The 60,948-nt window shown below is 42.4% G+C and overlaps 1 protein-coding gene across 2 annotated transcripts; it reads right to left on the bottom strand.

The window, feature by feature from the left end:
* Nucleotides 1-589: 589 nt before the first annotated feature.
* Nucleotides 590-46,824, bottom strand: pcdha13 (protocadherin alpha 13). Of its 2 annotated transcripts, XM_004912783.4 has the most exons (4): nt 43,788-46,824; nt 12,416-12,474; nt 10,623-10,708; nt 590-3,057 (listed from the first exon to the last, which is right to left on the bottom strand). In XM_004912783.4, exons 1-4 carry the CDS (start codon nt 46,269-46,271, stop codon nt 2,810-2,812), a joined length of 2,877 nt encoding a protein of 958 aa, XP_004912840.1. In that variant the 5' UTR covers nt 46,272-46,824; the 3' UTR covers nt 590-2,809. The 2 variants fall into 2 exon arrangements, with proteins under 2 accessions (XP_004912840.1, XP_031754605.1); XM_031898745.1 differs by lacking the exon at nt 10,623-10,708.
* Between the last annotated feature and the right edge of the window lie 14,124 nt (nt 46,825-60,948).

Raw genomic sequence — 60,948 nt, 5'->3', positions numbered from 1 at the left:
GGACTTCCAAAAGTCTTAAGAAAGGTCCCTGTGAGGAGCAAAGTCTTGACTCAGTTAAGTAAAAAATAAATTGCTTTTTCCACATCTACAAACCCTCTGGAGTTCCATTCTATATCAAGGTGGATTACTCTTTATATATAGATGTTGCAATAGGTTTTATTGTGAAATGCACAGAATTCAGAGATGATAGATTAAATAGATTAGATAGATAGATAGATAGATAGATAGATAATAGATAGGTAGATAGATAGATAATAGATAGATAGATATAGATAGGTAGATAGATAGATAGATAGATAGATAGATAGGTAGATGATAGATAGATAGATAGATAGATAATAGATAGATAGAGTAGATAGATAGATAGATAGATAGATAGATAATAGATAGGTAGATAGATAGATAATAGATAGATATAGATAGATAGATAGATAGATAGATAGATAGATAGATAGATAGATAGATAGATAGATAGATAGGTAGATGATAGATAGATAGATAATAGATAGGTAGATAGATAGATAATAGATAGATATAGATAGATAGATAGATAGATAGGTAGATGATAGATAGATAGATAATAGATAGATAGGTAGATAGATGGATGGATGGATAGATAGATAGATAGATGATAGATCCATAGATAGATAGATGGCAGACCCCTGCAGTGATGGGCAGGGACTACTCATTGCGTACAACTTACTTTGGTCATTGCTGACCAACACTAGGAAGAAACCATTTCCTCTTCCTTTGAAAGTTAAGCTGTGACTGGAGAGAAAGGACATTTTGAGCACTAAAGATCTCACAGAGAGCACCTAAGTGGTCAAACTGACTGGTCTGCCTTAGCCCTTAGTGGTACAATCTCAGTTACCAGGGCCATAAGGGAGAATAGGCTGTAGCCTATCACAAGGGTATAGGGATGGAATGTAGTATATCACAGAGGCATAAGGTAATGACAGATATGGGTGTTACTGAGAGGATCAGGTATGGCGTTGCAAATTCCAGGTGTAACCAAGAATATCTTGATTTTTATACTGGGAATTCTGGGAGGTATGCTGTATCCTGTAGCAACCAATAAGCAGTTAAGATTGAGCGGTGTTGCATGATTACACATACAAAAACAAATTTCTGATTGCTACTGCACTGGTGTAAATACATATGCCTGACTGTATTAACATTCTATTAATATGGCTATAGCCCTGACACTGACAGGCTTGACAGTAAGTAGTTAATAGGAAACTGCTTCCATAGGATGGAATCAAACTGAATATCAGTTTGCAGTCAATGCAACATCGCTGTTATGCTTTTGAGCTGAATGCACGTATCATCCTGTTCTCCGTCTAATTCCTGTACGCTTTTTAATAATAATAATAATAATAATAATGGCCATCATATTCCAGAGCAAAAGACTATTCCCAATATGTAATAAAAGGCACTAACTTTGCCCAAGAGCAGTAACCCATAGCAACCAATAAGATGTTTTAAACAGGTGACCAACAAAATTCTGCCTATTGATTGGGCAAACTTAGTGCTTTTTTATTACATAATCTGAAAACAGTCCCATCATTTGCCATGAGTTTCCCAATTGCTTAAAATGCCCGTCCTTCTTCTATGTTTATGGCCATATACAGTACACAACTACTGTTTTTATTAAAAATCCAACCAGTGGACCTAAAGCTGCTGCACATCTACAAATGCCGGTCTCTCCAGCAGCTGAAAAATGTAGAACCCCAATACCTGGAGAACTGCTGGTTTCAGTAGGTTTCTTGGATCGTTTTATGCCCTGGACTCCCTCCATTCTAACTGCAGTCCATTAGAGATCCACGTTCTCTATCTGTTCTGGTGGCGCCATGCCCTCATTGCTAGTGAGATTGCAAGCTTTGCTGGTTGAACTCACCTCTTATTTCTCACCACGCGCTTAATATTTATAGTATTTTGGCCTCTGTTTTTGGTATTTATAACATACGTTTGTTTCAGAATATTTTGCTATTTTCTAACGGATAAAATATTTTTGCATATTAACTTGAACATCACAGTGAGTACAGTTCTCTTCAACACAAGTGTTAGTTAAAAATGTCACCGAGTTAAAAATGAGAGATATATACACATCCACGCAGATGCGCCGACAGGTAATCGTATTAAGAATCTTTCACTCATTCCAGAGGTATAGATTGCTAGGCAGATCTTCTCCATCTGCAGAACGCGTACACAACAGACAGCACTAACAAAAATATATATATATATATAGTTCCACTGAGTACATTCACATATTAACAATGAAGGACAGAGCTGTCACTAAATGAAAATCGCCAACGGCTACAAGTAGAAATGACATTTCAGAATGGATGCCTCCTCATTCACATCAGTCTTCAAGAAAGTCTTGCGGTTGACTGCAGATGGAGAAAATTGCTTTTTACACACAGACAATTCTTTCATTCTCACCCACATTGAAACTGTTTCACCACGTGAAATTGCATCCTGCCTATTAACTCAGCACACCAGTTCCCTAGCATTTATTTTTTTTTTCTTATTATTGTCTTCTAGGTGGTTTTTTTTTTGGCCCCATTCATTATTTTATCGAAAGTACTTTAATTTCAAGTGCTCAAGTTAATTTCAGATATCCTTTTCTATTGCACGTTATAGATTGCGGCCTGTCACAGTGTGCGCTTTTCAAGCTCATCACACAATGCCGACGTCCGGGAGAAGAGTTCAGACAGGGTTCCCAGCAAGCTGTAACACAGGCTTTTTAACCATGGAGGTTCTTAGTTGTCCAACCAAAGTGTTTCATCTCTTGCCATTAGATCCCTGTTCATTTCAAGTCATTGTTGATCATCATATCATCCCGTACTTCCCCATAACACGACATTCTTCTCTTCTTTCCAAAAGTGGAAAAACTGTTTTTCTCCTCAAACACGCCTTGTTTGTTGGCCAGTAACGTAGGTGTCCCAGGAATATAAACATTATGCTGATAGTCCAGGCTTGGCACATGTTGTTGGAACTGTAGGCCATACTTAGGGCTCCACACTCCATTTGATTCTGAGGTCTTCTTTTTTATATCTGGGCAAGAAATGTAAAGACTCAGTTACACATTGTATGAACTGTATATTTGTTTTTATGCAGTCAGTGAATACATGCACCAAAGACCAAAATACATGCACCATTTTTGGTGAAATGCTAATGAACATGACAGTTAATTATTGTAGTTGAGAAATCAGAAAGAAACAGTATATGTGTTAGTAATTTTGAGTGCTGGCCACTATGCTCTATGACCCAATCCCCCCCCCCCCCCCCCGCAAATAAGCCCTAAAGCCGTGTGCTTTGTGGCCAAAGTAGAGACAGTAGGTATGTGAGAATACACCGACCACTGGGTCATCAACAGAGTTCAGTTTATGTTATTTGCACTATTTAATTTCTTCAGGAATACCATGCATTTTTATAGATTTGGTTTATCACTATGGCAGCCAGACTAGAATATGTGTGACCATTGCCAATGTTCACTGCCTATTGCCAAGAATGGAAACTGTCCCTGATCTTGAGGAGTGATGTGCGGGTCAGGAAAAACTCAACCCACACCTGACCCTACCTGCAAAACCTTAACCCACACCTGACCCTACCTGCAAAACCTTAACCCACACCTCACCCTACCTGCAAAACCTTAACCCACACCTGAGCCTACCTGCAAAACCTTAACCCACACCTCACCCTACCTGCAAAACCTTAACCCACACCTGACCCTACCTGCAAAACCTTAACCCACACCTGAGCCTACCTGCAAAACCTTAACCCACACCTCACCCTACCTGCAAAACCTTAACCCACACCTGACCCTACCTGCAAAACCTTAACCCACACCTGACCCTTCCTGCAAAACCTTAACCCCCGCCAGACCCTAAACCGCAAAGTGTTGCCATTGTGAGACTCACATCCAACTCATATCCACATCATTCTGCTCTGTATGTTATTGTGAAGGACAGTATACAGGGGGGACCCATGATCATGAAGTTGGCATATACCGTGTCTGTAAAATGTCTCATTTATGTCTGTGTAGTGTTTGCATTTCCTTGCTCAGCTAGGTTGCACAGATATCAGTAACCTACATCTCGCAGCTTCAACCCAACCCACGGGTTGCAGGTCAGCCCGTACATCACTACAATGAGTAATTCCCACTCACGGAATGATCTGCAGTGAGCTGCTGCATCTTCCTTCCCACTAATTAATCAGCTATAGCCCATAATTGTGTGTATGTTTGAGTGTTTGTATTGGATCAGCCTAAATCTCTTCAAACACAAGGCAAATCCCACTAAAGCCGACTGCATGATCCATATCAGTATGCACCTTCCCTAGACCCATCCCCTCATATACACAGTGCTGTTCTTGTACCGCATTCCCATATTTAGACAGATTGCATGCCGGTTCTGCACTAAAATGATGTTTTTAGAATATTCATAATTTCATTTATTTTATTTTTTTTAGAAAGGTTGTTTGTAAGAGACAGGAAAATGGAACCGAAAATGCACCCGTGTAAGTTATGCAAATACGAGGCAGTTATTACAAGAAATTATTAGCGACACAGAAGTCCCGGTGACAACACAATCGTTCATTTTACTCGGCAATGTAATAAGGGGAATGTTTACTCTTGGGCTGATTTAATTTCCCTGGGAAGAAGATCAAATTTAAAGGCTAAGTTTAAATTTAAATCTAAATTAACACTGTTTGCATTTGGAAAAGAAGGTGTCTGCATGGGTTATGATAGCTAATTACTGATATCACTAAGGCCAAAAGCTTGCTTTTTTTTAATAAAATCTGTAGAGAAATTGAGGTCTATTCACTAAAGGCTTAAATAACCTCACTAAAGGCTTAAATTGTTTTCATCTATTCTCTATGAGCAGTCACAGCAGCCAGGGGCAGATTTATTATTAATTGACGGTGTGGCTTGGGTATAATGAGCAAAACAAGTACATATAGGTTATTTATCTCTAAGAAAACATGATTGGATCCTGACTCTCAGGCAAGGCCGCAGATGTGTAACTTTACTGGGGATGCATGTAGGGCGGAAGCCAGGGGAATTTCATTAGATGCAAATTGGATAGGTTTACAGTGCAAAATGGCTGCCTATGCCATATAGAACATACATATCATAGCTTGCCTTTAGGCATACCTCCCAACATTCGAAAAAAGCAAAGAGGGACAAAAAGAAATGAAAATTCTCCGACCACGTCCATTTTTGTGACCACACCTCCTAAATACTCCAATTTTACAAAATTTGGCAGGTTATTTAAGGTTTGAACACATTTATGGGGGTTTTGGGGTCTTGTTTTATGTGTTATTACAGTTTTGCTAAAAAAATAAAAAAGTGAAGGTGTGGCTTGTTACGTTTTTCTAGGCTCTCTGCCAAAAGCCCACTTTTTAAATTAAGTTTGAGAAACATTGTATCTTTTTTAACATTCAGTGCAGGAAATCAAAGGGAAATGAGGGACTTTTCAGAAAGAATCCACTGCGGGCTGAGCTGTCAAAATCAGGACAGTTGGGAGCTATGCCTTCAGGTCCCCTTTAAGGGGCCAAGTAGAGATAAGCCAACTCAGCCGGGAATGCCAATACTAATACACAGTGCAGTGGATTACTAGGAAAATACATGCTCATTGTTTAAAATACTGATATTATTCATGTAATTTTTACCCTAGCAACCAGATAGCTGCTGAAATGCCAAACAGAAGAGCTACTGAATAGTGATGAGCTAATCTGTCCCATTTCACTTCACCATAAAATTCGTGAAACGGCGAAAAATATGCAAAACATGTTAGTCACACAACTTTTTTGTTGCCTGCGTTTTTCTTTTGTTGATCGTGTCGATCGCCCACATCTTTTTTTACGTGACCACGCCCATTTTGACACAACCACACAGCTTTTTTTGATGCAAGACAAATTTTTCCGCAGCGAATTTTCGCAGAAGTTTCACAAAACAATTCCCCAATGGCGAAATGCGGAAATTCGCTGCGAATCCATGTCTGGCGAAAAAATTCACTCATCATTACTACTGAACAAGAAGGGAAATAATTAAAAAAAAAACTACAAGTAATACAAAACAAAGACTGACTGCAAACTGTCTCTGAATATCAACCCCCAACATCATACCAACAGTTAAAGGAAAACTATACCCCCAAACAATGTAGGTCTCTATAGAAATATGACAAATGCAAAATAAACACATTTGAAAAAAAAACAGCTCATGTAAAACCCTGCTTCATCTAAATAAACCATTTTCATAAAAATATTCTTTTTTTGTGTCATTGCCATTGGGTAATCCTAAATAGAAAATTGCCATTTTAAGTACTAAGGGCTGCCCCCTGGGATCTTACGTTTCATGGTGCACACAAACAAACCAAGGCACACATACATGCTAGGCCCCATCAGCCAATGAATGGACAGAGTTCTGCCTTTTGCTCCCACCCTACTTCCTGTTACAGTTAGAGCTGCATCACTTGCTGTCAGCTGATCTCTGGGGGAGCACACAGCCCATCACTAAATGGCGGCTCAAGTGAAAAGATGTAAAAGGGCAATATTTACTGATATATTTCAGTTTTGTAAAATTCTTTAATAGGTCACTTAATATTATATCATTCTGAAGGTATAGTTTAACTGTGGTGCCTCTTTATGAAATTGTGATAGAATGCATGAAATAACAGCAGAGGAGTCTGTAGGTAACTGCACGGCTCTACAGGAAGGTTTTGCTCTAATTTTCACTCTTTCAATTTGCATATACAAAGGTAGATCTAATCAGAGCCATATTGCTCAACAGGTAAATACATATCTCTGCGTGCGAGCGTTCGCAATTATGCTCAATCTGGCAATTTGTATATACACAGGCAGACCTAATCAGAACGATATCACTCTGCGGGTAATTACGATTGATTTCATAGGAGACTTTCAACATCTTTGTCTGCGAAGGTAGATCTAATCAGGAGCCTATTGCTCTGCAGGCAATTGTGTGTGACTACACGTGAGCATTAGGAGTGACTGCGACTCCCTACATCTCTATCCCCCTGTATGAGAACACTAAGGCAAGGTTGCCATAGCAGCCTCTGTATATTCTGTAGCAGTCCTACACGCTCCAGAGTCCAACAATAGTATTCCATTGTGAAGGGCCGGCTCCCCTTTGAAGGTTATGGAGTGTGAGAGCCTGCAATAACTCTTCGTGCATTCACACCAAAGTAAATGATTTGGATAATAAAGGCACCATCTCTCTCTCTCCGGCGCTAATCAGCTTACCTGTCTCGCTTTTCAGAGATGCAATATTCCACTTCATCTCTAGCTCGTTACACACATGAAGAATGCTTGGGATTTTCCTAACTCTCTTTCATAATTCCTTTCATTTTCTACCTCAGTTAAATTGATTACCTGATGCATAGTTTATTGCCTTCTTTGTAATGCGCGCACCGCACCGGCGTCCCTTCTGACTTCCATCTCTAAAAGCCTCTTCCTGTTCTTGTTACATTATTAAGCCACATGGGTTTCAACATGTTTCTTTTGGATTTGGCTTCCCATCGGGATATATTTATGAATACATTTATCAGCCTTTCCAAGGCATTGTATTTTTTTTAGCTTTTTCTTTCTCCCCCTCTTTTCTGTCAAACTGTCAGGGAGCAGAAACGGTGCTTTTAGCAGAATAAAATTCAGCTTTCCTAAAAGCACGAGCTCATTTCGCTTCTGTGTAACACAAGTGAAGATTTCAATTGAAACTACATTGTGATCAACATTTCTTGGCTGTGGCATTGAATAAATATTTCATAAAGTATTTCTTCTCTCCATGTGTTTTCATATAGGCTGCCTTTTGTCTATGTTTCCTTTTCATTCTGCAAAGCGGCATTAAATAAATATAGCGATCTGAGGCTGAATTCTGGGTCACAAAGGATTTTTATAATGGGCACAAGCCATATCTTGGAATAATGCTAACCAGGGCCCACCATTGGCCTTTTCATCTTTAATGAAAAAGGACTGCCTTATACCCCTTGTACCCAACAGTGAAACTACAAAGGAAGCCGACCCTGCAGGGGGCCCAGGAATGTAGAGGGCCCAGTAAAGCCATAATTAATGAGCAATATCAATACATCTTGGTAGACTAGGGGATCTGGGGCCCTAAATTGACTTTGCTGTGGGGCCCAGTAACATCTAGTTTTGCCATTGCTTGTAGCCATTGAATATATAGGGCAGGTAAAGTGAGAATACAAATAAATGCCCAAACAAGGCATAACTTGTACTTTGGTAATAACCAATGGCAACCAATTGCATAATTGTTTTTACTGTTCTACCTGCAGCTGATTGAATATAGCTCATATCTATTTGGTTGATATGTGTTACTGCCTAGGTGCAAATTTACCCAGTGATCATAAATAAAACCCTGAGCTTTCCTTCTTTAGTCTTCTTTCCACCACAAACAGATACTTGAATCATAGTTGGGGGTCCATTAAAGAAGAAGGAAAGCTACTGCTATAGATTGGTCACAATAGTGCCACCTAGAATGCTATATTTATTCTGCAGAATGCTTTACCATATCTGAATAAACAACCTTAGAAGCTCCCTCTGTTTATTTAAAACAGCAGCTGCCATTTTAGCTTGGTCTGACTTCACTTCTGTGCATCCATCTCTGATCTATGGGTTCAGATTACAGCATAGAGGGGGGTAGAGAAGGGAGGGGGAGAGAGGAGCAATATGAGCAGGCTTGTGCCATGCCCTGAAGGATTTTTCTGAAAGCAGGAAGTCTGACACAGAATATCATGTATACAAAACAGAAGGAAATAAATGTGGTGTTTCTTTTCACTAAAGAAGCAGAACAGCGTTTGCATGTGCCATAGAGTAAAATTTGGGCATTTTATTATATTGCATATAAGCATATCTAAATGTAAAGATGGAAGTTTGGGAAACATACGTATGGCAGTGGTGCTGTGCTCAGTTTTTCCCCAGATCAGTGCACTGGCCCAGGGAAAAAACTTAGTGATTGAATTCACTGCAGGGTGCAAATCTAGGTGTCCTTTAAGTAGGGTATGACACAAATCTGTTGCGATGGGCAGAGCTGCCCACAAGTGCTTTAAAGTGCTGCTTGACAGGCCTCCTTTTAAGGCTAATGACACATAAGTTCATTTTTGTCCACTTTGTCCATGAAGCAGGGTCAAACCCACCCCTAAAAATTACTTGTATTGCCATCTATGTCAAAAATAATTTTCAGATCATTCTCATGGTAGACCATTGGGTGCTATTTCACTCATTTTATCCCAAATTTGCCCCAAATGCAATTGCCCTAAGCTTTATTTTTAGTATGTTGTAGAATGTGGGTTTGCAAACTATTTTCAAAAAGACTTTTATATTTTTCAGTTAATGTTTTGTTCTGCAGAGATCATTTGTGTCTATTTGGTCCCCATACATGCCAATGGTCTGATTCCACTGGGCAGTATTGAGTCATGGACCCCAAGATGGATAGAGCTTACCATAAATTGGGCAGAATGTTAGGTCAATCAGGGGCATGGTTGAGAGTGGTTGTCCCTTTTATGATTTATGGTTCTATAATTTCTCACACTAGCAACCAAGCAAGTGTTTGAATGACAGGAAGATGAACAGGAGATGAATTAGTTCTCAAGCTAGTAAAAATGATATAGCAAAACTGTAGCCTTAGAGTTATTCTATTTTCAAGGTGTATAAGGCCAAAGAGACAGAAAAGAATACATGTGTAATACAGTATCTATTTGTTGGGATTTTGTTTTATTATAGTAACTGTATATTGAAGAGCAGTACTTAGCATTGGCTCTCACAAGATTTCAAGTTGACTCTTCTGAACCCTTAAACGTATACTGTAGTCAATTGGTTTCTATCAACCTATGGCTGGCAATGTTAACCAACAAGAAGGTTAATTACATAGGAGTACAGCGGCAGAAATCAGCTCCTGTTCTTGTCCTAGTCCTAGTCTTAAATGTAGCTCCGTCTGCTTAATCTGTTTGCAGGTACATTACCCCACTGGCAATCAAAATATAATTTCATACACACACAAATGTAATTACCCCTTCACCCCCCGACATTACAGTGTTTACCCTCCCCTGTTTGCCTTTATAGCTCAATGTACTGGGCCACTATAGATGCAGACTGTAAGTTAACTGTAGATTAAACATTATTGTTTGCAGGACTATATGTATTGTGTCAGGAGCAATTGGGTCAGTCCAAATGAAGAATGGCTGAGAGGTAAATGATGTGTTATGTCATTTTTCTGCTGTAGCTGCAGACACATTGGGAAGCACAGTTTATTATAGCCATTCTGACACAACCAAAGGTAAACCTTTCTCAATAGGTTACACCCCCCATACAAATTGGGCCAAGCTCACACTACATGGCACACCATAAACACCTTTTTTCTGAGTGTTTTAATCTACCTTTATCACTAATGTGGCAGGGTTAAATGAAATGTAGCTAAAGCACATGATGAATTAAATGAAATGTTCAAAACCACATTTGTCTGCCAATTACTGCTGGCTACCCATTGGCCAAAATGTAAAAAAAATGGAATGCATGTTATAAAGAATGGCAAATATAGTTTAACACATGCATGAAAATCATAAGTTAGGGGAGACAGATATACTGACCAGTGACAGGGGAAACTAGTGTACGTAGTCTGTCGTGGTCTTTTTTTGAACCCTTTCGAGTCCCAAGGTCTTCAAGACTCTGAGAACTAGAGAAGAACACAGGAATATATCTGTCTGAATTCTGCCAGTAATTGGGAAAACACAACTTAAGCAGAAAACGTCACAAAAGGTAAGTAAAGGTCTGATTGGATGCTCCAGGTAATGGATCTATTATCCAGAATGCTTGGGACCTTGGATTTACTGGATAAGGGCTCTTTAATAATGTAAAGCTCCAATTTTTGTGGACATAGGGCTGCTGTACATGGGTAAATGTAAAGCAGTCCAAGGCACTGACAGAAATGTACAAACATTTTTCATGCTTTAATAGAAAAAAAATACAAAGCTATAAAAAATTCTTAAATTGAATGTCATATACGAAGCTTACTATAAGTAACATACTGGCCCACTGCTCTATTCTTAGTACGGGATTCCTTATCCGGAAACCCATTAACCAGAAAGCTCTGAATTACGGAAAGCCCATCTCCCATAGACTCCATTTTAATCAAATAATTCAGAATTTTAAAACTTTTCTCTGTAATAATAAAACAGTACCTTGTAATTGATCCCAACTAAGATATAAATAATCCTTCTTGGATGCAAAACTATCCTATTGGGTTTAATCAATTTTTTATTGATTTTTTAGTAGACTTAAGGTATGGAGATCCAAATTACGGAAAGACCCTTTATCCGGAATACCCTTGGTCTCGAGCATTCTGGATAACGGGTCCTATACCTGTACTTATTATCATTCAGAAGAATGGCATCATAAATATAAAATATGATATTATAAGATAATTATTTGATTATTTTGGCACTACATCCTAACCATGCTAAAGGGTATATTTTTCAGTGTGAAGCTAGAGCTCGCCACAGTCCACTAGAGTGAAATTCCAGCACTCTCCATTCAGTTCTATGGGATTTTTAAAAGAGTATTTATCAATGAGTGAAAGTTTGCCAATTGATAAATGTGCCTTTAAAATCAGCGCCGGATTTGTGACGCGGGTGCCCCGAGGCCGCCCCCTCCGGCCTCCCCCTGTGCGCATGCGTGAATCGCCAACCCCGCCCCCCCACACAGCGAGCGCATGCGCGAACCCTCCCTTCGCGTCAGCTGCGCATGCGCATACATTTCATCTCCCATACGGAGCAGTGGGGAGAGGTCCCCATTGCTCCGTATAGGAGCAAAATTTAAAATTTTTATTGCGGTGGGGCGGCATGCCGCCCCTAAACTTTTGCCACCCTAGGCCCGGGCCTTTGTGGCCTCTCCACAAATCCGGGCCTGTTTAAAATCCCATAGAAATGAATGGAGAGTGGTAGAATTTCACTTAAATTAACTTCACTCTTTCATAAATATACCCCTTAGAGAGAGATTAACAGAGTAGCACTTCAATTCAGAGAAGGTAAATAATCTTTAATATGCAGCCTGCAGCTGCATATATAGAAGTTATGGTTTATCCTCAGCCGGAAAAAAGTTTTTACAGGTTGGGTCATAAATGTGTACTTTGTACTGAGTACTTTGGCCAGAGCCCTGACTAAAACAAAACATGACGACCAATCATAATTTAGCTGTGAAAGGCTCAATGCTGTTAATATAACAAAAGCCAGCATTTGATAGGTCCTTATGACATGCAGCACTGGTGCAACTAGTTCTTTCATTAGTAGAGCAATTAGCTCTGCATGTGTGTTAATCTTCCGTCCCATTTATTCTAACAATTAGAATACGCCCCATGCTCCTCTATATGTTCACATGTATGTACCTTTTCAGGCTTGGCTTCTGCTCCTTTTGAGGGGACCAGTCGGTATTGGGAAGTTTGATCTGGAAAACAAAGCAGAAGAGTACAGTAAACATGAAGTACATGGCAGCCGGTGTTTGCCTGGAGTGAATGTACTTGCAGTATTGCTTAGAACACTGTTTTGCTGGCTCCTATCTTATTATCCCCCCTGTTTGGCGAGATTTTTCGCATATCACTGCATGAGACCAATTTCCATACACTCAGCTTTAATTACATTTAAATGGAGATGATTTGCAGGTGGTTTGACTGTAATGAAAAACAGATTCGTTGGAGGGATAGCATCAATAAAGACGAACACAAAACTTAGTCTAAAGTATCCTTAATGCAGTCGACCTGCCAATATTGGTTTAAAGGGCAAATTAAAGTCCTGGTGAACTGTAAATGTGTATATCGTCCTTAATTTGAGGTCAAGGCATCTGTCTTTCTGTCCCTGGAATATTTTTTGTCCATAGTAAAGGCCCCAGCAGAGTGATTCTATGGCTACTGCAATGCAGCAATGGGCTGCCCCTCTAACCTTGGCAAAAACCAAACGAGGGTGGGATAAAGATATTGGGGGCAGAACAGTGACATATTATGGTGGGGTCATGATATTTGGGGGCGTGTTTGTGTGTTTTAGGGGGCGGGGCTGTGACATCAGAGGTGGTTATTGGCCAGATTATTGTTTGGGTTTCACAAGGCTGACAGTTGAGACCCAAACAATCCCTAAGAACTGTTCGGGTCAAAAGCAAACAGGTGAAAACCCTTCCTGATGGGGTCATGGTGGTGGACTCTGTATAACACCTGCTATGGTTAGAATACTGTGCTCCTATTCTAAATGTTTAGAATAAATACATGCTTTTATATATTTATACATATAGGGTATATACTACAATATATATACACATAGATTCCACACATTATCTATGAAACTTAGCCAAGGTTTAGCATCGTCTGAAGCAGCAAGTGTGTTTTGCCTTTAAGAAAAAGAAAAGATTTACAGCTACGAATAACGTTTTTCCTTAGAAAAATGTATTTTTTTAAGGAAAATGATGAAGGCAGTAACACAGAATGCTATTTTACTGCAAATAATGCATTGCCAAATAAATCCAAGCAGTTCTTTCAGGGTGTTGAAAACAAAAACGGATGGTTCTTCTTCTTGCTTGACAACCATTAATTCTGATTCATGTGGCGTTATTTCTTCAGGGGGAAAAAAGGTTTGGTAATGAGAATTCCCTTTAAACGTGATACAATACTGCCATCCAGTGGAGGCCTGCTCTGCTCTTGTTGTTTCTGTAAAGCCTTAAGTTTGTTTCACAAATCCCTTATAAAGGTCAGCTGAACGTCTATCATATTAAATGAATGAATATCCACGCAATCCAATTAACAGTTTTTGCATGTCTCATACAAAAATAGCTTTGCTAATTATGGTATCTGATAATCTCCTATCTCCCTTTTGCAGACGCACGCTTAAAAAAATAATTGCATTTGACTAAGTGCCAATATTATTTGCTTTCAACGGAGCGCTGTGATCTTATTTTGCTTTTGTTTAACTTTCATAAAGCCGATCCTTATATGCGGGGCCTGGGGGCTAAAGCGTAAGGTTCATGGGCGACATACAGCCCAATCAGTACCCACTAACAGTTAATACTAGGGAGCCAGGGAGGAAAATCCACATTACGTCACATGAACAGAACCAGCTATACATTAATAGGGATGCAGAGTTGTTGAGGTTCTTTCTGTAAAATGTGCAACTAACCCAAACACACAAAAAAAAACCAAAAAGACCTAGTACTTGATCGCCTTAAAACAAAATAGAACCAGTTTTGGCTCAAACAACATTTAATCTGCACTTATCCCAGAAAATACCGAATATTGTATCCCACTGTAAAAAGTTGTATTGCCATATCTGTTGTAGAGCTTCATCTCATAGCATTCTACCAATAGCTGAAAGCTACAGGGGGAACTGGGGGCTGTAGCCCTATAACAACTGTAAGGATGCAAGCTGACCATATCCAAATGAAGTTAGTGCTAAGGAGGAGCAACTGTACTAGGTATTTCTAAGCCTTATCCAATCAACATTCATGTTTCTATTCCAGAAAAGTAGCGCTCTCTGTCTGACTTGTGATTTATCCAGTATATGATGTTATTTATAATGTATCTTCCTGTACTCCAAATTGGATAAACCACATTTTTGGCTTGGTCATGTCCAGCCACACCATAATACATACCCAAACTCATTCCCTGTATGCCCGCCCTCCTTCCATGTACTTATTATTATTACTGCCAGAACAGACATGTGATCTAAGGGAAATAATAAATGATGGCCCACTTTTAACTGCATAAGCAACCCCAACTATATATCTATATTATCTGGCTATAAGTAACATTCATACATACATATACATACAGATACATACACACATACATACATTCAGATACATTCCCCAGAGGACACAGAACAGTTTTTATGACCAAACCATAAGTCTCATCAATTTATAGAATGTCTACAGTGCATTTTTAATGTTGACCTGAATTTATGACCCACTACCCCTTACACTGAACCCTCCAGCTGTTTGTATGCTCCTGAATAGGTGTGAAGACTACCGTGACAAAATGACTAATGTAGATCATTTAAAGGGGACAAAGAACGGGGAGCCAGTTATACACATAGTAGACAGGCTCCTCACACACACATACATACACTTACATTAATACATTGCTGGCTAGGAGTCTGGGAAAATGGAATTGACCAGTGTGGCTTCAGGGAATTTTCTGGACTGCTGCCCCTATTATGATTTAACCTATGATTAGCTGTAGCCCTGCCAGTAACACTTGGGATAACACTACACTGCAATCACAGAATTACATCCCCTTTAAAACGATTTCAGCTATTCAGTTCCATAGTAGGCATCATGTGTAGCAACTTACAGAACTGCAATATTTCCAAACTTGCCAGTCCTTCCCCATGATACGGTATAACAGTTTTGGTGCTTTATAAGAAGTCTTGCAACAATCCCCTGAAAGGAATAAATGAATGGGGGCAATTCATCTTGATTCTTTTTTTTAACTGAAAAATGGAGTAAGAAGTAAGATGTGTGGCAAAGCTGAATAGTATGGCTGTAGTATCTCTGCACTGAGCAGCGCATACAGATGGAATTGCACAATACACAAATAGTATATGTTTTATAGAGCTCATAATATAATTACTGCTTCATGATCCCATTATTGCTCATCTTCAGTCATAATTTGATTATTATCATTCAGTACTTTACAGAGAGATTTTTGCTATCATATCACTCCCCTGTGCTACAAAACCTCCAGGCTAAGAAAGAGAAAGAGTTTTGAGAGTAGGAAATAAAATTTAGTGTGGGTTATCTTAATCAGTACCAGGTCCTGGAAACTGGGCTCTGTTAGAACTGGCCAGCAAACTCTATTTCCCCTTTGCCTCCCCACTCTTATTGGTCAGCTTTTTACCATATTTTATTAACTCTGGATCATTCCCTGGCCTTATATGGGCAGATTTGGTCAGGACGTTGGGTTGATTTTGACCTTAAGGTGGCCATACACGCACCGATAATATCGTACGAAACCTCGTTTCGTACGATATTCGGTGCGTGTATGGTATGTCGGCGAGTCGACCGATATCGCAGGAACCTGCCGATATCGGCCGACTCGCCGATCAGACCAGTTGGAAAATTTTGATCGGGCGCCATAGAAGGCGCCTGATCAAAATCTCCCTTCAGAGCTGAATCGGCAGAAGGAGGTAGAAATCCTATTGTTTCTACCTCCTTACCTGCCGATTCAGCCCTGAATGGTGTGTGGCACATCTGACGATGTTTCGTGCGACTGATGGTCGCACGAAACATCGTCAGATCGCCACGTGTATGGCCACCTTTACTGCTAGACTATTTGAGCATGTATGGCAATTTTGTGGGGGGGGGGAGCATTCCTTGTGAATTGAGGAATATATGTCTTGATATAAAAATATATGATATTCAGCATTGAAATCTATGGGCAGTGTAAAGCCCTCATTCACTCACTCATCGTTATGCTCTCAGGCATAATAATAAGTCTGCCACAGAGACTATAGAGAAGATATTCTTAATGTAATGTGCTTTTACCAATATTAATAAAAACTCCATTTCAGAACTAACCTTTGTTAAATAGCTTATGATAAGCACAGATGGGGTTAATTGGCTAACAGATGCTAAATTGGGCCAGTTTAGTAATCCCTAGCAACCAATCAGCAATTACTTTTTATAACGCTTCCTCAGATTTGACAGTGAAAGTTCACCGCTGATTGGTTGCTTTGGGTCAGCGAGTGAAAAATGTTGCATCTATGTATCTCCCTTTAATTAAAAGCTCACAGGTTTTTCTTCCTTTCAGGAAAGAAAAAAAATAGAAATGCTTGGCAAAGAAAAGCTCAACATTGCTAAAATAACGATCCACCAAAAAAGAAAAATACTTTTATGAAGATATCTGTGAAAGCAAATGTTGCTAGGAGAAAATATTCCATCCCACAGCCAAATGGTTGGTTCTGCTAATTTACAGTTTATTTGCATCTCTCTGAACAGAGAACTTGTTAATATGACTACCAGCCTGATTTGTACTAAAAAGCTTCCCAGAATTTTTAACTCTTTGTCTACACTGCACTGGTCTTAAGTAGTAGCAGCCTCTGGGAAGGGACTGTGGCTGTGGGATAGCAGGTATAGTAGGGAGAGATGGTGCCTATAGTAGCAGTGGGATAATAGCCTCTGGGAAGGGACTGGGGCTGTGGGATAGCAGGTATAGTAGGGAGAGATGGTGCCTATAGTAGCAGTGGGGGAATAATAGCCTCTGGGAAGGGACTGTGGCTGTGGGATAGCAGGTATAGTAGGGAGAGATGGTGCCTATAGTAGCAGTGGGGGAATAATAGCCTCTGGGAAGGGACTGGGGCTGTGGGATAGCAGGTATAGTGGAGAGAGATGGTGCCTATAGTAGCAGTGGGGGAATAATAGCCTCTGGGAAGGGACTGGGGCTGTGGGATAGCAGGTATAGTAGGGAGAGATGGTGCCTATAGTAGCAGTGGGGATAATAGCCTCTGGGAAGGGACTGGGGCTGTGGGATAGCAGGTATAGTAGGGAGAGATGGTGCCTATAGTAGCAGTGGGGGGGTAATAGCCTCTGGGAAGGGACTGGGGCTGTGGGATAGCAGGTATAGTAGGGAGAGATGGTGCCTATAGTAGCAGTGGGGGGATAATAGCCTCTGGGAAGGGACTGTGGCTGTAGGATAGCAGGTATAGTAGGGAGAGATGGTGCCTATAGTAGCAGTGGGATAATAGCCTCTGGGAAGGGACTGTGGCTGTGGGATAGCAGGTATAGTAGGGAGAGATGGTGCCTATAGTAGCAGTGGGGGGGTAATAGCCTCTGGGAAGGGACTGGGGCTGTGGGATAGCAGGTATAGTAGGGAGAGATGGTGCCTATAGTAGCAGTGGGGGGATAATAGCCTCTGGGAAGGGACTGTGGCTGTAGGATAGCAGGTATAGTAGGGAGAGATGGTGCCTATAGTAGCAGTGGGATAATAGCCTCTGGGAAGGGACTGTGGCTGTGGGATAGCAGGTATAGTAGGGAGAGATGGTGCCTATAGTAGCAGTGGGGGGATAATAGCCTCTGGGAAGGGACTGTGGCTGTGGGATAGCAGGTATAGTAGGGAGAGATGGTGCCTATAGTAGCAGTGGGATAATAGCCTCTGGGAAGGGACTGGGGCTGTGGGATAGCAGGTATAGTAGGGAGAGATGGTGCCTATAGTAGCAGTGGGGGGATAATAGCCTCTGGGAAGGGACTGGGGCTGTGGGATAGCAGGTATAGTAGGGAGAGATGGTGCTTCGCTACTAATCCTTGGCAGGGTCCCCACTGTGTGCAGAGCCCGGGGCAGGTATCTCTGCTTTTATCGCAATGTAGAGAGCTCTGCCACTGCGTTGCGATTCTAGTGGTTAATAATTCTATTTCTGTTATTAATAAGGATCCTGCCTATTAAATCAAGCACTTTAAAAAGATGTTTCCTCGTGTTAGTGGATAAACATAAAAGCACAGCTACTGATACTTTGAAATGATTGACTTTGAAGATCATTTTCTAATTATTTGTTGTGAGCGACTAAATTATATGAGGGTTAGAGGATTCTTGCATAGGCTTGTGGAAGTATCATCTATCTAAATAATTCACAAGTGTCTAAGCGTCTGTCACTCTCCCAACTCTTTTACTGGTTTTTTATGTGCCGGTGTTATAAATAGATAGGAAGGTCTTCAAGGAAAGCTGTCAGAAATAATTGAAATTTTCCATCATTTTAAACCTGAAATTTTGCAAAACCTGATTAAGGCCCCGGCTTTTCAAGACACCAAAGCTGCTGGTGAATTAAAGTAGCTGCTTTAGAAGGGTACTGTTATACGTTCATAAAAATAGTCACTAGTCTACTTCAAACGTGAGCAGACAATAAGATTTCCATTTTCAGTCCATTGGACAAACCATTGGGAAAACCATGGTCACAAAATTATATATGAAGCTGTATAAAAATCAAGGTTTTTGTTGCCTGAACTACAGCTCTCAACTGTTAGTGACAAGAATGAAGTCTTCCATCTGCCCCATGGGATAAGTAAGTAATCCTGGTCATACCTGTTGCTGTATGTGGCCACATTTTGGCTTTTCCCATAGCTCGATTATGTGCATTTTTTAGTTATAGAGATATGGCAAGGGAAGCCATTCATGGGCCAGAGTCTCATTGGCTATCCAAACAGCTGTGAATAATTACCTAGAATTAGATTAGTATAGCTATATCTATAATACATCTGAATGGTGTATTGAATATGCAGTATAAGCTGGTGCTATATAAATAAAGGATAATAGCCATAACATATCCGAGCAGACACTTCACTGCAGACACAAGTGAGAAGCTCATTAAAACAAATGAATATATCTCTGTACCTGGCTGCTAGAGACAAGCTTTAATGTTACTGAAGGGAGTCGTTCTAATAATTATGTTTGTAGTGTGCCTGGGAATTCTTTTGGATTAGGAGAAAACAGCGACACTGGTAATTAACATAAACATTTTAAACATGATGTTGGAACCTCAGTCAGGATTTCCCTTAAAGTCTATATTGCAGAAAGTAAGTGGGACCCTAGGTTGCAGAGTGGTGGTGTAACTAGGGTTGATACATGTCCGGTTTTGACCCGGACAGGCCGGTTTTCCAAATTAGGACTGGCTGCATAGCCACCAACCTGCCCCTTCCCCACCTCCGTGACATCACTGGCACCCCCTCACTGCCCCTGGCACCGGACCCCCTGCCCGGAGATAGAAGCTGGCAGAGGTGGCAACTGGCAACCCTAGGTGTCACTATAGTGGGGGTGTGAGGGACGGCACTGGGAAACAGGGGGCTCATTAGGGAAGGGGGGGGGTCATCCATGATTTCATGTGAATCTACATCCAAATGCCACCTGTGTCATCTAAATCCTTTCTCTCTGGGGCTGCTAGTTATACTTTGATTTATTGAACTAATAGTACTAGTAGTATAACTGTACCCTTCCTAAATCCTCTATACCTCTACAGCAGTGATTCCCAACCAGTGGCTAGTGAGTAAGATGTTGCTCACCACCCCCTTTGCTGTTGCTCCCAGTGGCCTCAAAGTAGGTGGCCATTTTTACATTTCTGGCTTGGAGGCAAGTTTTGGAAGCTCCTTTACTCCAAGGAGCACCTACTGCAGGTCAGCAATCTGAATAGCCAATCACAGCTCTTATTTTGTATGCTTAAGGAACTTTTTTTCTTGAGTGGCTCACCAACACTTTTTAATGGCTCACAAGTAAAAAAAAGTTGGAGATCCCTGCTCTATATGGTTAGAACCATGTCCATATAACATAACTGCCAACTTTTCCATTTCAAAAACTGGGATGGTATGGCCTACATGTTCCAAAATCCCCACCAGATCTTCACTACAAGCAGCCCTTTCAGAGTAACAGCCATGCACTTACACACGCACACCTAAATAAATTAATTTATGAAAACATGATTTTGTACAAATTTAGGATGACTTTGTCACACATGGCCAAATGTGGGGCTGTTTAACTCTCCTTTCCAGGATTTATATGCCTGCCTTGGGTGCAACTCTTAACTGGGCATGGCATTGTCTACAACAACCAGTATATTGCATAACCTTGATGTAAAACATGATGGGATGTAGCCTTTTTCAACTCAAATTAATTAATTATGTGGCTGAACAACAAATCACAGCCCCACTGGCTGTCATTTATAAACACTGGGTGCATTTTAACCTGGGCAGTAAGCCATAAAAACTAATCAGAAGTTTGCTGCTGGCTGGAAAAATCTAATCACAGATTGGTTGCTGCTCAGGAGCAAATTTGCCCAGTGTTAATAAATGAGCCCCACAGCAGCTGGAGGGCCACAGGTTGGACAAAATCAGCCAAATGTTGTTCTTCAGGAGTTGTTACAGTAGTGGCTATCAAGGAAGCAGGGGTAAATAATTTTAAATAGGAACTAAATAAATATCAAATGACTTCAATTTTTCTTTAATAGGATCCACAAATATACCAACAAACAACTTCCTTCCTGTCCAAGTGTGTATTTTTACATTGTAAGGGCTGCCTAATAGCTATGCATTCGATTTATGGCCACTAGAGGTGCCATTTTTTTGTACACAAAATGTAAAGTGTAAGGAATCTGCACACTTTCTCCATGTTTTTCCTTTTGCATTTTCCAGAAAAAGGACAATTATAGTCATGCCCCCCTGTTACCCCTCAACTCCAATCAGCTCAAACCCCTGCCCTTTCTGGAAGGCCGATCCTCTCCATTTCAGAACCATTCTGCAGAAAACAGTGCTGCACTGGTAATGCAGTAAATAATCCCATCTGTATTTAAAGAATAAAGCACTTTTTAACGTTACATCTATGGCAAGGCCACCGGCGTGCCTTTCCTTGATCTGCAAGCGACACGCAGTGTTTGTATTAATGGTTCTGACTAACAGCCGTGGTATTAACTGGCACATGATAAATGGCAGTGATCAGGTTAGAGAATGCACAGTTCTGCATAACACAATACATTTTTCTTTTGTATTGCTCAACCATCATTTCTATAATTATAGGAGCCTGTCAGACTTGCAGGCTGCCGCTCGTTGCCCTGAAAGCTACCAGAATGCGCCCTCAATAAATGAAAACACAAGCCAAATTTTTATCATCATCATATCATATTTTTGTTTTGCAATTTTAGCTTGCGGTAAGATTGAGAAAATCTGTATTCATAGCTATTTTCTCCCCCAGCGGCTCATGTTTTGCAAAGTTCAAGGCTTTGCATTAACATCTGAACTCGATCAGATAGCTGTAATAGACCATAGCTGTGCCCTCCGTGTGAGCTTGTTTCTACCTGCAAATCATCCAGCTCTGTTGGATTCTACAGGCATCATAAATTAGCCTGTGCTAAAAGTCTCTCTAAATGGGCTCCACATTGTGTGAGGGATCTGAGTCAGTTAATGAAGCAAGTTAATGAAGCTCATGAAGGTAGCGCAGTGATGGATGGGAAGAAGCACCTTGACCTTTTCTCTTGATAGCCCGTCCAATAGCGAAGAGATAAAGAGAAACCTTGAGGAGACGCTGCTGAATAATTTCACTTTGAACTTGCAATCAATATTCCGTTACTACTGTAAGGAATACCCTTTCCATCAAGTCACTGTTCAAATATAACTTGATGCCATTCTCAGATAAAGGCCACCTGCTGTGCTCAATAGGCCAGTCATTTTTGAAAAAGCAAAGAATACTATATGTGTACAGAGAAAGATATCAACCTGAAGACTCCACACACACACACACGGCTGTTGTTAAGCTATAACTTTCAAATTGCAACCCGCACCAAAGGGCCACATATTGGGAATCTGTTATATAGACCATGGGGCTAATAGTAAATTGATGTAAAACCCCCTTCTCTGTATAACAACTGGTCAACATGTGGCCCTTCAGTTGTTAAACAATAGCTTTAGTCAGGCCTGGACTTGGATTCAAAATGGGCATTTCAATTAAACAGAGGCCCAAACAGCCCCCCCCCCAGCCCAATAAATAGTGACTGTCTATGGCATCCTACAGCCCCCCTGGCATTCCCAGTACCCAGAGGCACAAACAGCACCCCCACCCAGCCCAATAAATAGTGACTGTCTGTGGCACCTTACAGCCCCCCTGGCATTCCCAGTACCCAGAGGCACAAACAGCACCCCCAACCCAATAAATAGTGACTGTCTGTGGCACCTTACAGCCCCCCTGGCATTCCCAGTACCCAGAGGCACAAACAGCCCCCTCCCCCAGCCCAATAAATAGTGACTGTCTGTGGCGCCTTACAGCCCCCCTGGCATTCCCAGTACCCAGAGGTACAAACAGCCCCCCCAGCCCAATAAATAGTGACTGTCTATGGCACCTTACAGCAGCCCCTCTGGCATTTGCCAGAACCCACAGATTGACAGTCCGGTCCTGGCTCCAGTGCTGTCTGTCATGATATTCTGGAAGCTGCAGCTTAAAAACAGTTGAATTTCACTGGTCCTGCTACCAGCAGTCTAAATCTTGATAAGTCCAGAGGTTCTAATTGCCATTGTGTCCATTGCTGGACAACTGCATTCTACCCTTTTAACCATGCCCTCTGTTACTTGTGATCTGTCTGTAACAAGGCACTTCCCAACCATAAGCCTCAACATTTTTTGGTCTGTAATTAGGGACTGTCCTGTTTAAATAGCGATATCTGTAAGGGGTGCAGCACTCCCCTAGTCTGGCCCTAGAGCCTGTGACATGCAATTTCTCAGATTCGGTCCATAGGAAAAAAAGCAAGGAGAGAATCACTTTCTTTACACCAGGAATTCTACATTACAAACCCAGAACATGCAGTAGCAACCAGCTATGAAAAAATAATAACACCATACCATTTACCAGTGCCCCTTGCTCTAGGCCTGTATTATCATTATATCCACAGCATTACATGTTTTGCAACCTCTCCGGTCACCTCATTGCTTATATTTATATCTCCATAGGTACATAACAAATTACCTGCGTATGCGATGTATTAAAGTAAACACTCAGAGCTATTTACAGCTGACATTGAAAAGGTCAGTGCAGACCCTTAAGCTACCCAAGTACAGGTATGGGATCTATTACCCACAAAACTGTTATTGTGAATGCTCTATAGGCTGCAATGCCATTCCCCACAGTGCATTACTTTATACAATTCTTCATTCTTGCATGTAACCCAGCATAAATAGATTTTGATGCCAAAAACTAATTATAAGGTTTTACTTAAGGGTTTTAAAAGCACATTAATATCAGTCACAATGATAAGACCCATCCATTCCTGGTGTAATTGTTTCCCCCACTGAAAAGATGGGTGGCAGATGGAGGGGCTTTAAAGGTAGATATAATACAGTAGGACACAGTAACAGTGCACTATTATTTTGTTCAGAATAACCATTTGCTAAGAAATTTGGTTATTTTTCCCACTAGAAACTCATAAACATTGCCTTAAGAGATCAAACATGTTGCAGGAAGTCTGGGGTACTTGGCTGGTTGAGCATGATATCTACTCTTCTACTCTTTAGCTTCATAATCTAGGGGTACCTCCCCTCTGGCAAACTTCTGGCTCCATTATGCCATTCTGCTTCTTCCAATAGTAAGGTTTGTATGATATATTAGCTGTACATAAAACTGGGCACATAACAGGGCACGAAACCAGCCCCCTGACCACTGCCCAAGTGCTATCCTCAAATGTACTGACTTTTGATTGGGTATGTTTGCAAATCTGATTATTGGAATAAACACAAAGTTAAATATCCACTAACCCTATTTATGCAGGACAGTCCATATCTGTGAAACCAAAATAGGCTGGGGGGTTACCAAAGGTAGAGAAGGTTTGGGCCAACTCCAGTAGGTAGGTAAGTGAATCAAGGAGAGGTGTTAACTGTCACAGATTTCCATTTGGTTAGTTGGGAGGTATGCCCTGATCCAGCGGTTCTCAAACTGCGGGAATGGTTCACTGTTTCCTGGAGGGATCCAAACTGAAGATAAGTAAAGTAAGATTTCAGAGGAATGTCTACTTCATCCCTGAATACACATGAAAGTCCAGCTAGAAAGTTAAAGTGAAATTTGGGGATTTAAACTCATTTACTGCCCTGGATATTCTTGAAACTATGACTGAACAATTGATACAATGATGTTTTCACTCATCAGCAATGTTGTTACAGACGGTTGGTTCTCAAAGAGGGATTTACCCCCAAAAAGCCAAGAAACATCAGCCAATTACTTAGGAGACCACTGTATTGGCCTACATGCGCTTATCTGTGCTTTGCTTGAGTGGCCAGTGTTCTACTCATTCTTCAATCAGATACAGGCATCTTTGCCAATAAAAATGTATTTTGAAATTTTATGAAAAAAACAAATAGAGTCTTGCTTTGCTTACTCTTACAGCTGTGTGATTTCAGGGCCTTTTCAGATCAGTATTGATGGGAGTGGGGGGTATATTCCTATTGCAGGAAGCATGCAGCACCTCTATCCCCAATATTCTTGAAGGAAGCCAACAAGCACTTAGCTCCTGGAACTCTAAAACAAACCTATTAATACCTATTATTTTCCCTATGCAAACAATCACTCCATCTTCCTAGAAAAGGCTTATGTGAGACATAACACCCCCTAAAATGCCACAGCTAATTCTCTATGGCAGTACATGGGTAAAAAAAGACCTGACATCACCAGTCTGCAGCAGAGACTCTTTCAGTATCCCTAAAGATGTGTTTCACATACAGAAAAGCCTCAAGGACACCCAAGGTTTACCAGCAGTTAGGTCACATTACAAAAGATATTATGGTAATAATCTGTTTTCACATTTGTTTTCCTGGTGATCTGATTTCCCGCACCCTGGGGTGATGTGAAACCCCGGCAGAGGAGTATTACTTTCAAGAGGAATAACAGATAAATCTAGAGATGCAGAGAGGATAAAGATTGTAAAGGAAAGGCGGCTGCAAAGAGAAAGACTATAACAAACACAAAGAAAGAGACAGATGGAGATCGAAAGATACAGCAAAACAAAGGAAGATGTAAGCGATGTATTTCAGGACAAGAGATAGGTAACAGAATAGAATACTGTCGCCGCGACAATGATATTGTTACACAGGGGAGTTGCATGGGACACAGAAATACCACTTTAGTGAAAGAATGTTGCATTTACCTTTAATTTGCCTCGTTTAAAAAAATATTTTATTCATTTATTGAGATTTTAAAAAACAGTGTTTTATAACTGGATATGTTTTGTGCGCCTTGCCCAACCTTTTTATCTTTCATACTTAAGTTGGGTTAAAAAAAGCCAAAGCCTATCAAGTTCAACCCCCCCAACCAAACTCTAGTGCAAATATATACACACAACCAACCTATCTATACACTCACATACATGAACCATACATACCAACATCAATACTAACTGTAGATTTTAGTATACCAGTAGCGTACTGTGCAGTACTGTATCAAACGCTTTAGCAAAGTCCAAGAAGATGACATCCATTGCTACCCCAGAGTCAAGGTTCCTGCTCACCTCCTAATAAAAGGCAATTAAATTACTCTGGAAAGATCCGTTATGCATAAAACCATGTTGGCACAAACTCACAGCATTGTGAGGTAGATGCTAGATAGAAAGATAGATATTCACAAAATAAAATGAGCTTGAACCAAACTCCTAATGAACATAAGTTTATCACAAAACTGCAAAAGGGCACAGCCCATGGTGCTACGTATATACAATATGGGAAAGTTGTATAGAAATGTTTCAAAAACATTGGTATCATGGTAGCCATAGAAGCTCTCTTTCCAACTAGCTTATGTAGGTGTATTACCCCAAGTCTCATCTCTCCACTTCTAGCATCTAAGAAATGAAGGCATACCACCAACTTGCTGGGATTGAAAAGTGTCCTCTCTCCACCAACCAATACAGACCAGCATTATTATGGCTGGCCCATGCCTACAATGAAGTAAGGTAGTAGTGGCAACATTCTGGAGGCTTTGGGGATCTTGTTAAACAATGATAAGTCTGATAAAATATGGGAAAAAAAAGTTCATCTTTGTGCAGGATCATAATCCCAAACACAAAAGTAACATTGTAGCAGCTGAAAAACAAAGGAATAAATCTCCTACAATCCCCCTGCCAATGCCCTGACCTCGGCCCAACTGAATAAAAAGGCTCAGCTGCACAAGGGGTCCACCACCAGACATTTCATGTGCTTTTTGTCTGAAGTAACTCCCAGAAATGGTAGACCTCTCCCCACCATATATTAATCTAGTAGAAGACCAGGGACCCCTGGGCCCCACACACCCCAGTCTGACATTGAGCACAGACCATTTCTTGAGTGCAGATATATTCAAGTTTACCCGCTTGAGGGTAGCATTATCACAAACTTCTAGGGGCAGCTGCCCCCTACCAATGAGATGTTTGCCCTGGGCCCACTAGCATCTTAAAGTTGAGTGGATGGTATGACAAGTAGCCTACAGTTTTTGTGGTGGCAAGCATTCCTTGAGGAACAGGGAGGTCAGTTAATTAAGTTCTAGTTACACCATCCTGTGAAATAATGATTTTATTTATATTGTTCTAATCTGCTATTAAATCTGCAGCCTACTTCAATTCTCAGGTTTTGAATGTGAAATAATTTTCTATAACAGAGTGTGGTTGCAATGGGGTGGGTTAATAAAGGAGCAGTGGCCCGCTCCCACGCTTCCCAGCTACAGTCAGGTGATCCCAATGGGCCAATAAAAGGGCAACCATTTGGGGCTTTTAACCTTGAAAGCAAGCAAGTTGAAGGTAAAACCCAGTCCCTTTGTAAAATATATAGTATAGCAATAGAATTCTTAAAGAAAAAGATGAAAGTGTGTAGGGCTGGCCAGACAGGGGATGACTGACGTAGTTGGCCAGCTTGAAGTATATTGCAATATTTGGACAAACAATCCCTGTTTTGCTTGAAAGGGAGGCCATTTCTTAGTAGCTTAATGCACAAAATGTCTTAATGTTCTATATATATTGATAATGGGTGAGGGCAGAGGATCTGTCTATATAAATTTTGTGGTCACAGCCTCATTGCAACCCCCCCAATGGTTTAAGTGATCACAACTTCCCCTTTATTTACTACCCAACTCCTAGATTAAAAACTACAATATACAGAATTGTGTATCAAAGAAAATCAGATTATAACAAAAGTAATTATAGCTCATCTGGCTTTATCTCTTCATCTTTCATGTTGCTCTGTGACATCTTGCCCTCCTACAATTACATCTACGCGGCGTTATTCTTTGTCTTTATTTACAGCAAATGAGCACATTGACATTCCAGACAACAGAACATGGGAACACATCAACAAACTAATCTAGTAATATGTAGCTGCCAACACAAGCATCTCAAGCTATTCCTAATAGTCACGGCAGTGCATCAAGATGCAAGGAAACTCAGCGTAAAACATAGTAATTAATTTCGGAGACAGGGTAATTATGTTTTGGGTTATCAGAACAGTTCAGGCTGTTGTTTGTTTATGAAACGTATAGCCGCTGTAATATGTGGTGCTGTAAAGCATACATGTGGGACTACTTTGCAAATGAATATAGTTGAGCCTGAGACCAAATCTGTTGAAGAATTTTTTAATTAAATGTTTGCCTCTTAATTTACTTTCTTGCATACAATTAACCTTCTTCTAACTCCCTGGTTTTAATTTTTTTCAAGTAGTGTCTAGTGTTTAGCGCTATATCTCCTATTAGGTATTAGGTACTATACTATACATTATATGCACTATATTTAGTTAGGACCTTGCTTTGGAGCTACTCTTAGGAAATTCTAGGGCCCCATACAACATATGTTCATGGCCCTACATAATCAGTGCAGTGGGCCCTTTGCAAGAACCCTTGGGAATGAGATATTGCCTTCCCCAGGCAATTATCTTGCCTTAAGAGTAGCTCATTGGTGCAGATTTGCTCCATTGCAGTAACTTACAACAACCAATTAAACCTCTTTTTTCACTATGTATCCTGTAGTAGACTGCTGAAAGTTGCATTTGATTGGTTGCTATTGGTTCCTGCACTGGAGTAAATGTGCCCCTATGTTAGTAAAGGCAACAGTAAATAAAGCATTTTCTTGCACATAGAAGAAATCTGAGCACATAAGGATTATTCTCTTGAGGCCTGGGAGGTAATTAAACATTAGAAGGTTTTGATTCCTTTTGGCTAATTTATGTTTGGCTTATTTTTTCATTTACATAGTAGTAGGACCTCCTTTTTTCATTCAACTCACTTCATGATTGCTGGGGTAATTGAGCTTCACAGCCAGATAGCAAAATAATAAAGCTGAGAAGCACAGAACAATGAAGTGCAAAAGGGAAACCCAGTAGCATAATATCTTATTAAAAGTTTATTTTGTGAAAATGTCTTCTTTAATATAGTTCTTTGCTATCTTATGATTTCTGTGTACAGGGTGCTCTAAAAAAAACCCTCTCTCAGAAACCCCATTCACGCTCCTACTCCAGCTGCTTCTCAGGATTTCAAGTGCAACTCCTATGCTTTTTAATGGTGGGGTAAGTAAAGGATTACTGATATCAGGTGACTGAAAAAGTGTCCCGAATGGAAAAAATCGGATTGGAAATTGTCGCGACTTTTTCGTACCCTTTACGACTTGCTCGTATATTGTCGCGCCTTTTTTGTATTGAGCGCTCGTAAACGGCGGGCAAACCTTTCAGACTTTGCATGATTTTGGAAGCCTCCCATAGGACTCAATGGCACTCTGCAGCTCCAACCTGGCCCAAGGAAAGTCTCCCATAGGACTCAATGGCACTCTGCAGCTCCAACCTGGCCCAAGGAAAGTCTCCCATAGGGCTCAATGGCACTCTGCAGCTCCAACCTGGCCCAAGGAAAGTCTCCCATAGGACTCAATGGCACTCTGCAGCTCCAACCTGGCCCAAGGAAAGTCTCCCATAGGGCTCAATGGCACTCTGCAGCTCCAACCCGGCCCAAGGAAAGTCTCCCATAGGGCTCAATGGCACTCTGCAGCTCTAAACTGGCCCAAGGAAAGTCTCCCATAGGGCTCAATGGCACTCTGCAGCTCCAACCTGTCCCAAGGAAAGTCTCCCACAGGACTCAATGGCACTCTGCAGCTCCAACCTGTCCCAAGGAAAGTCTCCCATAGGGCTCAATGGCACTCTGCAGCTCCAACCTGTCCCAAGGAAAGTCTCCCACAGGACTCAATGGCACTCTGCAGCTCCAACCTGGCCCAAGGAAAGTCACCCATAGGGCTCAATGGCACTCTGCAGCTCCAACCTGGCCCAAGGAAAGTCTCCCATAGGACTCAATGGCACTCTGCAGCTCCAACCTGGCCCAAGGAAAGTCTCCCATAGGACTCAATGGCACTCTGCAGCTCCAACCCGGCCCAAGGAAAGTCTCCCATAGGACTCAATGGCACTCTGCAGCTCCAACCCGGCCCAAGGAAAGTCTCCCATAGGGCTCAATGGCACTCTGCAGCTCCAACCCGGCCTAAGGAAAGTCTCCCATAGGGCTCAATGGCACTCTGCAGCTCCAACCCGGCCTAAGGAAAGTCTCCCATAGGGCTCAATGGCACTCTGCAGCTCCAACCCGGCCTAAGGAAAGTCTCCCATAGGGCTCAATGGCACTCTGCAGCTCCAACCCGGCCTAAGGAAAGTCTCCCATAGGGCTCAATGGCACTCTGCAGCTCCAACCTGGCCCAAGGAAAGTCTCCCATAGGAATCAATGGCACTCTGCATCTCCAACCTGGCCCAAGGAAAGTCTCCCATAGGACTCAATGGCACTCTGCACCTCCAACCTGAAAGTCACGATACTGAAGCTTGAATGAATCCGAAACTTTCGTACTCGGCGCGACGGCTACGAAAAAGTCGCGACAATTCGCGCAAGTCGTAATGGCTACGAAAAAGTCACGACAATTTACGAAAAAATCGCAAAATACCGATCATTACAAAAAAAACGCATTCGGTCGCTTTTTGGACGTTCGTGGATTAGTAAATGTGCCCCTAGGTCTAAGAAAGTCTGTTTAAAGGTGAACTTCTCCTTTAAGCAAAATGAATTATTCCTTTTCCAACCATGGATAACCAGGGGTCCTGGACCGCCAGTTCTGGTTTTTAGGTTATCCCTTAATACATAAAAATGGAATACAAAACTACAAAATCCCGCTGCAGGGAACAGCAATATTGGAATAGCAACCAATACTGGTCTAGTTTGTTTAGGCTGAAATCAATAGAGCCATATGACCTGATGGAGTTTGTTTTCTTAAATAATTAATTATGAGGACAATTTGGTGAATTAATTTTTTTTTTGCATTTCTGCATATTTTTATTGCATATTTGCATATACACATAGGAATGGATTTGCTCAGCAGGAGTACTTGGCATTGACTTCAATCAAACAGCGCTACCTGGTGGCTATATGTTAACACTGCTGCTCTATACGGCAGCTATCTTATGTATAAAGAGAAAATGCAGCCATAGTATGATTAACATTTAGAAAAGCACAATGATATGCTTTACCAAAAAAAGAGCATCAGTTTACATCGATTTCTTTGATAATTGTGTTTTTTTCTTAAGCAAAAGTAATATCACCTATTTAAAAATCACGATTGCTCCCCCCCCCCCCCCCACAGCATTTATGTAGGAATGGAAAATATGGAAATGAAGAAAGATGAAAAGATTCCATCTTAGTGGCTTACCCATTCTCTCTAAAATCATGCAGAATAATATTTCCCAGAGAGATGCATTTAATGGTCTCTGTGGGGAAATTTCCAATACATGTACATGATTGTTCTGCTATTTTAATGAGCAGAAAGGATATACAAGTCCCATTATCATTTTACAATAAAATATACCCTTTTAATAAGCTAGGTTTTTCCAGCATTTCTTTTCCCTTAAATAGACAGTAAAGTATGGGAGCATAACTTACACAGACCATTTGCTTTGCATATTTGTATTTATTCATATTAATGAAATCTGCCATTTTGCTGGCCATAGCTAAGGCAGACAGCACAACCCTTCATAGACCCATGGTGCAAGGTACATATTCTCTGCCGACGTCTTTTTGCACCCAAATCTGGCCTTTCTTTTTTCATTGTAATTGGTCCAACACTAACGGTATCAGAAAACATTCACGCAGACTGGCCTACCAGGGTACCAGAGAATCTCTTAGTGGGCCCCAGTCTCACTAACCCATAAAAGGTTAATAAACCAATGAGAGAGAGAAAATAACCATCCATCTACTTTAACATTACAATAACCCACACAACAAATGGTTTGAAGCAGGCAGCACCGGATTTGAAATCTGGACACCCCTAGGCCACCCCCCATTCGCGTGCCCCCCCGCAACAAACCTCCCCCCCCCCACGCACCGCAAGTGCGCATGCGTGGGCATTTAAACTCGCATACGGAGCAGTGGGAAAAAGTCCCCATTGCTCCGTGTGAGAGCAAAATGTCAAAATTGTGTCGCGGCGGGGCGGCACGCCAACCCTAAATTTCTGCCGCCCTAGGTCTGGGCCTTTGTGGCCTCGCCATAAATCCAGGCCTGGAAGAAGGTATGTACAACTTGCAGCCCTCCAACCATGGACCAGCTACAGCCAAGGCTGCCATCAGAAATCACTAATCAATATAAATTATCAGGGACCCCCCCCATATCTATTATACAGTTAATTAAAAAATCTGTTTTATAAAAAAAAATGTGATCCCTTGCCTGAGATTCAGGTACAGACAGGATATAGGATAAAGCAAGGACACCAAGCGAGTGGATTTTCTCCCGATCTGCCCACCTACAGGTGGGGGATATCAGGCTAATTCAATATTTTGGCCCTAGGGTTTGGGGACTGCATCAACAAGCCAATGCGGTCCCCAATCCGATGGTAAAATCAAATTTCAGGCCAGATGTCGGTCGGGGAGGACGTTGGTGCCCATACATGGGTAGATAAGCTGATGTATCTAAAGGGCCGATATGGGCAGCTGAAATTGACCCATGTATGGCCAGTGGGAAATACACCATAAACCAACGTTCATCCTTCTAGTGTCAAATGGTGTGAATTTCAGTATTCAGTACATCTGGATTCTCACTTGATATCTGGCTGATGCAGTGGGTGAAAATTAAAATCTTTATATATATATATAGATATATATATATCTATTGGGGATGCAGCGGAATCTCCAACAGGAGCTAGGCACCAGGTAAATGCTGTTTGGTGAGTGTGCTGGGGTACCATTCTATATTGTACATATACAGTATACACAATATACATACATACATATATATATACACGTGCATAACCATAGAAGGAATACAAATATATATGTCAAAAACTGGAATAAATTGCTTGCTGCACATTGCAACTTTAATGGTGAGCCCAGTTTTACTTGCCTTGTATTATTATATATTGTCGCTGAGGCAACTGACTGCTAGAGTGCATTTATTTATAAAAGAACCTTGTATAGATAAGTGGGCCCCTGCAGTGCTGCACTTACTTGGATTAGCCGGGAGCTGCAGACTTGGGAAGAATGGACAGAAGCCCCAGTGCCTCCATTTTTCCCCCTACGCAGCTTTTCGTACTGCTGGTTTGTCGCTGAAGTTTAAGTCCCGGAGAGCCACATAGGGGTTGGATGGGTGAAGTCTGAACTTCTCCTTCAGCCAGTCTAAACCCCATGTGGCTTTACTGGTGCTTAAACTTTATTGACAAATACGCGGTACAGAAAGCTGTTAGAGGAAAGAAGATCAGGCAGGTATCCAAGCTCCAACTCTTCCTTCCAAATTCTGCAGCTCCCTGACAGCTGAGGGGCCCGGCTAATCCAAAGTAAATGCAGCACTGCTGGGTCCCCTAAGATCTAAATACCCATTGGGCCTGAAACTACTGTCCCCCAATGGCAGCCCTGGCTACAGCTGAGGAGAATTGTAGTTTGACTACAGCATCAGGGCTCAGTTTTCTGCCTATAAATGATATAATGTCTTTAGTATGCACTGTATGTGAATCAAGTTGTACAACTGTATTTACAGGTATGACAGCCCTTATCCAGAAACCCATTATTCAAAATTGCTGGAAGGCCATCTCTTATAGAATCTATTGTAAGTAAATGATTCTATTTTTTTTTTTTTTTTTTAAATGCACTGGCAGTGCTATAGTGGGAGCAGACCCTGTGGTTGTGGGGGTGGGGGGAACAGGATGGCTGGACCACGGGGTCTGCTTCCTCTATAGTTGTAAAGAAATCCTCCTCCCCAGCTCCTCTTCTACCTGGGCAGTGGGAGGGCAGGGATTGGGCAGGCGGGTGCTCAAGAGGCTGGGGGGGGGGGGGTGAGTAGGAGTCGCTGTAACCATCCAAAGTTTTTATTTTTGCAGGGAAGCCTGGCACCAATTGTTACACCACTGTGAAAATGATTCCCTTTTTCTCTGTAATAATAAGTACCTTGTACTTGATCCTAATTACGCTGCATGAATCCATATTGGTTTTAATTAATATTTTGCAGATTTGAAAGTGATGGTCCCAAGCATTCCGGATAAGGAATTTAAACCTATTTAAATTATCTAGGGTTCCATGAAGTCTAGAAACTGGACTAAATATGCTCTTTATTGAGCTGCAGCCAACTATGCTAGCTGATGTATGATACCTGTTGGTTGTGTATAGCTGGCTATTGATGGGGTTAAGGATTATATAAATATGCCACTCACTCTAAGACCTTTGGAGACTCATTTAGGGGGTAAATTGCACAGGCACAGTTGCTAACAGCAACCAGTCAACAGTAGTTATGAGCAGTCTGCTACATGGTAGAAAAGGAAAGACCTGTGTGCAACTGCCTCCTCCCTTGAGCACAGAGGTCTGTGTGTCACTATTGTCATTAAAAACCTATTAAAGGGATGGTTCTCCCTTACATTAACTTTTAGTATGATGTAAATATTGATATTCTGAGAAACTTTGCACTTGGTCTTTATTTTTTTTATTTTGTGTTTTTTCAATTATTTAGCTTTTCGTTCAGCAGCTCTCTAGTGTGTTTTTTCAGTAGATATCTTGTTGCTTGGTTCCTATTTACCCTAGCAACCAGGCAGCTATTTGAAGGACAAATTGCAATATGAATAGGTGAAAGACTGAATAGGAAGATAAGTAATGAAAAGAAGCAATCAGTGGCGCTGCTGTCATGAGGCGAGTGTTAGGCAATAGCAGCCCACAAGCCACTGGTAACAATAACAATAAAATTGTAGACAGTGACCCCCATCTGAAAGCTATAAAGAGGCTGAAAAGAAAGGCATATTATTTAAAAACTATACAAAAAAGAAAATAATGAAGACCAATTACAAAGTTGCTAGAAATTGGGATATTCTATAGCATACGTTATTGTAAAGGTGAACTGCCCCTTTAAGAGCAGTGACAGGTAGGTGTTTTGCCCTGTAATGTTGTTGCTGTATGTATGGATGGCAGTAGGGGACACAATTACCCTTGTGCCGTTACCCATACTGTGATGAGTTTGGCAGTGGCAAATACAGTGTTCCATGGTACCAGGCTGCTGCAGCTCCTCCACACAAGGACAGAGCATACATTCTATATTAATCGCATGCAGCATTAATAAATGAGCCCTTCTCAGTTCTCTGAATGCTAAACTAAATCTTGGCTGTGCATTGATAAACCTGGTACAAATAAAGAAATCAATGTATGAATGTACCTATGATGGGGCCATTGCAATGCTAGTGCAGCGCTCAATTACAAAACAACACCAGCTTATTTTGAGCACTAATGTGATTTTAATGGTACATGAGAGAATAAATTGAAGCATTGACTACGGGGCATTGATCACTGACTTAATCAATTCCGGGAGGGCAAAGAGCTTTCATATTAGTGCAAAATCTGCATTGTTACTGGCTTCCATGGAACGCACTGTGTTACAGCAAAGTTTTATCAAGGTGTATGGGGGACAGGGCTCAGATCTGCACCAATGAGACGACAGGGATTCCCCTTGACAACCCAAGGGCACCATTTCTAAACCCACTATCTCTGTGTTAGGTGCTTGCTCTACATTAGTCTTTTACCATCTTTTCTGCACTGCTTGACCCCATGTCTTAAAAACCAGAGGTATAAGAGTGAAAAACAATTATGTCCGTGAACCTATGTCTAAGGTTATATATAGTATGTACTTTTTATCATTTGTGCAGGGTAAAAAAGAGTGAGGGTTCATTAATTAAAGAAGGTGCAAAAAAAAGGGGGAGTGAAACAACATCTTCTTGTACTTCGCCCCCATGGAATTTGCATTTAGTGTCAATACTTTGCACTTCTAGAACTGACTGTTCTAGTTCTGGACTCATGGGCATTCACTTATCATATCTTCACTTGTAAGTAATTCAGTGTTGAGAATGGTCTGTTCTCTGTGCCTTGTGCTAGATCTTTATCCAGGGCAAGGCACAGTGCACCGATTGGAAGGGTGGAAGGGCTAGGTGCAATGCTTTGGGCACAGGGCTTTAAGGGCTGAGATTTTAGGGCCTTGGGCCTAGCCCTTTATAAATTACTGCTAAATGCTTTATACTATATATTCCCAAACTTGTGGGTTGGCCCTTAGGTGAATGAAAGAAGTGCATTCCTGCTGTTTGCTAACATGTTCATATTCTCCAGGCTTGCATGAACCACAACTTCCTCAGCCTTCCTCAGCCTCAGCCTTCAGAATTAGTCTTACTGCAGCTTCATTTTTATATTTGGCACCATTACTTTTTTGCATTAGGAGGAACAGTACAGACACTTGTAAGTAACAACAGAACCAGCCTGTCTAGGAATATTGTAATATGTTAAATGGGTGTGATGCCAGGGAGACTGTGGTTTGGCTGTCAGGGAAGGGGCACACTTTAAATTACTGCAACGGCTCCCCAGATAATCCTAATCTGTCCATTGCAAAATATACTGGACATTCAAAACAATTAGCAGATTCCCATCAAATGGTGATCCAGTAACCCAGAGACCAAATGAACATGGTACACTCTGAGGGTTCTCAAATGATAAACCAAAAACAGCGAATATAATCACAGACACACTTTATTATTAAGTTTGTAGAGCAAATATAATTTATGAATAATGAGAAAATATAGTTTGAGTTCAAGGGCTGGGGTTGGGGTTAGTGGGTGATTGCAAAACAGACGTATGGGCTCTGATATTCTTGGTTTCCAGATTAAAGATCCCATCCCTGTGTATGGTAGGGTGACCAGATCACTTGAAAATTCTGGGACACATCTAAAATTACCCAGGGCTGAGCTGATTCAATCAGTGCTGCCCTTCAACATGTATTTATTAGAGGTGTCAATGTTCAATTTTCAATCTGGTGACCCTATGGTAAGGTTGGGGCAAGGAACCCCAAATAGGGAAAAGTAAGTTGAATCATTTATAACAAAATAAAGGCTAGCATGAACACTTCTAAGGCTTGTAAATGAATGGGTGGCATGTGTGAAAGAGACAGACTGTATATCCAATTTAGCTGTTCAGGTATTGGATCCCTTATCCGGAAACCCAATATCCAGAAAGTTCAGAATTACGGAAAAGCCATCTCCCATAGACTCCATTGTAATCAAATAATTCACATTTTTTAAAATGGTTTCCTTTTTCTCTGTAATAATAAAACAGTACATTGTACTTGATCCCAACTAAGATATAATTAATCCTTGTTGGAGCCAAAACAATCCTTTTGGGTTTAATTACTATTTATATAATTTTTTTAGTAGACTTAAGGTAGGAGATCCAAATTACAGAAAGACCCCTTATCCGGAAAAACCCCAAGGTCCCAAGCTTTCTGGATAATGGGTCCCATACCTGTATATATGAAAAAAGGATTCCCTCAATATAACATCTAAACTACAATGCCAGCTACAAAGACAGTATATACAATGATCAAGTTATGAACAGAATAAAACAAAAAAATTCTCAGGGGGTATAATAGACCCCAATGCAAAATTCCATTCTGAAATGCCAACTGAGTCAGTAAATATGCATAGCATCCCTCTGTGTGACAGTATAGTCCAACGTACATAGTTTATATAGCTTGATTTATGTACAAGGCATAGAGAATATCATTGGCAAATGACAGTGATAAATAACAAAGTAAACACAAGTACAACCGAAGGGTTAGAGTGCAAAAATAGTATAAAAGATACAATCATAAGGCACTATGCACTACACATCCCTGCATTATATACATTTTAGTTGGGACGTACATGATTTGCAATGATATATGATGTCACAATATTGTTTAAAAATGATATTTACAGGAGATTATATATGCAAGAATAAATATCAGAGGTCAACTAAGTCCACAACCATGAAAAGCGAAAAGCGTTGCAAACTGAGCACCTATACACAGGCTAGTCATACATTATTTCCTATCCATGGGATAGCAACTGGCTTTGACGCTGTAGTTCAGCAACACCTGGCAGATTGATGATTAAATTACCAAAAGACCCCTTACCCGGAAACCCCCAGGTCCCGAGCATTCTGGTAACAGGTCCTATATCTATAATGCATGAGTGACGTTGTGACTTCAGCTCTGTGAGGACACAGTGGGGTTGCATTATAACAAACAATAGCCATGAATAACCTGTAACATATTATAAATGGTGCTCAGTGATGTTATCAATTATAAGCAGTGCTTATTGATGTAATATGTTACGTTGACTATTCAAACTTGCTCGCCTCCACTGAGAAACATACAGCAACTGTAGCCATGTCAATCTCTATTCACTGATCAAACCAACAAAACTGGGCTATCACCAGCCAGGTTGCTTTTTCTGCTTTGGTGCATGATTAACAGATTTGGCTACAGGTACATTCAGATACATTGCTCTCGACTGAGGATGCTAGTATCTGTAGTACATGCAGGCAGAGGGCAATGAGTTCCATTCAGCCATCTAAATGCTAGGGTATCAGCACTGGCAAACAGATATCAGCATAAAAACCAGCTGCAAGGTTTCTTAGATTACAGCAATGACATTTGTATAAATGTACTAAATACTAGAACTGTAAATTAACCCACTAGAAAACTGGAATGTTATTTCTGCTGCAAAAAATTCAGTACCATTCAGTACTGGCAGAAAACAGGTAATAAAATAATCTGTGTACTAATCAACTTGTGATTTCCCTGACAGTACTACTGCCTCCGCCAGCCTGTAAATGGAAGAGGGGTGGTAGTTGTGCCAGTGTGTTGCATGTGTAACTGTATAGTTAGCAGAGAATGCTGGGTATTGCAATAGCACCATATTTACTAATTTGCTTCAATGTATTAAATAATACCGAAAGGCTGGGTATTTAGACTGGTAACACAATATGCTTTATATATAAAGTGTAAGCTGAAGCCAAGCTATTGTTATAGATTTACATAGTAATATTGGCCTTAGGAAGGAATCTATTTTTGGGGCTTCTTGTGCCAGGCTGAGCTGTACTAAATATACAGAGCCCAGACGGTGACGGCAGTAGCTACTTATGTATCTGCACTTCTGATGGGGAGGTACCTCCACAGATATACGTTCTGGATATTCTTTTGATTCATCCAATGAACTTAGACTTGTTTTGTGTATGATGACTAGTGATGGGCAAAATGTTTCGCCAGGCAAGGATTCGCGGCAAATTTCCGCGTTTCGCCATTGGAGGATTGTTTCACGAAACGGATGAAAAAATTTGCCGCAGAAAAATTCTCCGCACGTCCAAAAATTGTCGCCGGCGTCAAAAAAGAATAGTCGCGGGCATCAAAATAATAGCTGCGGGCAATGAAATAATAGCTGCGGGTGACAAAATAATAGCCGTGTGACAAAAGAATAGCCTTGCGACAAAATAATAGCCACGGGTGACAATTTTTTTTGCCGCACAACATTTTCACCGTTTCGTGAATTTTTCGCCATTTCGCAGATCTTATCAAAGATTCGCAAATTTTTCGGCGAAGCGAAATGGAACAGATTCGCTCATCACTAATGATGACTCTCTGTGGAACTAGGAACCTTATTCAATCTGCTGGGATGTTGGTAACAGGTAGAATTGGTGCCAGGGGTGTAATTATGTTACACACACAGCAAAAACGTTTTTTGTGGGTGAAAAAAAGAATCTGTTTGGTAAATGTGCATTAAGATGGGGCATCAAACAGGACCCTCAGTGGGCTTTCTGTAGAGCTGGGCAGGGACATCTTTAGTTATGGTGGAATCCAAGCACAAGAGACTTTGTGGGTCCCAATACTTAAATAAAGTAGCACTGTCCACACCATGTGCTTTCAGATCCTATCGCCCTATAACAATACTTCGACAACTGATGGGCCCTATCAGAGTTACTGTCACCTGCTTGCTCTGCTACCCTATAGGGCCCCATAATGGGCTAAAGGACACTCCCCTATTTGCACCTACTAAAGACAACTCTACCCCAGGGATGCCCAGTGCCTGGTCTTTCTGCTTCACTGACTAACATAGTGCCAGATAAGTTGTTGACCCCAGTCATTTCAGTTAATTTGCCCATCTCCCCTTGGACATAAAATGTAAAGAAAACCCAGAAAAATGTGATTCATAATACTAGTTTTATGAGTGCCACTCTTTTAACCCCCCCCCCCCTATAATTTCTTATTTATAGCACCTCTATATGTTTAATCCCAACAAAACAAAGCATTTATTACCCAGGCTTAGACACAGGGCTCTGGCTAATAGACTGCCTCCCCAATTTCCCTCTGTTCTTTCTGCTGCCATTTCTCTTGCTAAAGCATTAAATATGATGGCAAGCTCCACCGGGCAGGGAGCCACAGTGCACGAAAAAAAAGTACAAGGCAACTTTCTTCGGCTCCCTACTATGTAGCAGGAGCGTGTTCCCAGCGATTGTATGAAATTAGCTGAACATTAGGTTCAGTGTTGCTGTAAATCGGTTTCACATAGCGGTTTTGCATCCAAAATATCTCCTGCTACAGTGCGCCATCTAGTGGCCATAGGGGATAACTGCAACACTTTTCAGGTCCTTTGTGCCCGGCGTTTACTGATCGCTTATATTCAGAGCCCAAGGGATCCGTTTTGGCAGTCTGGAATGTTTACTATTATTACATACATATACAAGCTCTGCCATGCACAGACATTGGAGTAGATTAGGGGTTAGTATCGATTCTGTTCTTATAGAAATGTTCTGTTTTCATTTATTTCTTTTTTCCTTTTAGCTTCAGATTAACATCCCTTTAGAATTTTCCCTAAAGAGCTAAGCTATAGGTGCTCAGTGCCCCTCTGGGCTACACGTTGAGGGTAGGAGAGTGGTTCCCCGGCTGATACAGGCATATTCAGTGTCTCTATAGTCTGGAGGGGAAATGCCGGGGAGCGGCCAGTCCTTCTGTGCTGCCGCCGCCTGCAAATCGCTCAGACTGGGAGACCGAGAAGGATCGGTGAGGGTGTGACATCTACTGACAAAAGAAAAGGGCAAATCGACCGAGTTACCAGCATACTGTGAGTGTGTGTCTCTAGGGGAGAAGAGGGAGAGGTGTCATAAAGAATGACGGTGTCTGTGCTAGGGACAGACAGACAGACAAACAAATAAATCTGCGGGCAGTGCCTGCTGTATAATCCACATTGTGCCTCTGTCTGTAGAAAGAAAGAAAGGATGAAAGAAATATGGTGTGTGTCAGAGAGAGAGACAGTATGTATAATGTACAATGCACTTTGCCTCTATGTATATGCCTGGTAAAGAGAAATTAGAGTGTAAGAGAGGGTGTGTGTGTGTGTGTGTGTGTGTGTGAGTGAGAGAGAGACAATATGTGTAAGAGAGAGAGACAGTATTGGTGTACAGAGAGAGAGAGAGACAGTATTGGTGGGCAGAGAGAGAGAGACAGTATTGGTGTGCAGAGAGAGAGAGAGAGACACAGTATTGGTGGGCAGAGAGAGAGAGAGAGAGAGAGAGAGAGAGAGAGACAGTATTGGTGGGCAGAGAGAGAGAGAGAGAGAGAGAGACAGTATTGGTGGGCAGAGAGAGAGAGAGACAGTATTGGTGTGCAGAGAGAGAGAGAGAGACAGTATTGGTGGGCAGAGAGCGAGAGAGACAGTATTAGTGTGCAGAGAGAGAGACAGTATTGGTGTGCAGAGAGAGAGAGAGACAGTATTGGTGTGCAGAGAGAGAGAGAGACAGTATTGGTGGGCAGAGAGAGAGAGAGAGTATTGGTGTGCAGAGAGAGAGAGAGACAGCGTTGGTGTGCAGAGACAGAGACAGTATTGGTGTGCAGAGAGAGACAGTATTGGTGGGCAGAGAGAGACAGTATTGGTGTGCAGAGAGAGACAGTATTGGTGTGCAGAGAGAGACAGTATTGGTGGGCAGAGAGAGACAGTATTGGTGTGCAGAGAGAGACAGTATTGGTGGGCAGAGAGAGAAACAGTATTGGTGTGCAGAGAGAGAGAGAGACAGTATTGGTGGGCAGAGAGAGAGACAGTATTGGTGGGCAGAGAAAGAGAGAGACAGTATTGGTGGGCAGAGAGAGAGAGAGACAGTATAAGTGGGCATGGAGAGAGAGAGACAGTATTGGTGGGCAGAGACAGAGACAGTATTGGTGGGCAGAGAGAGAGACAGTATAAATTGGGAATAAGAAAGGGTTTGTTTTGCACTTTGGAGAGGATTGGGCAGACAGACTGATGGACAGAAAGTGTGTGTGTAAAACAAGTGTATGTAGGAGAGGCGTTTGGGTGCGTTTAGGTGCTATTGTGCAACGTGTGTATAACAGGGGATAGGAGTGTGAGTGTGTGTTTGTTTCGTGTTGGAGAATATTACTGTGTGTTGGCAAGTCCAGCATTCTCTTTGGGAGTTTGCTATCCCTGGGTGCATGCTGAGCCAGTTTACATTAGGAATGATACAGACTGCAGCAGCACTATGGAATAACTCATACATCGCACCTGTGCACATGTGTGCCAGAGGATTGCCTCTAGGTGTGTGTGTGTGTAATATAATATAGCTGGGAGTGAATTTGCCAGCAGTTCTCTGGACAGTCACCCTCTCCGTGTAACCTCGAAGCCCAATCTCTCCGTATATGAGTTTCTTTCCATAGAAACGTCTTAAGAAATGGGTTCCCAGGCAGCCGCAGTAGCAGTAGTAGCAGTAGCGGCAGCAGTAGCAGTAGCAGTAGTAGCAGTAGCGGCAGCAGCAGTAGCAGTAGCATTAGCAGTAGCAGTAGCAGCAGTAGCAGCAGTAGCATTAGCAGTAGCAGGCATACAGGCGCTTTGTTAATCTTGAAGAGTGTCTGCAAATGAAAGACATATCTCTCCCAGCCCTGCTGCTCTGAATAGTAATAGGTGCTCCCCCAAGGTGCTGCTGAGATGCCAGCCAGGCACATCATACATAGGATTTATAGGGCCCACTGAGCAGTGATTCCCAGCTCTCAGGCACTGATTTCATGTGTCACACGTAGTGCAATGACAACACAGCCATGGAAAAGATCCATTTGGTCCATCCTGAAGGACGCCCTTGGACTCAGAACAGAATAATTGGGAGACATAAATTACTTCCACAGGATGAAACTAGGGACATGGGGAAGATGTTTCCATAAAGCTAAATGCCCTTGGTGGCTTCTGTTGAATACATGAGCAGGAGGCTCACTGCTCTCCCCTCTCCTATGGTCATATTTTGATTTTACTGCTGATAATAAAAAAACAATTTCAGCATAGAGAGGACAGAGCTGTATAATTAAATCATTATTTCTTGGTAACAGTTACATTAACTACAAACCAAGAGTCACTGGAGAACCCCCCCCCCCCACACACACACACACCTCCTCCTCCTTAGGTGATCAGTTGCCCGGCGAGTTAGTAGCCTCCTACTGGGTGCAGTTGTCCCTAGAGCCACTTTTTAACCGCTTGAGTGCAAGAATAGTGTGAAACATACTAACTTTAGCACCCAATGGGTTAAGGCACACTCATTTGTATGTAGGTAGGATGAACAATAAGTAAATTGACAGGCAATGGCTGTTCTATATAGGGCTTAGAGGTCTAGACCAGTGATTGTCGGACTTGTTCCTTTATGCCCCATTGGAGGTCCAACCTTGGGTCAAGCCCCCCACCCAACGTGATATATATATATAAAAAGTCATTGGGCCACAGTTCCAGGAATATCTAGGAGAACAAGTACCTTTTCACCCATATTTCACCCTACTTGACCTTCAAGCTGGGCATTTGGATGAACCAAAGAAGCACTGTCCCCAAATCCTACCCTGACTGGCATTAGGCTGAAGCCCTTATTGTTTCTGCTTCAAGACCCACAGTGGGGGGGGGGGAGCCCCACAGTTTGGGAAACACTGGTCTAGACTATAGAAGAGCCCATTCCATATTTAACTCATCATTTACCTCGTTGACTGCTTTGTTAACTGCATGCCCAGTCCTGCCAGGGGCCACCTTTTCGGGAAGCTTTTCATTGTTTTGTGTGCTGGAGTTATAGGGTTTTAGGAACATGAAGTCGCTTTTGGCCGATTCCGGGGTCAGACACACCTTGTAACAATAATTTGGAGGCGCACTACCTGTTGTCTCCATGCAGTTGGTCTGCACTTTATTCCCAGAGGAGATCTGTAAGTTGATATTTGAGTTTTTAAAGACCCCTCCAGACGATTCAGATCTCATGCAGCAACAGGTAGGGAGGGAACACTTGTAATCCTGCAGGGAGAGCCTGTCTTTGTGACATTTAATGACGGTGAGGACAATTATAGCCACCAGGAAAGTGAAGGACACGGAGCCAAGGGACACTATTAAATACAGAGTGAGGGAGGATGTGGCAGGGTCTGAATTTAAAGGCACATCGTTAAATTCAGAGTGGCTCTCTGGCATGCTGTCTACCACAGTGAGGACTATGGAAACCGAAGTAGAGAGGGCAGGCTGCCCATTGTCTCTGATCTGGATGAGCAGCCTGTGCTTGGTGGCATCTCGGTCCGTTATGACACGGATAGTCCTTAGCTCCCCTGTGTACAATGCAATGCTAAAGAGCGTAGAGTCAGTGGCTTGGATGATCTGGTAGGACAGACGCGAGTTCTGCCCAGAGTCGGCATCCGTGGCTGCGATTTTGCCAATCAGGTAGCCCGGGTCTGCCGATCTAGGGATCACATCGGTGGCCACGGTGCCATTCTTGGGCAAGGGGGACACAACCACAGGGGCATTGTCATTCTGATCCAGAATAAACACATTGATGGTGACATTGCTGCTCAAAGGCGGGAAGCCGGCGTCCTGGGCTTGAACCCTGATCTGGAAGTTCCTGATCTGCTCGTAGTCAAAGGAGCGCAGCGCGTAGATGTTGCCGCTGTCCGAGTTAATGGACACATAGGTGGACACCGGCATCCCCTGAATCTGCCCCTCCATAATGGAATAAGACAAATAGGCATTCTGCTTGCAGTCAGGGTCCAAGGCGGTGACCGAGCAAATGGAGGCCCCCGGGGGGTTATTCTCCAGCACATACACGGTATAGGAGGGCTGCAGGAAGGTGGGGGTGTTATCGTTAATATCGGTCACTTGCACATTAATGACTTTCTTGGTGAGGAGCGGGGGGGAGCCGAAGTCCCGGGCACTGATAGTGATGTTGTACTCGGACAGCACCTCCCGGTCCAGCAGCTCGGTAGTCACCAGGGTGTAGTAGTTCTTGTAGGACGAGTGCAGCTGGAAGGGGACGTTCTGGGGGATCTCGCAGTTGACCTCCCCGTTGTCCCCTGAGTCCCTGTCCATGACGCTGATGACAGCAATGACAGTCCCCGGGGAGGCATCTTCCATAACCGGGGTGGACACGGAGGTGAGGATGATCTCTGGGGCATTGTCATTGACATCCAACAGGTTAACTAGGACCCTGCAGTGCACCGCTACCGCCGAGGGGCCCCTGTCCTTGGCCTGAACATACAGCTCGTATAGGTTGGACTTCTCGTAATCCAGAACCCCCTTCACCCTTACCTGCCCGCTCCGGGGCTCCACCAGGAACAGGTCCCTCACCTTCTGAGGTGCATGGCCGCTGAAGGAGTATTCGATCTCCCCATTGGTGCCCTCGTCCAGGTCGGTGGCATTCAGCTTGATCACCAAGGTCCCCTTTGGAACGTTTTCATACAGACTCACCCGATAGAAAGACTGGTCAAATGTGGGTACGTTATCATTGGCATCCAGCACACTGACAGTCACCAAAGCGGTGCCAGACCTCTCGGGCAACCCCCCGTCCATGGCAGTAAGGAGAACCCTGTGGGTCTTCTGCTGCTCCCTGTCCAGAGGTCTCTCCAGGACAAGCTCGGCGAATTTGCTGCCGTCGCTCCTGCTCTGCACTTCCAGGGAGAAGAAGCCATTGGGGCTGAGTTTGTAAGTCCTTAGAGAGTTGGTGCCAACGTCTGGGTCCTGGGCGCTCTCCAGAGGGAAGCGGGCACCGGGCGCAGCCGACTCGGTCACTTCCAGCACATAGTCGTGCCAAGGGAAGCTCGGAGCGTTGTCATTGATATCCAGCACCTCCACCTCCACCCGGTACAGCTCCAGGGGGTTCTCCAACACCACCTGCAGATGGAGGGAACACACGGGCTGCAGCTCGCAAACTTCCTCCCTGTCGATCTTCTCGTTGACGAACAGGATCCCATTCTCCAGGTTGACCTCCAGGTGCTGCTTGCTGGTGCCGGACACGATTCGGAAGCGCCGGGGAGACAGCTTGGAGATGTCCAGCCCCAAGTCCTCCGCGATGTTCCCCACGAACGCTCCGTGTTCCAGCTCTTCGGGCACCGAGTAGCGGATCTGGCTGGAAGCCCAAGCCGGGCAGCAAGTGAGCAGAACCAGGAGGAGCTGTCCGAGGTCCTGCCTTCTGCCCCAAACCCCACACAGGAACATCTCAGATGCTGGGGGAACGCCGAGCGCTGGAACTGGAGCGATCTCCGGGGTAAAACGCTGCGTTGCCGGTTGGGATCGCTCTCCTGCAGCCGCTAATCCAGCAGGGCAAGTAGGGAGCTCGCTGCGATCTAAACGTGAGCATCCAGCTGCCAGGACTTGTGCTCCTTCCCCGTACTTTCTACTCACACTCCCCCTCCCCAAGCAGCCAGCCCTCCTCCCCAACTAGGCTCATTTTAGCAGGGGCTGGGGAAGGAGGGGGCCAAATTCACATCACTCCTCCTGGATCGCTGGACAAGACCTGCTATTTACAGCTGTTCTGGTTTAACCCTTTAGAGGACGAGACCGGGAGGGAGAGGTTCTGAAGATCCAGGGGCCACAAAGACGCTCGGGGTGAAAGAGTTTGAAAGAATCAGTTAATAAGTGGCACTGACTATGGAACAATGTGCTTTGTTTTAATCAGACGCCGGGGAGGCGTGTAGTACAAACGGGTTGTACCGGGCAGGGAGGGAGAGGGTTAATTAACTCACAGAAGACATTAAAGCGGGCATTAAAATAACGCTACAATGAATAAAAGAGAAGGCGGCGCAGAGCGCAAGGGATTTGTTACCTTATTATTTACTGTGATGGGGAAACAAAGGAGCAACGGTTTTAGTTCAGCGCTATGTATTTGTTGTTAGATACAGTTTGCGCTTCGTGCGCAACAATTGGCACCGGGGGAACACGCAACTGGGGATGTGCGCAGCGCATGTAACAATAACTGCGCCGATGATCTTTACAAGAAAGAGATCCAGGGAAATTAGTTGAGGTGCTTGAACTTGACATGGTCTATCTTGGTAAGGTTATAGGCAATACCTGGGTTATTTGGGCAGCTGTGGGATCAGATATGCCTGTACTAGCGATTGGTTGTGCCAAAGCGATTGAATAGTGAGAATAAGGCGCACTAGGTACTGTAATACAGGACTGTGGTTTTGAACAGTAATTGGTGAATGGTGAGGGGTGATTGTATTGGACGGTAATTAGTGTAAGCGGTATTACAGGAGTAATTGCATTGGGCAGTGCTATTTGTATTGGGCAGAAGTGACCTAGTAGTAAGTAACTGGGTATATTGGGAAAGATTTATTGTATTGGTGTGTATCAGCCAGTACAGTGGGTAACATCAAATAAACTGAGTAGATGTGAGTTGAGTCTGCAGGGCTAATGGTACAAGTAGTAATAGGTGTAATAGGCAGAAGTGATTATAGAGCAGTAATGGGCAGAGTGGGCACAAGTGATTGTCCTGGATAGTAATGGCTGCATAGGGCAAGAGGGACTGTGTTAGGGAGTAATGGGAGTATTGGAGAAGAGTAATTGTTTTGGGCAGTAATAGGTGTATCAGGGTAGGATATATTGTATTAGCCAGTGAGCGATTTATTGGGTGGGAGATAATGCACTGGGCAGTTAGAGGTGTATTGCACAGTAGTGGTTGTTTAGACAGTAAGCTTTGTATAATGTGGTAATTGTGTATATCACAGCAATGTGTCACTGATCCAAATGTTTTGCTACCAATAAGTTTGTTACATGTCTTCATGAAGTTATATCTTCGTAACCAGCATTTCTCACTTATCATCTAGGATTGTACACCCTCTCTGTCTATATATATATATATCAGTTGCACAATACTGGGAAGCAACTGGTGCCATTAAATATGATCTCTTTCTTGTGTTGGGCAATAATGGGTGTATTGTAGGAGTGATTATTGTGGGATGCAATAGAGACATTGGGCAGTAATGACTAAATTAGAAAGTAAAAGGTGTACTGGGAAGGGGCATTTGTACCAGGCTGGGGTATGGCAGTAGTGGGTGTATTAAGCAGGGGTGGGTGGAATGAGTGTACTATATATGTGCACCTGTAATGGGGTGGAATAGGTATACTGTATGTAGGTGCCTGTAATGGGGTGGAATTGGTGTACTGTATATAGGTGCCTGTAATGGGGAGGAATTGGTGTACTGTATATAGGTGCCTGTAATGGGGTGGAATTGGTGTACTGTATATAGGTGCCTGTAATGGGGAGGAATTGGTGTACTGTATATAGGTGCCTGTAATGGGGAGGAATTGGTGTACTGTATATAGGTGCCTGTAATGGGTGGAATTGGTGTACTGTATATAGGTGCCTGTACTGGGGCGGAATTGGTGTACTGTATATAGGTGCCTGTAATGGGGAGGAATTGGTGTACTGTATATAGGTGCCTGTAATGGGGTGGAATTGGTGTACTGTATATAGGTGCCTGTAATGGGTGGAATTGGTGTACTGTATATAGGTGCCTGTACTGGGGTGGAATTGGTGTACTGTATATAGGTGCCTGTAATGGGGAGGAATTGGTGTACTGTATATAGGTGCCTGTAATGGGGAGGAATTGGTGTACTGTATATAGGTGCCTGTAATGGGGAGGAATTGGTGTACTGTATATAGGTGCCTGAAATGGGTGGAATTGGTGTACTGTATATAGGTGCCTGTACTGGGGAGGAATTGGTGTACTGTATATAGGTGCCTGTAATGGGGTGGAATTGGTGTACTGTATATAGGTGCCTGTAATGGGTGGAATTGGTGTACTGTATATAGGTGCCTGTAATGGGGAGGAATTGGTGTACTGTATATAGGTGCCTGTAATGGGTGGAATTGGTGTACTGTATATAGGTGCCTGTAATGGGGTGGGATGGTGTACTGTATATAGGTGCCTGTAATGGGGTGGAATTGGTGTACTGTATATAGGTGCCTGTAATGGGGTGGAATTGGTGTACTGTATATAGGTGCCTGTAATGGGGTGGAATTGGTGTACTGTATATAGGTGCCTGTAATGGGGAGGAATTGGTGTACTGTATATAGGTGCCTGTAATGGGGAGGAATTGGTGTACTGTATATAGGTGCCTGTAATGGGGTGGAATTGGTATACTGTATATAGGTGCCTGTAATGGGGAGGAATTGGTGTACTGTATATAGGTGCCTGTAATGGGGTGGAATTGGTATACTGTATATAGGTGCCTGTAATGGGGAGGAATTGGTGTACTGTATATAGGTGCCTGTAATGGGGTGGAATTGGTGTACTGTATATAGGTGCCTGTAATGGGGAGGAATTGGTGTACTGTATATAGGTGCCTGTAATGGGGTGGAATTGGTGTACTGTATATAGGTGCCCAGGGTCGGACTGGGCCGCCGGGACACCGGGAAAAATCCCGGTGGGCCCCGGCCCTAGTGGGCCCCAGCGGCCCAGTCCGACCTTTGCCGGCGCTCCCCGCTACTAACTGTTCCTCCCCGACGCGTTCAATTTATACGCGCTCGGGGAGGACGTCAGGCGGGGGCCCTTCGGGGGGGGTTAGGGGGGCCCTTGGGGGGGTTAGGGGACGCGGCTGGGGCACCTGCAGGGCCCCTGGGGCGGGAGCCCCGGTGGGCCCTGCACCCCCCAGTCCGACCCTGTAGGTGCCTGTAATGGGGAGGAATTGGTGTACTGTATATAGGTGCCTGTAATGGGGAGGAATTGGTGTACTGTATATAGGTGCCTGTACTGGGGTGGAATTGGTATACTGTATATAGGTGCCTGTAATGGGGAGGAATTGGTGTACTGTATATAGGTGCCTGTAATGGGGAGGAATTGGTATACTGTATATAGGTGCCTGTAATGGGGTGGAATTGGTGTACTGTATATAGGTGCCTGTAATGGGGTGGAATTGGTGTACTGTATATAGGTGCCTGTAAGGGGGTGGAATTGGTGTACTGTATATAGGTGCCTGTAAGGGGGTGGAATTGGTGTACTGTATAGAGGTGCCATTACGTGTGAAATAGGTGTGTCATAAATGGGTGCCTAAAGCTTTGAAAAAGGTGTACTGTACAGGCATGTCTGTATGGGGCTGAAATGGGTGTATTGGGTAGAATGGGCATATTGGGTTGGAATCTATGTGTTAAACAACGTGTGTGTATTGGATGGGAATTATGACCAACAGCTTTATACAATTGCCTTTACATTAGGTTTGTTTATAAGGGGTAAGTGTAATTGTGAGGAGTGAAAAATTGTGCCCATTAGAGCAGTACACACCTGTGTGCAGGTAGATACCCATGGGCTACCCACATGCTGCCCTTTATATGCAAGGTACAAATGGGTATGACAGCGCAGCATTCTCTGTCAGGCACAAATGTTTTTCAAGAGGTGCATCTTTTTTTTAATCTTCTTTGAAGTTTGCCTCCCCTTTTGATGGAAAATACTTTCTATGACATTTTTGTTAAATATAATTAGGTTTCTTTAATATCTACTGTCGATCATTAGTGATCACTAAACATATCTGAATCTAGAAACTCCATATATACTGTATATATATATATATAGAGAGAGAAAAATACATATATATATATATATGTGTGTGTGTATTAATACCACTGTGCAATAAAAAGGCATGCATCTAATGTATTGAAACAAGGTGACAAGGTGAGGGCACCCTCTAGTAACCTTCTAGAAACTCTAAGTTTAATCGATTTTGAGGTAGACTAGAGGGCGCTCTATCCATTTTCATTTCCCCATTCTCTTTGCACTGGGTTATTTTATCATCCTGCCATAACACATTAGTCCTCATTGGGCCTGTTATTATAATAACAGAGATACACTGTTGTTATTTATATTTGGTTTATATATTTAATAGAGTCCTCACAATTTAATTTTATTTTTTAGCTATATTTTGCATTTCTATTTCAGTGATTGCCCAGTTGTGTCTGTGTTTATGTACACATGTGTGTGTGCCTGTGTACATGTGTGAGACATGCGTGCATGGAATAAACATAAACACACCAGTACAGTAGCTCATATGTACAGTACAAGGATTAATTCTTGCAAGACTTTGAATAATGTTTGCCATAGATATGCATTTTTGTATAATGAATCCAGTTGCACATACGGTATATATGTACCTAAATGTCTGCATTCCGTGCATGTGTGTGTATATGATATAAACATGGATCTTTTGAGCATTAGGCAGCTGTATGTGCTTTGGTTCATGATTAGACAAACAAGCAAGCTGTGCATATAAATTCTGTAATGTAAGAACGGAACTGGGTGATATTTCATCTAGATGGATGTAAATTACCTTCTGATGGGCTAAAAGTTTATCCTGCTAACCATGATTAACCACTGTGGCCCCCTCCGCGCAGCTCGCACCAAGGCACAGATATCATCCCCACAGATGTTCGCTTCATCAGTGCAGTAGATTAAAGGGTCCAAATACTCACCAGGAGCCAAATCCTGAATATAAATAGTCTGACATCAGTATCCATGCATAGACTTAACCTTTAGCAGATGGTTAAGCTTCTGCAGAATTGATTACATTTTGATGCACACCGTTTTCCTTGTTAATACTGATTTTTTAATTATATCCCAGGATTACAACCCAGGCAGCCAGATAAACGTTAATACCATAGCAATACTGATAAAGGCTGAGAGCCGCCTTGCCATTCCCCCCATCTCCACTTACATTCAGAGAGTGTAACTATATAAGCAGCACAGTGTATTGGTTGGCTGTGTCGCCAATCCCTGCTGCTCGTCTAAAACAATAAGCCCAGGGAAAGACATAAACCCAGCCTAGGAATTTCCTAATTCCCTGTTCTCTGTTTTATCTTGATCCTATCTTTGCTGTTCATATATCTGTTATTTACAGATTTCTTGTTTTCTTTTCCTCATAATTCTTACTATGACCTTTTTTTTCAGATGCAGCTCCTGTAGCCATGAAAGGGTTACACATATACTGCACTGCTTTGTACAGTGGCACCTTATACAGGATCCTCCTTGTTCTGCTGGGCTGAATCTCAACCATTAAAATTGTGTAGTATAAAAGCACCTTGTATGACATTAGTTATTGTAAATTTAGGGCAAATTCAGTATTTGGTGGAATTCATAATCGACCCCCTAGTGCTCAAGCCCAGGAAAAATTCAACTTTGCTAGGCCATAATGCTATATTTTGCAGCAGGGCCCATGAAAGTAAAATCATGCCATTGTTACCAATCCCTGCCCTACTGGGCACGATATCTGGGAAATGCTAACATGCTCCCAGGGACTGCAGGGCACTGGGAAAAAAATGGTGGGCACCAGTCTTAACCACTGACCCAGACCTGTTCCACACCTGCCTCTCCTTGCTGCCCTACCCCTGATTTCAGCAAAGTATAAGGTACACACACAGGGGAGGGGCTGGTGGTGGGTAAGTGGGCAGGCAGGTTAACAGACAGGGGCCCCTAGGGTAGCAACCCCTGTTGGCCTGGCATACCCCAGTCTGACCCTGTAAGCCCCCTACTGCACTCAATGAGCAAATAAAAAGGCACACGGGGGCAGACAAAGGGTTAAATATACCATTTTCTCCTGGATACCACAATCTGGGTCACATGGCAAAATCCTCAGATTTTGGATTGGAATATTAAGCCTTTTCTTCTTTCCGTAAACCAGGCTTGACAAATGGGCTGTATTGGGAGTGTAAATGCGCTCATAATACACCATAATTATGGCCCGAGCTGCAGACCCTCCAGCTGTTGCTGAGATCCACGGACAACCAGAGGCTGCTGGGAGACTCAGCAATTTGTAGTTTAACAATTGCAATTGCTAGAGGGTCGTGGCTTTGGCCATCTGTGTTGTACAATAGGCACTGGAATATGCATGTTATGGTATGTTAGGTCTCCTTCACACTAATTATGTCGCTTTGATTAAATCATAGCAAGGGCTGTAGAACTGATGTGATCAAAACACCCAGAATTCCCTTGATCCCCTTCCGACATGTCTTATTAAAAGTTAATGAGAATCACTGGTGCTATTATACATGGAAGTACTTGCTGCCCAAAAATGTGGGAATACAAATATCTGGGCTAATTTCACCTTTATATTCCTTAACTGACAAATGTTATCACAAATTACAAAATAGGGGCCATAGCATGTAGGAATCATGACTCTGCATCTTATTGGGGGTTAAATAAATCAGAGCTGTTATTTAACTACATCTCCCAGAATCCCCTGCACTGAACACATCTAACAACTGTTGTAATAGGTCCTTCCTGCAATCAATGCTTGTCCCCCTCTGCCCTCTGAACTACCTTAAAAATGGCTCCAAAACATTTTCCCAACTGAAATGCCCAGTGACCCACTGTCCAAAGATTAAAAAGAAATTCATTTGACCCTTTACCGTGATATAGACAATAAGGTTGTAAAAGTTGCTGCAATTCATCTTCATTTTTTAATGTTTTTTTATTATTTATCATCTTAAAAAAAGTACATTTAATGAAAAACACCTGTTGCATTCAGGGCTTTGTGACATGACATTAACCCCCATATGTACTGCACCTGTCTTCCCAGGTGCAGTAACCCATAGCAACCAATGCTTGCTTCCAAACAGGTGACCAGCAAATGCTACCTGCTGCTATAAGTGATTAGACCTGTAGCAAACGTTGCACATTTTATACATTAAACTATAAGAGTTTGCATGTGGCTTGGCCAGAGACTAAAGATTCCCCAAATCTGAAGTCCTTCTATTAATTGCATGCCCAGAGGTGGACATTTAGGGCGCCCAAGCCTGTCCTCAGCAAACTTCTACTCCCTGCCACTGATCCCAGAAACAGTTAAACCCTGTTTGCGGCTTCGCTTGAGCTAGCCACCCCTTTCCCATTGCTCCATTCAACAAGGAACAGTACCCTAGGCAATTGCCTACCCCTAGTTTTAGCCCTATGTACACCTATTAATATTAACATGCAGTCCCCCATTCTGGAATTAAGACTGAGGCTATCACAGGCAGCAGTGGCCCTCTTAGGTCATTTAGAATACACAATGCCCAGCTCAGCAGATGAGTGTCAAAATTGCCCCTCCACTGAACTATAGGGAAATGAGCTGGACTCTGCCAGTGCAATAGCACGTCAGCCATATATTGCCTAAGCTATGTCAATGTGAGATGGAGTCTATGGATCATTTTGCTGCCTGCCCATTGAGTTGGAAATTGTGTGGGTGGAGAAATGCTCGCAGTCACCCCACATGCCAGTGCCCTTAAGAATTGACAGCTAAAAGGATATCAGGCCGGATAGCTGTGTGATAGCTTATTTTCTTTATTGGCAGCAGGCAGTGATTTCAGTTTATGTGCACAGTGTGAGTTAACTAAGGGCCAGCACTGGCTCCACGCACCTCCTCTGCCTTGTGATTGTTAATGGAGGCAATCCAACTGTTTAAAAAAAGGGAAATATTAAATGTGCCGCTGGCTGCTTTATATTTCAGTCGGAGGGCTGTAGTTAAAACGCTCAGTTTTTTGGATTTGCATATTAAACAGAGAATGGAATGTGGTTAAAATACATTGGTCTCATCTTCACCTTGTGAAACTGGCTAAGAGAAAGGCTTAAATGCTGCTGCTGCTTCTGCTAAAGCACAGAATGCAAATGTGGGAAGGATAAATGTACTTTGTGGCTTCACATAATAACTGGTTCAGAGCAGCAATATGAATGTGCCGCTTTTTATTCCACAAAGTGGGCTCATTGCACCTGTCTCATCCGTATGAGGGATTGTGGGCAATGTCATCCAGTAACAGAAGCAGAGAGCCTCTAGAATGCTTCTCAGGTGCTGTAGTTTCCCCCCTGGCAATTGTTACAGGGGGCTCCAAGTGCATCAGCATTGCTCTTAATGTAGGGGCTGTTACTTGTCTTATGAACGGTGCTAAGATCCACAAGACATGGAGAGCTTAGGCTCTGGCCTCGGGTTGCCACATCATAGGCAAATTTAGGGACACCCCAAGAAAATCCAACTAGAAGGGCTGCTTTGATTGCAATTAAATTTAAATGCACCCCTTCACCTCTAATTAGGAACACTAAGAATATTACACATAAATGAAGTGTGCACAGAGCTTTGGGATCTAGATCAGCATAACCCCTGCCCCCCAGACCCACCCCACAATAAAATCATTAGTAATGTATATTGGAAAGTTACTTACAATTATATTTTCAATTATTATGCAAAATTAAATTTTTTTTACCATAAGGGGGTGATTTACCGAAATTATGGTTTAAAAACTCAAATGTCTATTATTTATTGAGTGCAAGAAAATCTAAAACTCAAATGTAAAAATTTGGCAACTAAAAGCTTGCGATTTCATGTACAAGTCAATGGGAGTTGTCCAAGTCAAGCCATATTTTCAGTTTGAGATTTTCGAGCTATTCAAGTGTTTTCCAGTTTGTAAACTCGAAAATTCAAGGTATTCCAGTTTTTTTATTTGTGTTATCCATATCAATAAATAAACAAGCATTTGAGTTTTTCTAAAAATGCGAGTTTATTTGAATTAGAACTCTCAAATTCACAAACTCAAAAATTGATAAATTGATAACCACTGTGAAGCAAATCAGTTCAGAGACACAGTTAAGGTTGCAATACACGGTCAGATGCGCTCGCTTGGTGAGTTCGCCAAACGAGCAGATCCTCTCTCGATATCCCCAACTACAGGTGGGCAATAACGGGCTAATTCGAATTAGAATGGTGGGTATAGGCGCCCGTCGGATCCGAGGAAAAATCAAACCTGCCCGATTGAGATCTGGCTGATTTCAGGTCAGATGTCGGTCAGGCAGGCCCGTCGTTCATGCCCATAACCTGTTGAATTGATCTGAAGGACTGATATTGGCAGCTAGAATCAGCCCGTGTATGGCCACCTTTACCTTCTATTTCAGTCTGCCATACCGATCATTGCCAGGTTGTTAAGTTCAGTGTCTCTAGTTATTAAATAACCATTAAAATACATAACAGAAGAGTGACTGAACACAAAAGCTTACAACATCAGTGCCTTCATCATGCTATAATTCATTTTAAGCTAAATGCCCCATAAATGATAACAATTATCTATTAGTTATTACATATTGTGTTATTTAAGTAAGCGTGTTCCCTGACTCAGGGCTCCCTCTGAGTTGGAGTGCAAATGTCCCCTTTGCCCTACCCTGGAAGAAAGCCCAGTGTAAGGTAAGTGATATCCCAAGGGCGCATTGTGCTAAAATAATAGCTGACAGGTGCAATGATAAGTACTACAAAAGGCATCTAATCAGAGTGAAGAGGCATCCGTCTCAATGCCCCACTCTCCCCCTCCTCGCGGCACTGTCTGATGGTGGGCATTTCATATGGCTTATTAGTATGCCACTGTTTCATTTTGGTTCAGTCAGTGCTTGAGTTGCTGCGAAAATACATTTTTCATGGATGCACTGTCTGACAATATGTGTTAGAGATTAGCTCATTTAATACAGCCTGCCTTGTTCCCCTGACTACCTGTATGTATGGCAATCAGCCTATAATAAGAAAAGTGGTGGGATGAAAAAAAAAAATGAAAGCCTGTTCTGAAATAGCTCAGGGGGAAAGAACTCATCTTTTGGCATACCTTTCAGATACGCAGACATATGTTACAGGCAACACTGGCTCCCGCTAGAGAACACACCATAGCTACTGTCCAGATGTTGTTAAACTGTACATAATGGCGGTAAGTGCTGACACGTTATAAAAAAAAAAAATAAAAAAATAAAAATAACTTTTCAGAGATGGGGGAATAATGAAATATATAAATGCCAAGAAAAATTCTCTTCTGCACAACAGTTTCGGAAATGGAGGAGGATAGATTAAACATGTTTCATCAGCATGTGGTTTCAGGTACAATAAAATGCAATTTATAAGGTGTGTGGCTCTGAATACCAATGCATCTAGTCTTTCTTAAACATGGCCAGGGGAGGTATGGAGGATTTATTAAAGTCTGCTGCCTGCAAAACTACAGGGAAGCAGCTGCTGTCATAAAGTGCACTCCATTTATGGAATAAAATTGCTCTACCTTCTATGTAGATGCTGGGCAAGTGTGACTCTTTTATTGGTTTTCATCAGTTGGTTTTTCATGTGATGCTCCAGTTAAATTTGTGAATTAAATCTCCTCATCATCTATGAATCTCTTTGGTGCAGGTGCAATTCTAAGGGACCACCAGTAGAAGAATTGAATATCAGTCTAGCTGTGGTTATAGAGGATCTTAATTGCTTGAGTAGTTTCAATTCAGTACATAAAAAACAGGGATTCCTATTACTCCACTTCAATAACAACCAGTCAGCTGATAGCATTGGTATGTCAGTTGTTTGAACACAGACCACTGATGGGTTACTAGATGTGGGGCAAATGTTCTACCCTCTACTTGAGGTTTGTGTATGGGGCCATCCTATCGCTAACTTTACTCCTAGGCGGATTATTTATACAGAGTGTGGTAAATGCAGCCCTGTATGAACGCATGGAGGTGCTTGGAAAAGACAGGCAGATGGTGGCAGATAGGGCATTAGATTTTATATAGCTAGCAGCAATATAATCTACATATAGTAGGGATGCACAGATTTTAGGGTTCATTTTTCACCCTGCAAAGGGAGCACTAAGGGACACAAGAGTGCACCCCATACACTCTGCGCTGAGTACCAAATTTTTCATCCAACACTCAGTACAGACAGCAGCATTAGGAAGCGCAGGAGAGCCCTGTACATACTGTCAGCAAAAGGGAGTGCAGAGGCCTGCAGTCATTTGTAGACAGCCTAATGTAGCAAAAGTGCAAAAAAAAAATGGCAGTTTGGCGTTGTGCTTTGCAAGTGAGGCCTTATGGCTTTCTAGCAGTTGTTAAAACACAGTTTCCAAAATGACTTTTGGCATCTCTCAAAAGGAGTCTGCTAGCTGTTCATTCAGCACAATCCTCAAAGCCAAGGGCTGAAAATACTTGGGGTAAGTAATTATTAGCTGCAACCACCATCAGACCAGGGTTGGAATAAACCTTTCGGGCGCCAGCAGCCCAGACCTGCTGCTTACTGTGCCAGGAGATAGGGAAGCACAGGCAGCAAGGGAAAAAAACTACGGGGTGACTCACATAGCGGGATGTGATAAGGATTTATGCAGTTGTGGGGGCCTCTGTGGCTGGAGTGGGGGGCCCTTAAACATAGCAAACAGTCTGACTCTGGTTGCAACAGATATATAGCCGATGGTGTGGCTGGGCCTCTATAGGAGGCTGGGAGCCAAGTAGATACTTGTTTGCTGTCCTGAGATTAAGAGGCTGATACAACCATGTTTCCTATAGTTGTAGCCTTATTATGAGGTAAATGACTAAATGCCAGACCTCATATCTACTGACTAACCAACTAACTACTGTCTAACTACTGACCTGAATGCATGTCATTTTTTCTAGGTATGGGCAAATAGCATGTTCTTGAATTCCAGTTTATTCAATTAAACTAAAAGATTCATTAGAGGAAACATTTTGTATCATATTACCTTAATTTACAGGTTTTTTTTTAGTTTTTAACTTTGTACCTGCAGCTGCTTTGCTTTTAAGGCTTCTCTATTAGTATACACACTAACAGTCCCCAAAGGAGAATCACCCATAGGGGCTTTAACTGCTGCTTGATGTATGATGGATTTTTATGCATTCCGCTGTACAGTAACACAAGTGTTAATTGATTTCACTCTGCCCTGTGGTTCCGTACCTGCGGGAGAAAACATCGATGTGAATGCAGAATATATTAATATCCATCAATTATTTCTGTGTTCGGTATTGATGTCCGCTTCCGTGGGTACAGACCCACAGGGCAGAGTAAAATTAATTAACACTTCCATTACTGCGCTGCAGAATGCATGGAAATCTCCACACATCAAGCATTAGTTAAAACTCATGGGTATGTGTAACCTTAGGGGACAAATTAATCAGGGCAGAAAGAGAGATTGGTGTCCCCACTGAAAGCATGGTTTTTGGCCCCTGCTTGATAGGAAATGATTGGAAAATCAATTAGTATTCCCATATTTAGAATGAAGTGGTCTCCCAAAGTGAGCAGAGCCGAATACAACAGTGTTGGTTCTGCATTACTTTTAGTACAGCTCTTCACAGTGTATTTGCAGCTTAATATCAGCAGTACATTTGATTTGTACCAAAGAGGGGTATGTTGGAAAGAGTACAAAGGGGCTGCAGAGATTCCAGCACAACTCTACATAATGTCTTTTCCATTAGCCTCCCTGTTTAAGGCAGACCATTGGAACGTATGTGGACATGCCAAATGTTTACCTACAACAAAGGCAAAAAAAACCAAATTGCGATGTTTGGTTCATGGGGAGTGAAAAAGTTGTTGATTAGCTGAAGTTTGACTCAATAACACCTTGAGCTATTTAATAATTATACGCCACTATTGGATCCCTTATCTCCCAGGCAATATTAGAATGACAATGGTTACATTTTCAAAGATATATATACCTGTATATATATATATACAGGGTTTTGAACAGTCACGGTAATACGCTTGAGAAAGGGATATGGTATTCCCGAAACGTCGCGTGCTGACTTATTTTAATGGACAAAGTTTTACACGGATGTTTTTCATATTTGGATCGTGTTTGATCTGAGCTTCAATAAAAGCTAAGTTTTATCTACTTGGAGTGCGACTCGGTTGGAATACATATATATATATATATAGCATGAAATAAACAGATTTTGGCTGTGCACCCCACAGAATACTAAAAGCCTTGGAGTGCAGACACCATCAGGACTGAAATATATATATATATATATATATCAGTCCTGATGGTGTCTGCACTCCAAGGCTTTTAATATTCTGTGGGGTGCACAGCCAAAATCTGAGTAAAAATATGTGAGATGATACACCGTTGTTTTATCCTTGATAAAGGTCCTAATGAGGACCGAAACGTTGGTTTTTAAACAATGAGTTTTCAATAAATTTTTTTTTGAATTTTAAGGGTGTGCTGGCCATGGATTATTTCATGCTATATATATACATATACAAAAATGGCATCATTTTTTTTTACATCTTAGGGATCATTTTTGAACATTCCCACATTTAGACCAACTTGCAGTCAATTAAAGGCGTGGTCCCTGTATAAAAAGGGGTATATGTTTGAACCCCTGTTGTATTGTGTGGATGGCATTTCTGGGGAGTGCTTTTAAATGAGGTCCAGTTCAAACCTCAGCCCATGAACAAGCCTGGACATTCCTCTGATCTGCTCAGCGCTGCCTTTGTCCCTCCCAAACCCCATCTCTAATCTGCTCAAACACTGCCTTTTATGGGTGAAGACACACAGAGCTACTATCAGCAGCTGCTTGTCACGGCTACTAAACACCAGAAAATAACCTGCCAATACAATACTGAGAATTGCCTCTGCAAAAACACACATAGAGACAATTATTAGTAATTATCAGCATTTTTGTAGCTGTGACGAGTAGCTGCTACTAGTAGCTCCGTGTGTCTTCACCCTTTAAGGCTCTGGCACACGGGGAGATTAGTCGCCCGCGACAAATCTCCCTGTTCGCGGGCGACTAATCTTCCCGAGTTGCCATCAGAGAGCCATCAGTTGCCATCCCACCGGCGAACATGTAAGTCGCCGGTGGGATGGCACACGCGGTGGCGCGATTTCGGCAAATCGACTAAAATGCCTCACGAGGCAACTTCGGCGATTTGCCGAAATCGCCTGCGCAGCGTGTACCATCCCACCGGCGACTTACATGTTCGCCGGTGGGATGGTAGTTCAGGGGGGATTAGTCGCCCGTGACAAGGGAGATTTGTTGCGGGCGACTAATCTCCCTGTGTGCCAGAGCCCTTAAGGTAAGACCCCTTTAACCCTGTGTATCCTGGCTCCACCTCTAGTAGTGGCCCAATGCCA

This window comes from Xenopus tropicalis, chromosome 3 (assembly GCF_000004195.4).
Source record: "Xenopus tropicalis strain Nigerian chromosome 3, UCB_Xtro_10.0, whole genome shotgun sequence".
Lineage (NCBI taxonomy): Eukaryota > Metazoa > Chordata > Amphibia > Anura > Pipidae > Xenopus > Xenopus tropicalis.
Note: the sequence above shows the minus strand (reverse complement) of the source record. Positions and strands in the feature narration are given on the sequence as shown.

Excerpts from the sequence above, each read along its gene's own strand:
- pcdha13 (XM_004912783.4), bottom strand. The coding sequence starts at position 46,271 with ATGTTCCTGTGTGGGGTTTGGGGCAGAAGGCAGGACCTCGGACAGCTC. Across the intron at positions 12,475-43,787 it reads TTAACAAAGCAGTCAACGAG|ATCAAACTTCCCAATACCGA; the intron begins GTAAATGATGAG and ends TTTGTTTTCCAG. Across the intron at positions 3,058-10,622 it reads ACTAGTTTCCCCTGTCACTG|ATATAAAAAAGAAGACCTCA; the intron begins GTCAGTATATCT and ends TTTCTTGCCCAG.